The sequence below is a fragment of the Xenopus laevis genome, chromosome 4L (assembly GCF_017654675.1).
Source record: "Xenopus laevis strain J_2021 chromosome 4L, Xenopus_laevis_v10.1, whole genome shotgun sequence".
In the NCBI taxonomy this organism is placed as follows: domain Eukaryota; kingdom Metazoa; phylum Chordata; class Amphibia; order Anura; family Pipidae; genus Xenopus; species Xenopus laevis.
The window spans coordinates 60,933,396-61,005,484 of record NC_054377.1 but is presented as its reverse complement, the minus strand read 5'-3'; the positions used below and the strand labels follow the sequence as shown (position 1 = coordinate 61,005,484).

At 38.4% G+C, this 72,089-nt stretch overlaps 1 protein-coding gene across 1 annotated transcript; it reads right to left on the bottom strand.

Moving 5' to 3' along the window:
* Positions 1-23,435: 23,435 nt before the first annotated feature.
* ca7.L (carbonic anhydrase VII L homeolog) lies at positions 23,436-47,485 on the bottom strand. The gene is made up of 7 exons (XM_018258001.2): positions 47,308-47,485; positions 40,241-40,438; positions 37,928-38,046; positions 35,059-35,154; positions 34,641-34,703; positions 29,977-30,132; positions 23,436-25,038 (listed from the first exon to the last, which is right to left on the bottom strand). The coding sequence occupies exons 1-7, from the start codon at positions 47,345-47,347 to the stop codon at positions 24,910-24,912; spliced, it is 801 nt and encodes a 266-aa protein (XP_018113490.1). The 5' UTR covers positions 47,348-47,485; the 3' UTR covers positions 23,436-24,909.
* Positions 47,486-72,089: the final 24,604 nt, after the last annotated feature.

Genomic DNA, 72,089 nt, shown 5'->3' with positions numbered 1-72,089 from the left:
GTCCATTTTATCCAAATAATCCAAGTTTTTGATTTTTTTTCCTTTTTCAGTGTTATTAATAAAATAGTACCTTGAACTTTATCCCAACTAAGATATAATGAATCCTTATTAGAAACAAAACCAGCCTATTGGGTTTATTTAATGTGTAAACAGTTTTTTTAGTAGACTTAAGGTATGAAGATCCAATTTACAGAAAAATCAGTTCCATGGAAAGCCCCAGGTCCCAAGCATTCTGGGCAACAGGTCCCATATCTATATATACAGGGCCACCATCATAAATCACAGGGCCCCATACGAAATAATTTCCTGGGCCCCCTGGGCTGCACCCATCACAAGCCTAACCTACAGGTCCACCCCCCACTACACACACTAAAAAAAAAAAATGGTGGCTATGGTTCCCACATGTTAATAAAAAAATTGAAAAAATATTGGTGGTCGGTGCCCCCCCATTGAAAAAAACATTTGTGGTCAGGGTTTCCCATTAAAAAATATTGGTGGCTAGGACACCACATGGGGAAAAAAATTGGTGGCCAGGCCCCCCCCCCATGTTATTAGAAAATTGGTGGCCAGGGCCCCCCTTAAACGTCCATGAAAAAAACTTGCCCTTCCAGAAGTTTAAAAAAACATTTTTGCCCCACCACACAACAGGGACCACAAAGGGTTACCTTTAGGGGGGCCCTGCCATGTTGCACTTACTTCATTAGTGTGACCCACCTGCTGTCAGTGAGCTGCCAACTACAGAAGGGAGGAGGGGAGCACAGGTGGCTGCATCTTCTTCCAGTGACAGCATTTTCTTCCCTTATTGGTCACAGAATTTCAAGTCCTGGTAAAGCTGCATGGTGATTGGATGAGCTGGAGTAGAAGTTCAAACCTCAGCTATCCAATCCCAATCTCTGAAAAGATTTTATATCTCAGTTGTATTTCAGTGGCGTTGTATATGCAGTTGTCAATTTATTCAGTAAGTGGACACACAACCAAAGTTTCGCTCCTACATGATCATTTACGACCGCAAGCACAGTGGGCAACTTGCACTTCCCCCCCACAATTTATAGTATGTAAAAACCATTTTCATTAAAGGTACTTGCGCCAAATGCGTTCTTCAACCGTATAGTTGGGCTAAGTGCCCCCTGTCTATTCTGCTTCTAGTTCCAAATTATGCGCTGCGGTTAGAGTTGCCACCTAGTCGGTATTTTACCAACCTGGCTGGTAAAAATGATGGTTGATCCCAATGTTATTAATAGGGAAAAAAGATAAATATATAGGAAGGCCGGTATTTAGCTGTGGTGCCTGCGGGAACTGGAAACCATGGAGCTACAGACTGGTCAGGAAGTGACGGTAGCTCCATGGTTCCCCGTTTCCACAAGTACTTTGTGTCACTTTCTGTCACCAATGACATTGGGATTCTGGGGGAACACCCTGCATTGTGGGAAACTATGCATATTGGGGGTAAGATCTTTTGCATACCTCCCAACTGTCCCTTTTTCGGAGGGACAGTCCCTCTTTTGACAGCTCAACCCGCAGTCCCTCATTTGTACTGGAAAGTCCCTCTTTTCTCTGCACTGAACAGCCAGAAAAAGAAACAAAGTTTCTCACTTAATTGGCTTTTAGCAGAGAGCACAGAACAGCTAACAGGTGCAAATAAAATACTTTGTAACAATTTTGAGACACAAAAACACAGTTTAGATAAGGAGAAATATTTTCAAACTTTCATAACCTCCCAAATTTTGTAAAACGAACATGGTAATTAGGGGGTGTGGGCACAGAATGGGGTGTGGTCAAAAAAATTGCTGCACTACGTGCGGGAAAAAATTTTTGTCCCTCTTTTTACTTCCAAAATGTTGGGAGGTATGCTTTTGGAACGTCTGCGAGGGAGAGACAGGAGTAACATAGGGTTTTATCCCACTGATCTAATGTGTCAGTGTTTACAATGTGTATACAAACTTATCTCTGCAGTGTACACCACTGTGCTACTACATGTGTGCACGTGCATGAGTTCACAGTTTACCTTCATATGCATAGCGCTGTTTAAACATGGTACAGACTTTCTTTGCACAGAAAGCTCAGAATAAATGCTCCCTCTGCTGGCAGCAAAGCTAGAAGTGCTGCCTGAGAACAACAGCCCAGAGAGATGTCTCATTATGCTAGAAATGAAGGTTAATAGGCATAGACAAAGAGCCAGGATGTGGCTCGAAACGTTACTGTATCGTTGGTCGTAAGCCATGTAACAATAAAGGCTTTTTATTCACATAAAAAGGTGCTGTCCATTATCAAGATTTTTGTTAATAGGCATTTTATCAAGTTCAAGGCAGCATGCACAACACCAAATAAACTGATGCACAACACCATGTTTTTTGCCCAAGGCGCAACTGTTTGTATTCCAAGAGATAAGATGGCCATAGACGTAGAGATCTGCTCAGTTGACAATTTCACCAAATGAGCGGATCACTCACCGATATGCCCACATTGAGGTGGTCGATATCAAGCTGATCTGATGGTGGGCTCTAGTGCCCAACGATTGGATCATAATGTATGCAGATATCCTTATCGGCCAGATATTGATTGACTTAGTCTGTCGGCAGCTTTTATTGGCATGTGTATGGCCAGCTTAAGGCACCATGAGCTGAACTGTGTCCCACCTGGAAACACAACTTAAATGTTCCAATATGCATTTCCTGACTGGTCTAATAGTCTGACCTACTTTATATACTGGAGTCCACATGTACAAGTTACCAAATATATGACATGACTTGTACCACAATTTGCATAAAAATTGATCTTGTAGTGTCTAGAACTATTTCTGCCTAAAAATTCCTTCGATGCTTTTATGAAATGACATGCTCGGCAATGGGATACTCCACACCTATAGCAACCCTTGGTATCCAAATGTGGGTCTCATAGGTTTTGAATCTGTAAAAAGACTCAGGGACAGCATGGTACCCAAAGTCCGTCCCTTCTTATAGGCAAAATTCAGTTGTGGGGGGTGAGATATGTTTCAAGTTGGCATCCTGTGTTAGGACTTTCCAATATTTAATAATGGTTCTACGTATATAGGGGCTATCCCTCGAATAGGTAGTAATAATGCAAGGGAATTCTCTATTAGTGTCATTCCTATGTTGTCTAACTGGATTTCTCCCAACATGTTTTGTCCTGACATTCAGTAGGTCCTCACGACTGGCCCAAATCGCCCTATCATATGCAGTCTTAATGTCTCTAGATGAGTATCCTCATTCAATAATGTACAGGTATGGGATCTGTTTTCCGGAAACCCATTATCCAGAAAGCTCCAAATTACAGAATGCCATAGACTCCATTAAATTAAATAATCCAAATCTTAAAAAATGATTTCCTTTTTCTCTGTAATAATAAAACAGTACCTTGTACTTGATCCAAACTAAGATATAATTTATCCTTATTGGAAGTAAAACCATCTTTTTGGGTTAATTTAATGTTTACATGATTTTCTAATAGACTTAAGGTATGAAGATCCAAATTACGGAAAGATCCATTATCCTGAAAACCCCAGCATTCTGGATAACAGGTCCCATACCTGTTCTCATAAAGTGTGGGCAGTGGACACTCTGTAGCTGGTGCATCACTCACACAGGGTTAGCTGATTGTTTTCACACTTGTTTATTAATACACACGGGTCCTTGCACATGTTTGTCAAAACACTTCCTGATTTTGCTCTGCACTACAACGACAAACCCCAAATAAGAGCAAAACTTCTATGTACTTGGGATTTAATCATTATTCTAATAGCTTACCTGCCATAGGTGGCCACACGAGGGGGCATGGACAGACAATCCCCCCCTCTGAGTTTCCCTCTCAAATAGGATAAGAACAAGTGCTTTAGGTCCTCGTATTGGAGTTTAAAGGGGTTGTTCACCTTTGAGTAAATGTTTAGTATAATGTAGACAGTGATAATCTGAGACGATTTGCAATTGGTTTTCATTTTTTATTTGTCATGTTGGGACATTTCCAGCATAGAAAAGGTTTAGCTTTTCAAGTTTTCCCAATTCAAAAAGCCTTCTAGAATCCACATTCTGAGAAAACCTCACAGTAGGGGGCAATTCACAAATACCCACTAAATGACATAAGGACAGACTGTCTGGCTAGGGGACTGAAAACACAATTATCATACCTGTGCTATAGTGGAATGGCTTGTCTCAGGACAGATTTAAAGGTAATATTGTTTTATGTTCAGAACTTAAATGTCCTCTAATACAGATAGAAATAATTGCACCCATTACTTACCATATAGCTAGGACCTCTCAAGGAGTCCAATCACTCCCACATTATGATGATCCCTCCCAGTGTTACCTGATATTCTGATATGGCCAGAATACTATATGTTAGTCCTGGGGTGTTCGGTCTCTGGAAAGATAATTCAATTTCTTACCTGATATTCATGGTTTCATAATTTTGCTATATACCCAGGGTCGGACTGGGCCGTTGGGACACCGGGAAAAAACCCAGACCCCCTCCCCGATTTTTAATTAATACCCCCCCCCCCATTTGTGCAAGGGAATATTGCCCATTTTGCTTATGCAGTGATCACCAATGGACACCAGATGGCAGTATATGTTAAGCATCATTCAAGGCAGCAGTTCAATATTTTCCAATTATCAACACTTTCCTAACTGTCACAAACATTTTTGTAACAGTTTCAAAACGTAGAATGTGTTCTGCTTATAATCAGGGCCACCATTGGGGGGGGGTAGGGTTGACACCTTTTCTGGAAAAAAATACCGGCCTACCTATATATTTATAATTTTTTCCCTATTAATAACATTAGGATCAACCATCATTTTTACCGGCCAGCCTCCCCCTCTAGGTGGGAGAGGGGGGACTGTTTAGTAACGTAACTAGGGGGTGCGGGACCCTGGTGCATTCGCACCATCTACACCCCCAGTAGTCCCTTCACTGCGAGTGTCCTGAGAAATTTTGCAGCAAAGGAGGTCCCAGCTTTGGCGAGAAACTTACATAGTTTGCTTAAGTTATGTATGAAGTTACATCAAAACTTACACAATCTACACAACTTCTGCGAAGACCGACTTGCCTAGAAACTTATATAGAAGTTTACAGAAGTTACATATGAAGCAAAAGAGCACAGAAGTGTGACAGAAGCAGATTCTGACTTATACGCAGCAGATTCTCATTCAGTCATTTTTTTTCTGTTAACTACTTATTATAGTTAAATCATATATATTTATATTGTGATCAATTTATAGAATTATATGAACATCTCCTACATGAACTTTTCAACAGTGGAATGACTAGTTATTGGGTCGAACAACAAAATCCTTGGGCCCCTACGCATGCCCAATATACATAATTTATGCAAAAACTTACAGTACTCCCCTAGAATACCTGTCTTGGAGAGATTAAAGCTTATAAAGTGAGGTGGGGAGGAGAGGGGCCAGATTACTTTTATGTTTTTGTGTTTTTTCCCACCCTTCCAACAAGTTCAGTTCTTCAGAACTCGAAGCAGCAGAATGTGGCAAGACATAAAAAGTGCCAGGGCCCAGGCTATCAGGCTGTGATCATATGATCAGACTTGTGCAGAAACCTGTGGTATGGATCGAGTTGAGAAAAGACCAACCAGGGAGAGCAGGTCAATGGGCTTTGGGCTCCTCCTTGGTGGATGCTCATGTGGCACGACAGAGAAAGTGCCAGAGAATGGGGACTATATCCAGGCTAGCAGGCTGTGATCACGCTGTCAGGCTTGCGTGGAAACCTGTGATATGGACCACCAAGGGGCACACTGAGAAAAGAGCAATCAGGGAGAGTAGGGCAAAGGGTTCTGGGCTCATCCTCAGGGGATGCTCAGGACAGAAAAAGCGCCAGAGGGTAGGGGCTATACCCATGCTTGCACGCTGTGATCGTACGGTTATGCTTGTGCAGAAACCTGGGGTATGGACCACCATGGGGCGACTGAGAAGAAAGAAACCCGGGAGAGCAGGGCAAAGGGCTCTGGGCTCCTCCTTTGAGGATGCTCTTAAAAAATTACATGTGATGTCAACTGGGCCTGCATTTGGTGGAGGGGACTTAAAGGAACAGTATCACCAAAAAATTAACGCATTTTAAAGAAATTAACATATAATATACTGTTAGCATGCACTGGTGAAAGCTAAAAAAACTAGAAAAACTACTATAATTTATAAAACAAGCTGCTGTGTAGCCATGGGGGCAGCCATTCAAGCTAGAAAAAGGAGACAAGCCACAGGTTACATAGTATAACAGATAAGCCCTGTCCAATACAATGGAGTTTTATCTGTTATCTGCTATGTAACCTGTGCCTTTTCTCTTGCTTGAATGGCTGCACATGGCTACACAGCAGCTTATTTATATAAACTATAGTAGTCTGAACCAAACACACCAGTTTTACCAGAGCAAGCAGGTAAGTAGCAGATTGCAGAGCATTCGTTCATTATATTTTAATTACTTTGATACACTTTCAGTTTTTGGTGTTACTTTAATATGCTAAATGTTTAATAAAGCTGTGACCTCTCCTCTGGTTTTGTTGTTCAGTCTGGTTATTTAATTTTTAAGATTCATTGGTTAGATGGAAATATTTGTGTTGCATTAACAACAGAACATTTAGGGTTCATAGGAACCACAGCAACACCATTAGGTCCCTAAACTTTAGAAACAGGACATTTCCATGTATTGCAGCTGCTTATCAGAATGGGGCCCCTCTATAGTTCCTGGATCCCCAGCAGTTGCAGGGTCTGTCACTTCCACAGTTAATATTTTTCTAGGAATAATAGTATTAGATGTGTTTTAATGTGTGTAATTGCTTTATTAATAAGCAACAAAAAACTCTCTTTCTGTTCTCTGGTTTCAAATCTTTAAATAATGTAGCAGAAGTCAGTTGTCCTCCTCCTTCTGTGTCAGGGGTTAGAACCAGCAGAGCAGAGAATGTAAACAAATTTCAGTTGAATAGGAGTTACAGTTACAAATAATTTAATAAACACTGACATGTTTTAAATAATGTAAAGTTGCTTTGATATACATTATTTTCATTATGTAAACAACAGTTTTAGGGAGGAAATCTACAAGTGACCTTTTCCTACAGAGCTTGCAATATAGTTTAGTAATAAGATATATATATAAGGGGAGAGCTAATAATAAATCCTATCTGTTGATGTCAGGGGCCCATCAAAAAACCTTAGAACACAGGCCCACGCTTCATATTATTTTGACCTATTGTCCCCACTCAGCTTTCATATTCTCATAGTCCCTTCTTTTTACATACTATGATAACGTCTCTCCATTTATCTGCTTTGTTCTCCTACAAAGATTAGAAATGACCAAGATATAGGCATACAAACCAAATGGTGGAACAGGAGGGCCCACTGACACTTTGACCCACCAGTAGTTTTCCTGGTATTCTAGTGGACCAGACCAACACTGGTTGTTAAATTAAAACTACTAACTCCCCTGGAAGCCACTGTGAATGGATGCTGATGAATGGATGCTGATGTAAAGCTTATGAACCATTATGTCTAGGACTAGTGGCGTGTGTAGGCCCTAAAACAGGTTAAGTAATGCTGTGGGACCTTAAACTCCTAAATAAACTTGTTCTGCATCGTTACTGCATAAATAAACTTGGACCCCTCCCCCTAGCCTAGCCCCCCCCCCCAGGGGAAATGCCCCTAACTTTTTACTTACCCCTCAGTGCAGATTCATTGATCGCAGTTCACGACAGCCATCTTCCTGGTCTTCGTGTCTTCTTCCGGAGCTTCGGCAATTCCCGCCCATTTTGGTGCATGCACAGTGGTCACAAACTGGTAAATTGCTCCAACTGCACATGCTTCGCCAGTCTCAGTCTCAGATTACCGAAGACCTGGAAGATGGCTGCCGCGAACTGCGATCCCTGAATCTGCACCGAGGGGTAAGTAACAAGTTAGGGGCATTTCCCTGGGAGGGGCAGATAGGCTGGGGGGGGAGGGAGGGGGTCTACGTAGGGTAGGGTTTTTTTAATTAAGGGTTGAATTGTCCTTTAAATAAGCTGCATCTAAAGGGGATTTGTCGCCCAAAAAATTATTCAAAATTCTATTTTATCACATAAGTCAAGCAAAATGAACTATAATTACACAAAATAAATGATTTGAATCTTGTTTCCTTCAGTCTGGGAATTCAAAATAATAGCAAGCAGGCAGCAGCCATTTTGTGGACACTGTTATTAAGGCAAGCCTTGTATCATCTCAGAATCTTGTTTGTGCACCAGAAAGGGGGTCCGGGTGTCTTTCCCCATGCCCTGGCTTGAATAACGGGATATGAAGCACACCATCCTCAGGCTTTGCCTTTAAAACATTTTATTACAGCGGAAAAGTAACACTATAAATGCTCCCCATGCCCTGGCTACACAATTAAATGGTAAAGAGAACAGGGGATATATGGGGAGAGCAGTGACATCCAGGAAGTGCTGAATGGAAAGTGAAAGTAATTGTCTGCCCCACCTTTATGCTTCAGGCAGAGAGGAGGGGCAGACAATATTTGATTGACAGCTGAGATTTTTAAACGAGCTTACAACAGCTATGAATGCTTTAATAAAAAAAAATAGAAATTGGATTTCATGTTTAATTTGAAAGGGGCCTGGGTGACAGGTCCACTTTAATTCCTTTCAATTGCTTTCCTTTCTTTTAATCAATGTTCTTTCTTCTGAATGCCCATCTTTTATTAAAGGAGAAGAAATGTACCATCCCATACCTCAGACCTCCACATAGTTTTGGCCACAACTCAAACCGACACCCTTGTACACCCTCTTCCAATGTGATGGAAAAGGGCGAAAGCTGTTCCAGGATTGTCTCTCCATGTTGCCATTAATTTGTGCATACACATTTCATTAGCATAGTACTGGAACCTTCCGCTCACTTTATAGCCAGCGCCATACATTTTATACTCTTCAGCACTCCAAAGAGTAAATTAGCCACTGGCCATTGGAGCACTTATTAAGCAGTGTTGCTTTAAGATTCAAGCCCTGTTTGCTAAAATATAGCTCCACACTTACTTTAGACCATGTATTACAGTAAAACCCAGATTTTAAGTACCCTGATTATAAATTTTCCTGCATTTTAAATTTTTTATTTGTGGTCAGTGGCATAATTATATATTTCTGGGCCCCACAGAAAATGATTTTTCAGGCCACCAAAATATCTAGAGGTTAACCTGTTTTACCAATATTTATTCATATTGTATATGAATTAGGGCCTGATGGGGCCCCTATACCTCCTGGGCCCTCCTGCAGCCGCAGGATCTGCTTCCTCTATAATTACACCCCTGTTTGTGGTCCCACCAATTTATAATGTATTTCAATGGGTGCATTCCCTGATTTTACATCATGTTGTGCTGGATTTTACATTAAACTTTTATCCTGATGTTCCCAGAAAGTACTGTTTGTCCCATGTGATTGTTATTATTAGTCAAATAAAGAGGTTAAACATACTAACCAGACATATGTTTTGCCATGGTTCTGTCTGTAAATAGTCAACTCCCAATTAGTTTTCCCCTCATTCAGTCCTGCACCAATCAATTATTGCTTTAGGTTGTGCATGTGACTGACACAAAGGCACATGCTGCAATGCTTAACTGTTGTTATTAAAGCGGTACATACTATATTTCAAAGTAAAACTGACTTCTGTACTTACATCCTTTCAGTACTTGAAGAAAAAGTTGCTTTAATAAATTCCCCTGATTTTACATTTTCCTGGATTTTACATAATTTTTTCCTGGTCCCCTGAAAAACTTGAACCGGGGGTTATACTGTATGTAGAAATATGCTGGTGCTGTGGTTTAGTAACATCTAGTCTGAGTAACACTTCTATGTAAGGTTTACACTAGTACTGTAATGCATGGCAAATGCTTAATATAATCAAGCAGTGTAAATGTCTTAAAGTGTCAGTAATTAAGGAGGGGTGTGGGCAAGTGAACACAGTGTTACATTCAACAAGGACTTTAATGGTCAAAGATGCAAGACCATTAAATACAGTCAAAAGAATTATAGGCCCTTAGGTAGTTTTGAACTCCAGCTGTTTAAAATGCACAGGACCCCAAAGTGCCATAAGGAACTGTGAGAATCTAGGAAATGAAAGGAAAATGTTACCCCCAAAATGAATATTAAAGCAACAGATATTTATATATCTTATTAAGTGACATATTAAAGAATCTTACCAAACTGGTATATATATTTAAGTAAATATTGCCCTTTTACATCTCTTGCCTTGAACCACTGTTTCATGATGGTCTGTGTGCTGCCTCAGAGATCACCTGACCAGAAATACTGCAGCTCTTTCTATAACAGGAAGACGTATGGAAGCAAAAGACAGAACTCTGTCTGTTAATTGGCTCATGTGACCTAACATGTATGGTTTGTTCGGTTTGTTTTTATGCACCCTGAATCCTACGATCCCAGGGGACGGCCCTTATTTTTTAAAATGGCAATTTTCTATTTAGGATTATCCAATGGCACATCCTACTAAAAAAGTATATTATTATGAAAATTATTTACTTACATGAAGCAGGGTTTTACATATGAGCTGTTTTATGCAATATCTTGTTGGGGGGGGAATAGTTTTCCTTTAAAGGAGTGATGTTAATTTGCTTGAAATGTATTAATTAGTGGCATAGCTTAAGCTATGATAACAAATCCAGAACCACATAACTCTGCAAGCAAATATAGAAAAAAATGAGCTTTTGTGATAGCACTCAGGGCAATATCAGGAATAAGCCTATGTTATAAAATTGTCATTAGGGATAACAAACTGTACAACTTGCAAGAAGGTGACATCGTAAGGTACAAAGAGCACTTCTGTCAGTAGACAGGAGAATATATATTATCTCACACAGTAGTCCTTCCCATAGATACAGTAGTGCAAGGGTATGCTACAATAAACACAGCTATCATAAAAGCAGTTCCTCTTATAAACTAATATCTGGTGACAGATTCATTAAATCATACATAAAAACTCTGGGACAAACACAACTTGGGTTGCAATAGTCCAACAAAACATCTCACATACATAATACCCTATGAGAAGCTTCCAGTCTCCATAATGTGATGAACTCTCTGCCTATTCTCCACCTCTCTGTTAATTCCTAACCTGCCCCATAAGGTCCGAACATGTGCTGATCCTGTAAATCAGGGGTCCCTAACCTTTCTTACCCACGAGCCACATTCATATATAAAAAGTGTTGGGGGAGCAACACAAGCATGAAAAAAGACCCTGGGGATGACAAATAAAGGCTGTGATTGGCTATTTGGTAGCCCCCATATTGGCTGTTAGCCTTCATTAGGTTCTATTTGGCAGTACACTTGGTTTTTAGGGTAAGTCTACACTGGGCGTTTAGGGGAGACTTGGTCGCCTGGCGACTAATCGCCTCGTCTTTGCGGCGACCAATCTCCCCAAGCACCTACCCTCACTCTGCCCCGGCTGAAATGAAAAAACGCCGGCACTAATCACACATAGCGATTAATTTTCCGAAGACGCCCGAAGTTGCCTCAAAAGGAAATTTAGGGCAACTTCGGAAAACGAACCACCGCGTGTGATTAGCACCTGCGTTTTTTCATTTTAGCCGGCGCAGAGTGAGGGAAGGCGTTTGGGGAGATTGGTCGCCGAAAAGACGAGGCGATTAGTCGCCAGGCAATCAAATCTCCCCAAAACGCCCAGTGTGGACTTACCCTTATGCAACCAAAATTTGCCTGGAATTCAAAAATAAGCACCTGCTTTGAGGGAACTGAGAGCTAAATCCAAGGGGTTGGTGAGTAGCATGTTGCTCATGAGCCATCGGTTGGGGATCGCCGCTAAAAAGTATATGACTTATCAGACTACAGATGCCATTTAAGAGGCCATACATGGCATGGTCGCCTTTCTATCGTTTCTTTGTTCAGGCCAACAACCCAAACAATTGGGCCAGCAGAAAGTATAGAGGAACTCCTGCTCCTCTTCACTTTCTCATCTACCAAAATGAAATTCTCAAACCATTCCAACTGATGAACTGACCAACATCCATTATGCTATTAATTAAATTAAGCCACCTACTTTTTTATTCATGAGACATGCTCAACAAATACTGTGGGCTTTGTCGTCATTTTTTGCATGTAACAATAAATAAGTGCTAAATATAAATTAATAAAAGATTGAAAGCTTTTAGATGTTATAAAACACCTCTAACTTTCTGTTTTGATCTAAGAATATAATTCGAACTGCAAATGGTATGCTGCATTTTTTCATTCAACTGAAGAATGATACGGACGGTCCCTGTATAAGTTCTTACTATGATATCAGAAAGCTGAAAATAATAGGCTTGCCTGAAACAACACAGATCCTGCTTGCTGATACTGGCAAGAGCAAGGCAAATCAATGAAGGCAAGCTTGCTATCTTAGCAGGAGACAGAAGAACACATGGGTCAAGCAGCACAGCAATGTAATATTTATAGATCCCCACTTAGGAGAGAGAATTCATTTACAGAAACACCATGGAGATTTCCATCTTTTGAACTGCTTAGGAAACACATGCCATAAACGCTCACAGCTCTAAAGACTGGGTAACACTCCCCTAAACCCAGGGCTCAACTACCCCATAGGATTATGTCACTGAAAAACCTAATATGTCTTGGAATGTGCAACTACATTATTCAGTGTTGGTGATCTACAAAGTAGTTGTTTAATAAATAATAGATGTTTCTCACATAACTCTCCCACTGTTCTTTAGTATTTGTCTTTTTTTTTTTCTAAATAAAGCCACTCTATTGTAAATGACGATTGCAGAAGGTTTTGAAGGCATATTTATTTTTCTTAAATAATAAAAGCAATGGTCTTGGGAATATTTTCTTTATATTATTGTTTCCTAAATGAATGAAATCAAACGTTCAGTGTAAATTTATAATTGGTCACTTGAAAAATTAAATAAAATCCTTTACTTATGTCTATTCTATTGTAATCTGTGTATTTTAAAAATAATATAAGAGTAACTAGATGCAAGCAATTAGAATACACTTCGTAATAAAATCCAATTTATCTGGTAACTACATTTAATGCATCAATATTCCCAGGTCTGGACTGAAAGGTCCTGGTATTTCATGTATACAGAGACCCAAACAACCCACCACCAGCCCAATAAATAGTGACTAACCGTCAATGACATTTGCCAGAACTCACAGATTGTCAGTCCGAGCCTGAGCATACCATAAGGTTATGATGCCAAGTGACTATAAGTAATCGGGGGCAATTGTATTCTTTGTGCTTTTCTTAAAGGGATTGTTCACCTTCGAGTTAACTTTTTTTACGATGTAGAAAGTGATATTCTGAGACAATTTGCAATTGCTTTTCATATTATTTGTGATTTTTATTTAGCAGCTCTCCAAGTTGTCAATGTCTAAATGACCCTAGCAACCATGCATTGATTTGAATAAGAGACTGGAATATGAATTAGAGAGGGCCTGGATAGAAATATGAGTAATACAAAGTAGCAAAAACAATACAGTTGTAGCTTTATAGAGACTAGCCAGAAGAGAATGCAAATGATTAAAAAACTATTAAAGATAAACAATGAAGTCCAAAAAAAAAAAAAAAAGATAAACAATGAAGTCCAATTGAAAAATTGCTTAAAATTTGCCATTCTATAATGTACTTAAAGTTAACTCAAAGCGAACCAGCCCATTTAAAGAAACACTTTGAACTAACCTGTTAACTATTTTTGTAATATAAGGTTTTATCATAGACAGCAGAAGATGTTTAAGTCTGCATCAACTACGCATGCACCGATACTCCGATCAGTTCCCTAAGAACACCGAAGAGGAGAAGATGGCGTCCGTGAGCTCCACTGCGCTGATTCTGCAAGGTAAATAATTAGGGGCAATTACAGGAGGTAACACCTAGGCTGGGGGGAGCAGAGAGAGGGGGGACTATGCAGGGTGGGGGGGACGATTTTTAATAGTAAGGGGGTTTAGTTCTCCTTTAAGCTCAATAAACAGATGTCTGTTTGCAGTTTATGGGTTATTAGACCTGCAAAACACTGCACCAGTACATTCCTCACCTGTCAAATATAAACTGAGTGGTCATGCAACTTGTTTATTTACGTAGTTAAATTAACCTAAATGTTTTAGTTATTTTGTTTTTAGGATAATTAGGGCTTAGAATTTTGTGAATTTTTTTTTTTGCTCAAAAGAGGGGAGAATTAATATATTGATGTGTGTTTGGACATGTAGCTTGGATAGTATTTTCTACCAGGCAGACAGCTGGTGTATAGTGCCATGTGCCAGTGTTACCTCCAGCAAATTACACTGTGAGAAAAAGGGGGAGTTTAAACTCCATTGTGTTATCTGATGAAAACAGTGGGTCCTCCCAAGAGCACTACATAGTGACAAACAGTGGCACTGGTACATAAACCAGGGAGAGGTTGTGGGTAGTGATGGGCGAATCTGACCTGTTTTACTCCACCAAAAATTCCTGAAAGGTGAAAATTTGCCAAAATGCATTGAATTCTATGGGGCATATTTACTAAAGGGCAAAGTGGCAAGCGCTTGTGCCAATTCGGCAGTGTTACCGCCAGGCGTCATTTAAGCAGCAAAACTTGCCGACAATTTTTGTTCATTACTAGTTGTGGGGCTTGAAAAACATAATAAGGTAAAATGCAGTGAGAGCTCTAAGCAATTTAAGATACAGTGAGAGGCAATGGGCACAGACACCCCAAGCATCACGCCACAAGGAAGAAGCAAAAACCCTCGAGCTATTGTCAAGCTGCTATGTCACCAGCAGGTGAAGATGGGTAGCAAAGCCGGACGTTAAATCTCCCACAAGGCTCAACACAGCTTTTAGAGAAACACACAATCTCACTTATAGTGAAATGTTTACAGGGAAGGGTTAAAAGGAGGGGGAGGGTGTAATGGTAGCTGCATGGCCCACTACACTGCAGTAATATTTTTGAAAAGAGAATAGTATTTTTTTTCAGACAGATGCTGAGAGAGGGAGAGTGAAGAGTAACTTGACTATTTCAGAAACGGTACAGAATTTTTAATGAATTATGTTTTGAAGGTTTCTCATTTCCAAGAGGTGTAGTTTAAATTTGTATTTTTATCATTATTCCCCTTTAAGCATTTCCAGTTTTGTTCCCAATAAAATACAAAATGAAGAAGACAACAGTTCAGCCATCAGACTGCTTAAAAAGAAATTCTACAATTTGGAAATGATCACCATAATAACTGTGTGGCTTATTGACAATGTAATATGGTCTCCCTCTCAGCTCTCCCTCTCAGCTCAGCTGTGTGTGTGTGTCCCTATTGACCTTTCCATCAGAGAAAAGTAAAGCCACAACATTCTCAATAAAAGGACAATGAATTGGCGGAGAAATGGCAATTTGACATTGATAAATGATCGTTTGACTTTTATAACTATGATTTATGTTGCTTCCTGCATTTTTTAAAAACACATGATTCCTTCATTATATGTACATAAGGACAGTATAATCAAGATAGATCAAGATACCACAGAGAATTATGGAGAATATACCAGTGTTAACTAGTTCCAGAGCTTTTAACAGCATCTTTTTGCTGTTAAGAACCTGTTTGCTGTGCCATTTATTGCAGGCTTGGAATGCTGCTTGAGGGGTAAGGTTGATTTTATATGCACTGTGTGTCTAGCATGGCTGAGCCCATCAATCTATGTTAGCATCAAGCACTGCTGTTGCTGAGCTGAACTGGAAAAATGGATGATGCCTACTCCAGATAAATTCCTGCCAAGTGTATGGAATAGCTCATCACACTATCAGTGTTGCCTGTCACTGTGCTGCCAATGTTGACCTGGTCATTTATAATACCTGCAAATAGTATTAATAATGCTGACATTAATTATTGGCCCCAGTGCTGTCTCCCTTCTAATTTTATTTGACCTTGGCTAAATATATACATTTGACCTTGACTACCACATACAGGATAAAATGGGAACTATGCATCTAAATAATTGAACATTTATAAATTATATCCCCTATAACATACATCAGATACTGGAATGCTGGAAGTGACAGTTAGGAAAATGTTGCCAGGTCTTTTACCCTTCGCTAAATATATGTATTTGACCTTGACTACCACATACAGGATAAAATGGGAACTATGCAGCTAAATACACAGAGATTCAGGAGAGTTGAACATTTATAAAATATATCCCGTACCACATACATCAGATACTGGATTGCTGGACAGGACAGGAAAATGTTGCCAGGTCTTTTACTCTAATCCATTAAAAAGGCTGACTACCTGGTATCCTGATTATAATACAATTTCAGATCTAATAGAGAATAATATGGAAAATTGTGCTGAAGAAAAGTGGTTGTAAGTCACTGTCAGGAAATAGTTTGGTTCTCTATGGGTTAAGTGACATATGCAGGTAAAGATTGGCCAGACTGCCAAATGCAGGAGCTTTTTATCACCCATGTGATAGGCCATATTAGGCTGATAACTTGAAATTACACCCGAACAAAGTCAGCGTATGTGGCTGGGTGAGGGCTCTATCCAAAATCCAAACGTCCCACTCTGGTCACGTGAATAGGACAAACACTGTACTGAAGGCGCATGAGTCGGATTCTTCTTCGGATAGAGACACTATATGATAGAACTGTATAAAATCTTCCTTTATTAGTTAAACTTGGTTAAAATCACATGAATCCGGATGAGCAGAGCAGGGGAGTGCATGGCTCAACGCGTTTCGTATCTACAAGGTCACTTCATCAGAAGGCTGATGCATGCCTAGCTTTTGGGAAAACAATCAGATCATGCTGGAAGAATATGCCACTTATATGGTCCTATGTGGTCCTCAGACAACCAGATTTTTTAATAACAAGGCTAAAGCATGCTGGGCATTGTAGTCTGGCAGCATCAGTGTGATACCCTTATAGCAACATTGATGTAGCTGTAATAAAATACTAAATATCCTTCCATTGAGATGCTCCTGATGTGTGTATATCTAAGCATGTTCTTTGTGTATGCATTAATGAGATGGCAACATTAAACACAGCGTTATAGCGATGAGCAAATATGTCCCTATTGATTGTAGCATAAGATAAAGAAGCCAAAATTGCACAACAATCAGGGTAATAGCATGATGAGTGCTGACAGCATTCTCATTGGTGAATTCTCTTGCAGTAGGACAGCTTCATTGAGGGTCTAATGCACTTTACAATTATACCAAGGCCAGGAGATTATTCACAAATCAAATGCACTGTATTAGGTGTGACTGTGTGCATTTCACACATTGACGCTATTATGTGTGAATGAGAGAGGGACCTTGGATTTGAAGTTTCACGGGGCAGGGGCTGATGTGAAACACTGCAGAAGATGTCAGCACTATATAAATAAAGAACAATAGTAGTAATTGATCTACAGCATTCTAACAAAATGCCATATCTTTCTTCTTTTCTTGGTATGCTCATACAGTGAGATAACAGCAGGAAATGGAATATGTTCTTCTTCATGTTGCACAATGTTGGGGAGTTAATATATTAATCACGCAGCTTTGACCTTTGTAAACCATTTGCCAGGACCTTGATCTCTAAGATTTAACCCCATGTACAGGATATATGACTGGACAACTTGTTATATAAAAACATATAAAAAAGTTTGGGAATCCCTCTTAATACTTTGGAGTTTTGTTTATCATTGGCTGAGCTTTCAAAGTAGCAACATCCTTTTAATATATAACATGCCTTATGGAAACAGTAGTATTTCAGCAGTGACATAAAGTTAATTGGATTAACAAAAAGTATGCAATATGCATCATAACAAAATTAGACAGGTGCATAAATTTGGGCATCAACAATGTAACAGCCTCTAGACACCTACTATAGCCTTTGATGAGTGTCTGGATTCTGGATGGTGGTATTTTTGACCATTCGTCCATACAAAATCTCTCCAGTTCATTTAAATTTAATGGCTGCTGAGCATGGACAGCCTGCTTCAAATCATCCCATAGATTTTCCATGATATTCAAGTTGGGGGGCTCTGACAGCCATTCCAGAATATTTTAATATTGTGTTTAGGGTCATTGTCTTGTTGGAATATCCAACCCCTGCGTAACTTCAACATTGTGACTGATGCTTAAAACATTTTTCTGAAGAATTTGTTGATATTGGGTTGAATTCATCCGACCCTCGACTTTCACAAGGGCCCCAGTCCCTGAACTAGCCACACAGCCCCACAGCATGATGGAACCTCCACCAAATTTGACAGTAAGTAGCAGGTGTTCTTGGAATGCGGTGTTCTTCTTCCACCATGCGAAGTGATTTTTGTTATGACCAAATAACTAAATTTTTGTCTCATCAGTCCAAAATACTTTGTTCCAAAATGACTGTGGATTGCCTAAATGAGCTATTGCATACAACAAGTGACTCTGTAAGTGGCGTAAGTGCAGAAAGGACTTCTTTCTCATCACTCTGCCATACAGATGTTCTTTGTGCAAATTACTCTGAATTGTAGAACGATGTACAGATACACCATCTGCAGCAAGATGTTCTTACAGGTCTTTGGAGGTGATCTTTGGGTTGTCTGTAACAATTCTCATAATCCTCTGCATATGCCGCTTCTGTATTTTTCTGGGTTTTACAGCTCTGTTTTCAGATCTTTTGAGAGTTGCTTTGAGGATCCCATGCTGTCACTCTTCAGAGGAGAGTCAAACAGAAGCACAACTTGCAATTGGCCACGTTAAATACCTTTTCTCATGATTGGACACACCTGCCTATGAAATTCAAGGCTTAACAAGCTACTCCAACCAATTTGGCGTTGCCAGTAATCAGTATTGAGCAGTTATATGCATTCAAATTAGTAAAATTACAAGGGTACCCACATTTTTGCACAGCCAGTTTTTCACATTTGATTTAATTTGATTTGATTTAATTTCACTGCTTCACTAAAAATCTTTGTTCAGAAAACACCCCAGTATTCAGATGTTTCTGGGAAATGAAAGACATATAGTACCACTGTTATCTTTTTTGTTGAAAGTGGAGTAAATTATTATGATATATATATATATATATATATATATATATATATATATATATATATATATATATATATATATATATTTACCTGCATTATGTCCTTGGCAATAGATAGAGCCAGAATGAATCTGAAAATAAGCAACTGATAGCAGAAATGTAACTTTCTAGCATCTTATTTGTCAGAGGTGTCAGCAACTATACATTTTACATTAAAAACGTACATCATCAAGGATGTAGCTGCCACCAGCTGTCAGAAAAGGACATGAAAAAGTGGTGTAAATAGATCTCTGCATTCATGGGCCCTACTGAAGTCAGATCTGCTTCTTCTTTAGTTCCGTCGCTGACACAATGTACTCCATGAAACAAACTTTAGCTGACAGGCACCACCTTTACTACTGTATCATGTCGTGTACTAAGAATTTGTTAAGGGTATATCTATCCCAGTGTTGGACTGGCCCACCTGGATACCAGGAAAACTCCCAGTGGGCCCAGGTGTCAGTGGGCCTCTTGCTTCTAACCATTTGGCCTATTTCATGGTCATTTCCTATTTCTTTATGGGAACGAAGAGGTTTAATAATGGAAGAACAGAGTATAGTATGAAGAATAAATAGACTAGGAGAATAAAGAGGTTGAGTGAGGAGAAGAAATATAATAGTTTAGAAAGTGGGCCCTCAGCCTAAGGTTTTCTGGTGGGCCCAGTCCAGAACTGATCCTTTGGCTTTTAGAAGCACAGTTCAGATCGCTTCTGTAGATGGGATGGTTTTGCTCATTTTAGAGACCCTCAGTATAGAAAAGGGGTTCTGTGGGTTCAAACATTAATCAGTGCAGCGATAAAACCAGGTTGGGCTGGCCTATCAGAGTACTATCAGGGGATCCCCCAGTGGACCTAGGCTCCAACCTAGGACAATTGCCATAAGTCTGTCAGTATTTCTATTATGGGCCCATTTGGCAATCTAATTGCTAATATCTAATTGCTGTTAACAGGCCCAGGGTGTCAGGTTATCTTTTGGGCCCTAGGAGACCCAGATTGACACTCTTTTTGTATTTCTGAAAAGAAACACAGAGCAGCGACCTAATTGTTTGCATTTTCATCAAAACATTTAAATGAATATTCTCCTGTCCTTAGTGAGTATTGAATAACACCAATTCCGTTTGATCACAAATTCCACTATTTCCAATTAGCAAAGGATTCACAAAGACAGTACTTTCATCTTAAGGAAAGCAAAGAAATACATTAACTAAACTTCTCTGCAAATATACAAAGTAGAATCACTATGGAGGAGATCACGTTGCACTTCACGTTTGACATGAGAACTAACTTATAGAGATTCTGTTATACATGCTCTTAATTCTGCAACCATCTGCTTATCTATTGTTTTGTATCCCTCATTTCCTTTATTTTGGCATTAACTTGTAAATTACGTTAGATAAGGTTTTGTAATGATTTTGTTTTATGATGACACTTGAAATGAAAGTGATTTATTGCAGTGCTCCTGGTAGACAAACTGGGAGACGCCTCTCTTGCACAAAGCATGCTCTCTGATGTTCATCATAGCTGAGATTTCCAGTGATCTATAGATGCATCGTCATCTTTCCTGGTGGTGAAAGGTTTGAATTGGTATTTAAAACTCTTGCATAGTGTGAAACGTGTACCCTCTGGCTTTAATAAGCAGCTCCCTTTTCACAGCCCACGCTGACAGGACTGGCAGCAGAGATAATGAAATCTAGCAGCTTGGCTTAAGTTACTCATTAGGTAAGTGGAACAGTTAGTGAGAATTGCTAAATTTCTCAGCCAATAAATTGTATCTGCTAAAAAGCAGCAGAGCTAACAAGAAAAGGAGACTGTAAGACATAGAAGTAGCCCATTTGTATATGCCAGCCAGGCCCAGACTGGCAATCTGTGGGTTCTGGCAAATGCCAGAGGGGCTGCTATAAGGTCCCATAGAAAGTCACTATTTAGTGGGCTGGTGGGGGCTGTTTGGGCCTCTGTGTGGGCTGATTGGGCCTCTGTGTACCTGAAATGCCAGGGCCTATTTTAATTCTCAGTCCGGACCTAATGCCAGCAACATGGAAAGGGGTAATAAAATGATGTCTGTTTACAGTTAACTCTGAGTCCCATTTACCATATCATCTTTATTCTGCCACAGGCTGGAAATATATGAATGGAAAATTTGCATTACATTTCTCAGTCACATTTGCACTGCAAAGTGCCCAGGTATGTTGTTTATTTAAAGGGCCCCTTTAAAGCTTCCCTTTAGCCCAGTCACAGAACAAATTGGCCTACAAAATGCACAATGCCTTGCCTACTTATACTGATCGACACTGATCCTAGCTGCCATGTGAGGCTGCTCAAACTAAGTTCAGCATGTTCTGCTTGAAGCTGAACCATTTCTCATGGGAGAAATATTTGACAGTTCCACTCTTATAGTGCATGCTTCTACCTACACTGGCAGGCTGGGGTGCAAAAATGTGAATAGCTGGAAAAGACTGGGTATAGGGAATAAAATAGACTGTACTAGAACATGATGTCATATGGTCAGAATGGTTTGAACTTTGTTAAACTGAGCATACATAGATACATACATAAGCAGATCTTTGACAAGCTCTACAACCTGATGCAGTCTTTTACTGATGGGATTTTTGCGACTAGTACCCAAATAATATTTAAAAGAATTAGACTGCTGTCTTGGTGGAGAAATAACCTCTAGATTCTGTCAATATAAGGGCAGCATTACATATGCATTAGTGATGTGTGGGTCGAGAAAAGCTCAACCCACACATGACCCCGCACCCGCCCAACCTCGCACCCGCCTATAAAACCAAAAGCTGGCAGTCTAAGGTCACCGGGAGGGGAGAGCAGGCAAAAGAGCTCAACCCAAACCTATTGATATGAATGAAGAATGCTCTATAAACACAATAAGCCAAGCCATCATCATTGGAGTCAGAAAGAAACATGGAACACATCTAGCAGTTTCTTCATGTGACTGCTTTTGTGTTCAGCTGAGGAACCTCTCCCAGTGGTCAATGATTAACTATACATAAAATATACTCATTTTGTTCTTTATTTGCTGTTCCATAAGTCTTTCTACAACTTCAGTAAATAACAGTTCTCATACCAAGGCTATTGCTGTCCCTAAGATAAATGCTCTCGGCATGGAGCCACTCAATGGACTTCACAGCTTCTGGCCAGAAACTGGAAAGAACCAGTCCATAGATGATTAGCACAGATTCTTGCTGTGCTTCTAAAACTTGGCAGGTGAGCATTAGCTGAAAGGATTTCCATGAAAATCGAGGCAAAATGTGACTTTCCTTCTAACGGTAGATAAAAGCCTTTATTATGAATGATTAATATCAAAATGTCTAGTACTGTAAAATATAACCGAATATCCCATTGTAATAAGGTTGAATTAAAATACTGCAGTACATTTCACATAAATAGCAGAACTGACACTGTGGGGGTGATATATAAAAGGGATAATTTACATAGCAGAACACAGTGTGCAAAGTGCATGAAAGGCAGAAATGTACCATTTTTTGCACATATATTGCATTGCCACAGGTCTCTGCACTCTATTTCAGAACACTGAGAACTGTGGGTATCCTACTTGCGTAACTATAGAGTAAGCAGACCCCGCAATCGCAGGGGGGCCCCGGACTATGAGGTCTGCTTCCTCTATAGCTAATAGAAAACCCCTCCTTCCCAGCTGCTCTCTTACCTGCGGTCGAGGAAGGGGGACTCAAGTCTGGGCGGAAGTGGGTGGAGTTGGGGTGGGAAATGGGAGGGGCGGGGGCATGACAGGAAGTTGGGGATCGGAGGGCACTGGGCCCCTCTGAAGATTTTTTTTCCCGGCGCACTCTAGTTACACCACTAGGCTATCCCCTTGAATAGAGCTTTGTCTGCATTAGTCAGTGCTCTATCCAAGAGAGGTGGGCCATATATGTCCCCCACCACACACAGGCGCAGGCCGCAACTGGGACCTGTCTGTACACCTTGCCTTATGCCCAAATCTTGGACTGAAAAATCCTAAAGGATTCCAAGTAATTCAATATTTTTCCAATGTAATAAATGTTTCTTGATGGGATCAATGCATTCATCCACTTCAGTACCTGTGTGAATTCATTAGAATAGGTCTAGCTAAGCGGTTAAACATCATTCTGTTCTTTCTGGAGATAACAGCATTATCACCTGCCTCAATTCTAACTCCCTGATGCATACTGCATGCATATCGCATGTGGGATTTGTACAATTAATCAGCACTGGGCAGGATTTCAGACAGATTGTAGACACATCTAATCATCATAAACAAACTCCTTCCCTTTGAAAAAAATATGGCATTGGCAAAGTGTCTTTGACTTATAAATTGTACAAATGCTTGTGGGTGGACCTTCAGCTAACACAGCAGTATGACACTTTGTATTTCAACTGCTAGTAAAGCAATACTTAATTATTTCACTAGTTTATTAAAATGCATATTGTTTTCAGAAAAATAGACAAATGCTTTCTCCAATGTAACCTTGCATTTCTGAGAAAAGTTCAGGTTGATTTGTTAGCTTAAATTAATATATATATATATATATATGTGTGTGACAAACAAATAATTCAAAATCAACATGTATTTACAAATATACCTTCACCCATTAATTTAGTGATGACATCCAGAAATAATTATTTTCAATCATTATAAGGCAGTAAAAAGTTGCTGGAATGTTTAAAGTCAAAGGCGCAAAGTGTTAATTCCCTAAGAAGATATAAATGATTGTCCTACAAAATGAATTAGGTTAACTAAAGCCCGGACCAACACTTGTATATTGCAAGAATGTGCTTATTAAATTAAATCAGCAGTAACTGATGTGAATGATGTATAATCTCTGTAAAGTTTGCTGAATTTGTCAGCGCAATTTAAACAGGGCTATTTAAAATAAAGAATAATAAAATGACAATATATTTTTTCTTTTGTTTGCTATTTGCAGTGTATCAGCTGTTATCACCACTCTCTGTAGCTATTCTAAAGTACAGTGGAACCTCAGTTTTACATTCCCTGATTTTAAGTTTTCCCTCATTTTACACTGTTGTTTTGTGGCCCCACCTATATATTACGCATAATACATTTCCCTGATTTTACATTTTCCTGGAATTTACATCATTTATTTCTGGTCCCCTGAAAAACGTAAAATGGGGTTTCCACTGTAGTTTCTTTCAATACTCTAATAACAACTGTTTGTTTGTGTTGCTCTATATTGCCTCTATACTTGGCAGTACATTGGTTAAACAGGTTGCTGCACAGTGCCTACAGGCAGGTATAATATTTTGGGTTCCTAGTATGCCTTCATATGGGCTGACACTGATTTGAAATGAGAACTTATTCTACCTATGGTAGTTGTAATCAAAATACAAGTACTTGTGTTAAATACTGATGTGTTTGTAGGCACAGACTTGGATATGCAGACACAGCAGTGTTTACGTATGGTAATTCCAGTAGAAATTTGCAGAAATTTTTTATGAAAATGGCACATTCTTGCAGTTAACTTAAGTTTTCTTTCCTGGGTTTAATACCCCCTTAATTTCAGTTAATTGATAATTAGTTGAACAGTAATTTGAATTCATATTTAATCCCAAATCTTTTAAGCAAAGGTTTAGTGAACCCATCCATTTCTAAAAGACTAGTGGGCAGGTTTCAATGATACAATAGGATGCATGAGTACACAGTCTTGGGCTGAGCTAGCCCTCATGTCCTTATTCAGCAGGTGCTGTACTTTGTAGTCTTTGAAAAATGAACATCTCCCCCCTTCCTCATATTTTAAAGGTGCCAGCTGCCCTATAAAACAGGGCACCCCTGATCCATGCAGGCAGTGAATTTGGTCTTTGCTGGTGTGGAAGCTCTGTGATTGTGAATATTGTTGGTTGTATATTCTTTATTGTTAGCATTTGAAAGATGCTTGGACCTTCCTTCCGTTAAGTGGCTGGGGTGGGCGGAAATTGTTCACCATATGAACACGTTGGTCTTCTTCTTCCCCAGAAAACAGCACTGTTTTCCTAAATTTCTCCATCTGCAAATAATGAGATCAGAAGAAGAAGTCAGAAATATGTATGCCAGAACACAAAGTATTTGCAACAGTTCATCTAATGTCTAATCAAACTTTCACAAAAAATATTATGTTTTCACAGGATGCTCAAATAGTGTTGTGCTGATTGAGATAGCCTTTTTAAAAAGAGTCAAATCCTACCAACTGCACCTAAGTCCAGTATGAACGATTCCCATTGTATTCTTCATAATAAACAATCTCTTACCTGGTGGTGTATTAAACAGAGCTATCACAAATAATATAGCTTATGACAAATAACATAGTCAAGAGTGTATAGCAGTAATTATTAAACTTTTTAAGGTCCAAACTTAGGTCAGAGCCCACCTTAGCATGTGAAATGGGTTCACATATAGGAAAATATTGGTGTATCAGTTATTCAGCCTTAGTTCCAAGGATATTTTAAATAGCAAATACACATTAACCCCTAATCTCACCCTAACCTGGCTTTCATGTATATCATGGGGACCAAATGGCCATTTTCCTGAATGGCCTTCAGACTGAGGCTACCCTGTCACTGCTCCAACTGTAACAAACTTCACAGTTTGGGAACCACTGGTGTATAGTAATTGCAGGTATACTACAGGAAAAGGTCAACTATATTTAGTGCAGTTTTCATGCCCCATGATCATTATGCTGTAGGAGATTTTGGACATCACTAATTTCCTGTATAGATCTCAGTTCTAAGTCAAATTTGCATTCCCAAATCAATTAGTTAAATATGCAAACACAACTTTCCATTTGTCCATTTCTTTCAATTCTTTCTGCCTTTGTTGTAAGTTCGACTGATGCAAAAATAGATTACACATTACATTATACAATGTGCTGACCTGTCACTTTACTTTATACTTAGGCAATGTGATGACCTGTTTGGAATTTGAAAACAGAATACATTTTAAAAGGCTTTCTTGCAGCTTAAAGGTGCTCATATATGTATAGGCACGTCAGTAGAATGTTTGACCCATGTACAAAATGTTATTAGGGCCCCTATAGTTATCAATAATAAAGGTGCTAAGTGTTATGGAGATGTGTAGATTAGCGCAAATTCACTTAGGAGGCCCCGTCAGGCAAAAGTTTACTTATTTGCCAACCTGGCCAAATGAGTATATACATATATATATATATATATATATATATATATATATATATATATATATATATATATATATATGTATAAAGCCATTGGTTGCCGGCACTCACCTCTGCCATTCGATCATTTCGCCGGGTTCAATATAAAGTCCAAAAATAAAAGAAAGCACTCACGGCATAAAGGTTGTTAGAAGTCCTTTACTGAATCATATAAACATCTACGCGTTTCGGTACCTCAAGGGAGGTACAACAGGGATGTTAAATGGTTGAGTTTGTTGAAGTGCAATAAACTAAGCTGGTTTACTGGAGTTTCACTGCTGTTGGAGGATATACTATATATGTCTTCAGAAAGCCTGTTTTTCTTCAATAAAACCTCTGTCTAAAGAATAATGGGCACAGATCTTTAACCATAGCTAGTGGTAGTGATGGTAAAGGAATAAGAGCTAATAATCTGTTGTTGTGTAACACTTTTCCTTGCTTAAATTGCTAATGTATAATCCTTATAAACTGGGAAGTTCTGAAAAATCATATATTATCTCCACTTATATTATCAGAAAGTTCATAAAGATAATGAGAGAAGGAAGTACCATGGGTAAAAAATCAGCAAAAATAGATAAAAACACACCCTAGTGAAACTGTCCACATGCAGAGATTTCTTAACCGGTTCAGTTTAGTTCCCTCTCCATTCTCCATGGGTATCCTCAATAAAGCTCATCAACTTCAGGTGTTATCCCTAAAGCTGACCAATGACCCAGTTTGCTGTGTGTATCATCTCACTGGCCACCCGGTACTTGTACGGCCAATGCTTCTGCTGAGAGGTTATTCCATCACACAACATGAGCTACCCATCATTTTGATCCTACAGTAGTCTGCACCTTGAGTCATGTAAATCAGTCCTGATCTAAGAATTATTCTGTTTCACTTTGTATTCATCTGGGGTTCATCAGCATAATAAAAAACTCATTCTTCACTTCATGTATTTTTTACAGCTATGGTGCCCCCTTACGTTTAGAAGGCTTGAGCGCGTGGTATATCACATCTTAAACCTCACTATATGGAAAAAGTTGAACAACCTTTATAAAGTAAACAGATGCAAGAATCCAGCAAATCTCATTATTATGATTAACTAGCTCAGAGCTGTTCAACTCATTCCATGTAAAAGAGGAAAGGAAAATAATATCAGATAGAAAACTGATTGGCCTTAAAGGTAAAGAAACATTTATGGGTAACATTTCCCAAGTCCATAGGCCTTAAAATTACCTTGTAGGGCCACACCTAGCCGGCTAACCTCCAACTGGACAACATTGTTCTATAGAATCTGTTATTACTTATGGCTAACATGACAGTATGCCAGCCAAACAGAAACAGGAGGATTCTATTTGTACTCCTGAAAGCCATGGAAAGTATTGCATATAATAGGACCATGTAAGCAATCATTGTTTCTTGCTTTTTTCGGTTACAAGGTTTATATTTCAATCTCATGTTAAATACAGTAAGGTTTAGCTATGTAAATCTATAGCATTTACGCATAAAAGAATCTAAAATCCCACATTATTGAATAGGAATTGTAGAACAATGAAGGGATATGTGTTATTTTTCTAACATCTGAAAAGAAAGCCATGCTTGGACATGCCTTACAGTTTGAGTCTAGCAATCAGAAAAACTATAGCTAAAAATAGATGTTTCTTTATAAAAGAGTATAGTGTAACATACACAGATATATTATGTTCCTGAACCTTATATAACCTCAGGGTACTTGAAACTCATTGTATTTCTTTATTCTATTTAACAAGGATGTTTTTGTTCTGTATTGCTAATTTTAGGAGCTCATAAGGAAAACTGTTTGGCCTTAAATGTAAGGGGAAAAGGTTAGGTACTGTACATTTATACATAACATATCCCAAGTCAATGAGACGTATGCTCTATTGAGGTCCTATATTTATCAGGTACATTATGTACAAGGTTTTTTCCATCCACTAAGCACAAAGCTATGAGGGAGGAACACACACCCTAAGGAACCAGTATTCTATCTAGGTAATGGCAGAGTTGTCAAGAAAATAAAAACTGTTAGTGAAATCCAATTATTTTAATTACATTTCAATAAGATTATTACCAGTGGTCAATGTTTTTTTTTTCCCATTTTGCTAATTAGTTGTTCATCCTTTTAGGATTTCAGGAACTTATTCAGGATTTAATTGATTGACTGTGGCCTATACAGTAAATTACTTCAGGTTCAAAGTTCAGAGTTCTGGTTCTTTATCATCTAGGTCAGTTGAGCAAAATATCTTCTAGCCTGAACCATCGCCAAATGTATGCAACACACAAATCATTTGTTTCACCACACTCACTACTATTATGAACAGAAAACAGACTAATGATACATTTTATTGAATTATTCCTGCATTAGAAAGATGTCAATTCTCATTTATTTACAGGTCATGTTCTAGTGAAGCTGACAGGACTTTGAAGATGAAAAGTAAAAAGACACTAATATTTTTCAATAGTTTAGGTATCTCCCTGCTACCCACTTCAAGAAAAGGAAACTGTACAAAGACTGTACTGAGAGTTTGAAGCCCTCTTGGTTTTTTTCTTTCCGGAGAAGTCAGTGAGTCTTCTGACATTAGCTCAGTGTAAAGAAGTATCAGGATAATGGCACATAGGATGTGTCGCTAGTGCTAAATCAATGCCAGCACACACAACTAAATATTGAAATCGATTGGAATCATCGCCAGTAAAACAGTTTGATCATGTAATTGCCTGAGGAGGCTTTTGCACAAGGACACTGTTTCCAGTTGACTTCAAAACAAAGGTATTTTCAAGTACAGCTATGGGACATATTCTCCAGAATGCTTGGGACCTGGCATTTTACAGATAATGGATCTTTCTGAAATTTTAATCTTCATAACTTAAATGTAATAGAAAATCATGTAAACATTACATAAACCCAAATAGGCTGGTGTTGCTTCCCATAAGGATTATTTATATCTTTGTTTGGATCAAGTATAAGGTACTGTTTTATTATTACAGAAAAAAAGGAAATCATTTTTAAAAATTTGGATTATTTGGATAAAATGGAGTCTATGGGAGACAGCCTTTCTGTAATTGAGAGCTTTCTGGATAACGAGTATTTGAATAACACATCCCATACCTGTACTTTCTCCCCTGTGTTGGAGATAAGTTAAAATGGGTGAAAGATCATGTATGCCTTTACACTAAAAAAAAGTTCTAGACAACCTGGTTGGACATCACACACGTGTGATGAGGGGGGCCGGGTTGGAAAATGCCATACATGGGGGGACAAGGACCCAGACTAAGGGTAGATGACAGAAGAGGTACGTGCCTAGTGCCCCTCCAATGTTGTGCATAACCCTAGTTCCGGTCCTGTTCTTACATTCACTGCACTACTGTTAGGACTATTCTAAGTTATGAGAAAGTTTAGAGGGTGTATAAGGTATAATAACTTGGCACACAGGGTGAATGTTGGCTTGAAAACAGTGGTGTGTAATTCCTCCTCTGTTTTTTTCTCAGCTTGCATAGAAAAGCTAATGTGAGCTATTAGCCGTAGAAATGGTAGAGATTTACCCACAGAGTAGGTTGTAAAAGCATGAGTAGACACCACCTCCAGAGCACACTGGGCTCCAATACACCAGAAACACAGTTGGGCATTCAGAAGACGAGCTGATGCTTGTTATATATACAAATGTTACTGTCCCCTAAGGTACTGAGAAAATAAGCTTTGTTCTTCCACCCCAAAGTGTTTATGCACAAAATATGATTATGCAAACCTTGGTAGATTTCTTAAATTGTCTTGATTACCTGTTTTTCAGACACCTTTATTGGTTCTTTCAGGACAACCCATGTCACACTTTCATTCAGTGGGGGAGTTGTAAGAGATCCAGGGTAGGTCCAGTATTCAAAGCTTGAAGGCAGCAGACACTTTGGATTAAAGTCATCAAACTGTGTTTTGGTTCCCTGTAACATAATTGCAAAGACAAAAATTAACAAAAAAGATACATATACTCCACGCTATAATTACACATTACAATATGTAATTAGTAGTAGGTCATAATTTGCTAACCAAGTGAAATAAAACAAAACATTGTTTGTAAATAGCCCATGTAATGCTTATTTGTTTATTGTTATTTTGTGGCAATGTTCTTGGTTTTATTTTTTAGGGGTGTCCCAAAAAATATTTTTGAAATTCATTTAAATGAATAGATCTTATGTCTCAAGATTTTCTGTAACTTAAGTAAGTTAGAGGAGATGATATGTTATACTGAGTCAATGCATTTCCTAAAATGCCAAGAAACTATATATATAACTATATAGCTGGGTGGCATATATAGTGCCACCCAGCTGCACCTCCTTTGCTTTTTGTGGATTCTAAGTCTAGGCCAGACGAGTCAGATCTCAGCCTGTGTTTCTCCACAAATGCTGGGGTTAGCAGCCAACTGCATGTTATGCTTGTTATAGCAAGTAAGATTTTCTCAAGGCTAGGGTCAGACAAGTTGGATCTATGGATTTTGGTGATGATACTGAAGATTTTGCATCTCGCACTGAGATCCCCCACGTCCTCCTGGAGGTAATGTTTCTGGGTGCAGGCACAATGGACAAAAAGACAATAGCGGAGGAATGGAGGAGCGGAGGCTGAGATCCAACAAGTAAACCTTACTTCATATGGTGCATGCAAAGCACTAACAGTACAACATTGAATACTATGTGGTTGGCTTGTAACCCCAGCTTTTGCCATGCAAACCCCAAGTACTTGTAGATTAGATTGAATTATGCCCCAGGAAGAATCTTGTTTCGATCACAGCAATACAGCAAGTTCCAGGTTGGCCTTCCAGGGACACACCTTAGACTGATTTATGCTAGCCTAGTTTATACGTTAGTTTAGGGCAGAATTATGAGTTGTTTAGTAGGTGTGTGGGGAATATTACTGAGCCAGGTGCTCTTACACTGGCTTGTTGGTATATGGAAGAGACAGAGAACAGCACGTTACTGAGAAATGCTTTAGGGCAATTTACGAAGCTTTCATGCTGTATCTAGCTTGACCCCCAAAGGTTGACCCCCAAAGGAGAAGTGACATCCGAATTACACTCAACTACCTGACGTTTGTCTAATCCTGCATGGCAGAAGAAAATTAAAATTATATAAATGGCTGTAGGTAATTTGTCAAAGTTTCTACCAGTGACCAAAGTCTCAAAAAGGAGTCTATACTATATGACTCCCCAGTTCACTATCCTTCCATTTGCAAATGTAATTGCTATAAAAAGCAGTATTTGTCTGTCCATTTTTTTAATACTCTGCACTGCTGTCTCTCACTCTTGAGATAATGTAGCAGAGAGCAACTGGAGTCTTGGTTGGCTTGGTTAGCTTTTATTATATTATGCAATGAAAGGGTGATCTTTCCCTTTTAATTGTGGTGAGCACATGAGAATATTTGTTTCAATGGGTGGTTAATAGGTACACACAAAACACAATGCTGAATACTACATGAACTTCGAAAGCTGGGATCATATATAAAGACTGCAACCCAATAGGTGAAATCGGAGACTATGCAACAAAACCAACTGAGGATCTCATGTACTACTTTTGACAATTCAGTCACGCTTCTGAATACTGAATTCCCAAAGGGCAACGTCTACATTCTCTACTGCTTACATTATGCACCCTACTTGGCAATGTTGGACAATGGTTTTGTGACTAAATGAAATTTATCAAAAACAAACATCCTTTGTATTCTTATTGCAACCCCCTTCCCACCCAGAGTAAATACTGTACATACGGTTTACTTTGGGTACAATTGTTCCACTTTCCTATTTTAGACTTCTGTATCTTAATCATGATCAACTTCTCACACCATGGAGTGAATTCAATAAGGACCCAGCCAAAGCAAATTTATGCAATTCATTCTAAAACGGTCTAACTCTAACACCAACAGGAATTTTGAAAATGAAAATCATATCCACTTGTACACCCAGAGTGGAAATTAACTAATCAACAAATGCAAGTAATGATCTTCTGTTCTGATCATGTAGATTTTTTTTAGATCAATAACTGAGCAACATGGAGGTTCAAAAAAGCACCAGCAAAGGTAATTGTCCTATTGGAAAATCAGAAGTCCAGCCATTGAAAGAAAACATAAATATTTTGTATTTAAATTCACAACACCCAATTCCCAAGCAATATTTTTATATCTGAATTATGGTAATTACCCAGAACAGGCAGCTGATGGAATTTTGTGTACAGTTTAGGGCTGCCATCTACTGAACACAATCTACTTTTCAGGAACAACCAACTTATCAACATATATCATGTTTATGAAGGTTTTCATTCATCCAAGTCATGATATATCTAGTAGCAGGGTCAGACTGAGGGGCCCCGGGGCCCATCAGGGCTGCTGTCCTAGGGCCTCCCTCCAGCCCTCCCTGCTGACACCATGCCGGCACGCAGCGCAGCATCTGTCTGCAACGCGGTTCTGTGGATCTGGGCCGGAGGGGCCCACAAGAGCCAGAAGCCCACCAGGTTTCTACAAGGTATCCTGCCGGCCAGTCTGACCCTGTCTAGTAGAAGTAAATCTAGATCAACTGGACTTACTGATTAATCATTGAAGACGTTTTCACTACTCATCTGAGCAGCTTCACTGAAGAAGCTGCTCAGACGTGTAGTGAAACATCTTCAATGATTAATCAGCAAGTTCAGTTGTTCTAGATTTACTTCAACTAGATATATATCTACATGTTTAGTTCTGCTTCTATTCTTTGAGGGTCAAACAGCATACATGATAGAAGCAAAGGCCACAAATGCAGTATACTGAGATGATATGCATACATATATGAAATCATTTCCATCTCCACGTTTAAAGTGAGTACATTGTAAATTCTGTGTTGTATGGATAGAACAAGTGCAATCCATGATCCAGTATTTGCTTAGATCCTACAAAAAGCACACTTTACCAAAAGTAGACCTTCACTGGTAGTATAATTTGTTTTAGACAAGGTACTGCTGCATTGCTGTTAACAGTCAAATACAAGGCAGTCATTAAAACCTGTTACATTACAGCTGTGAAAAATGACAGTTTGGTCAGGTGTGTATGTCATATACCTGCTATATTTGTCTCATGCCTTGTTAAATCATTATTAACATTATTATGCACAGCAATACTTGGGTTTCGGGCAGGTATTATACAGACCAACTGTGGCAATAGAAGTAAAAAAGTAAAAATTGGTTCCTGAATAACCTTTGCCTATATGTTTTATAAAACTTTTACAGAACAAAAAGTGCACCATGCTTTTTTACTTTTGGTGTATCAATAATAATGCTGTATAGACCATTGAGTTTTTAAAGGTTTCTGTGCATAAATACTTGTTTTAAATGATTAGCAGATCACACAATGTCAGTATGAACAGAACAAACAATGGAAGCAAGTATAATGCTAATATGTCCTATATACTAAGGTTTATTTAGGAGTGGTTTATGGGAGTACCTCCTTAGAGTTGCAAATAATATGGGGTAATGTGATAACAGGGGCAAATATTTGGTGGTAAATAATTTTAGCTTTTAAACATCAAATCAGTCAATGTCACATTGTTTTTGTTTGATATGTTTGTAACAATTACAGGTCAGTTGTTTTGAAAGCAAGCATCTTATTAGGTGATATGATTACAAGTTTTTGTGTTACATTTGCACCTTTTATTACACTTTAAATGGCCAGGGGCTCACACATAGTTATGCATCTACACCTGTTATTTTTGCCACTTTATAACCATGTGGCTATTTCTTTATTCTTAAACATGGTTGTTAATCTTTATGGAGAACTAAACCCCCCATTGTGATAAGTCCCCATTGGCCCCCCTCCACTGCCCCCCTCCCTGCCTCCCCCCTGCACAGTCTCACCCCTGAATTCTTTCCCTTCTAGAAATAGTGACTGCACATGCAGAGTGAGTGCAGCAGAGCTCCCGGGCGCATCTTCTTCTCTTCGGTAATCTTCGTGAAGTGAGCAGCATATGCAGCAACTGCATGAGCAGTTGGAGTAACAATCTGGTTGCTACAACTGCGCATGTGCCAAAAGAGACGGAAATTGCCAAAGGGGAGAAAGAAGACACTAAGAGTATTGAAGAGAAGAAGATGGCGTCCGTGAGCTCTGCTGCGGTCACTCTGCATGTGCAGTCGCTATTTCTAATAATAAAACAGAACCTTGTACTTGAGCCAAATTAAGATTTAATTAATCCTTATGGGAATAAAAACCAGCCTATTGGGTTTATTTAATATTTACTTGATTCTCTAGTAGACTTAAGGTATGAAGATCCAAACTACGGAAAGATCCGTTATACGGGAAACCCCAGTTCCCAAGCATCCTGAATAACACGTCCCATACCTGTATTCACTCCTCTTACATGTATAATGTAATTGTATTCACTGCCCATCTATCTGTAGATGTAGATCTGTGAGACATACCTTATAAATATGAGACATACCTTAAATCTCACCATGTACAAGGCGTCTGTAAGTCTGTTGAGGCCTGGGTGTTGTCCACCAGTCTGAAAACAAATAATGTGTGGTTTTAAATTGATTATAAAAATGGGGTAGGAGCTAATAATCATATCCTCATTGTCCAGTTGATAAAATGATGGATATATTATTATCATAAAGAAATATTTTACCGCGGCTGCTTCCATTTATGGGTATGACATCCAATTTGAAGTTGGTCCAAATAAGTTTTCAATTCAACAAAAAAGCTAGGAAAAATTACCTCATTGATTTTCTGTCCTAAAATATCACAGTAAAGAACTGATTCCATTTTAAAGGCTTTTATAGCAGCAATCACTATGTATTATATCCGACACGTTGCAGTAAGACTTGGTTCTGTTTTCACCAACAGCATCTAATACTCACTTCCAGAAAAACACCAATTACCACCAAACCATCTGGAGCTGCAGCTGCTTCTCCAAAAGAGGAATATGCTCTAGCGTTCCAGTGCACCAAGTGAAGCTGCAAAGAAGAATTTTATGAAAAAAGACATTATTGGATAGTTTTGTAATCACAGAGCTGAATATAATCTCTAAAATACTTATTGTATGCATTTAATTGCTGTATTGTACATGAGTTTAAAAATGTCAACCCAACATAAAAATAAAATTGTTATTCTTTTTCCCAATCCTAGACTATGAATGTGTCAAACAATTAATATACATTTGAGTCCATTCCTGAATATACCTGAAATTATACCGACAGTATTAGGGATCTCCCATCACAGCACATATCTCCTTGGCTGAGAAACATATTTATATTAATCAAATCAAACATATTTATATGTCTAGTGACCGAGAAAGAAGGTGGTCTGTACTCCCTACTGCTTTCAACAAAAAAGTATGTTCTCTTCCAACTGCCTCCATAGGCTCGGGTCACATGTAGCAGCTCTTGGCCTGTGGAGAAACACAGGCGTAAAACGTGCTCCTCCGCTGCTGCTTTGCTGCCACTTAAATAAATTGCCTCTGCACAGGTGCAGGCAAATGTGACACACAATGCTACATGTGGCCCTAGCCATATGCTTATGGCACAGTGAAATTTCTCACCAAAAAAACTTTTAGTCCAAAGGGGTGGGGTAGGCAAAAAGGGGGCCCAGATGCAAATCCTGCAACCCTTGTTAAACCACTGCCAATAAATTACCTTAAAATGCAAGAGCCTTAAATAAATTGCATTTTGCATTGCATTAGACCAGGGGTCAGCAACCTTTACTATCAAAAGAGCCATTTTGCCCGCTCTTCCACTAAAGAAAAATAGTCTGGAGCCGCAAAACATAACACACCGCTTATAAACTTTTAAAGGTTTTAATCTTTTTTTTAACTCTTACAACAACAGAATACAACAAACAAAAATGCAGTGTGCATGTGTAGGCCTACATTGAAATAAATTAAACACTGAATAGCCCTATTTAATGCAAGTGTTCTCATCTGTTTAATGTGACTTCTGTTTCTGAAGCTCCATGCTGATTTTCCCTATGTTGGGGCTGTAAGATGTGACTTTGATCTTCACACATGAGTGTAGGCTCTCATTTCTTAAGTGGGAGTGATATTTGGATTTTCTGAAGTTCATGTTCGAGAAAACTTGCTTGCATATGTTAAGCCAAAGATGGACAGGACTCCAAATGCATATTTTTTCATGTTCATATACATGTCGGGAATGGCACTCCATATTTTAAAAACAAGTTTTTCAGGTTTGGGGAGGTTTTCAATATTATTCCACTTGTGCTCTTTAGCGAGAGTTCCCCTTCTGTTGAGTGATTTCTTCGAGATCTGCTGTCAGGCTTTTGAACTTGGACAACTGTAACCATAAGTCTTTATCCGCTATGTCGGCCAGTTCAATTTCAAGATTGGGCTTACTCATCCTTGTGAATGAGATATGTTCAGCAGGGATGGGTCGATGTTATGTCTTGAGTGTGTGCGACCCCCTGTCACTCCTGGGATGACTATACAACCCTCGCACTTGCTGGCGGCTTCCTGAGTGTGCTACTGTGGTAAGCTAACCGTTATCTTACAGCAGTCACACACTCAAGAAGCCGCTAGCAGGTGTCAGGGCTTTATAGATGACAAAGCCATAAGACAGCAAAGCCGCAAGACCGAGCCGCAGGAAGGAGGATAAAGAGCCGCATGAGGCTCCAGAGCCGCGGGTTGCAGACCCCTGCATTAGACTTATTCATTTATCTTTTATCTTAATGCCACTCATTACTGCACCAGATGTCACAAACTATTTCCATGCAGCTAAACACATGGTCATCTGACATAGCTTTCAGTTGTTAAAATAGAGAAAAAGATAGAGGCATTCTTAAATTTTAATAAGAGTAACATGGTGGCACCCCTAGCCACCCTACTACATATAATGGGATCATGCTGAAAGGGGTTGTCCTTCCAAACACTTTTTCAGTTCAGTTGTTTTCAGATTGTTCTCCAGAAATTAAGACTTTTTTCCATATTTATTTTTTACTGTTCTTCCAAAATCAGAGTTTAAGGTTCCTATCACTGGTGTTTCAGTCTGGCAGTTTAGATATTCAGATGCAAAATCTGAACTGTTACAATTTTGCAGCATTTTCCAGCAGAATTTCTGGAGTATTAGCAACTATTGTATAAATTCTAACAGCTGCCTTTAATGAAACTCAGGGATTCAGCAGGGACAAAGATAACTACATGTATCAATTTAGAACAGTTTAGAGAGTCAATGACCTCCCCCGGGCAGCTTTGGAAAGGTGAAAATTAGACTTAAGGAGGCCATATACGTAACAATTACAATCTTTCTTGGAAAAGATCTTTCCAAGAAAGATAGTTTGTTTCAATACACACGTGTAGAGCTGAATCGTCAGATATACAGGTAGAAACAATAGAATTACCTGTATCTGACGATTAAGCACTAACAATGGCCGATGTTTGGGTTCCTTCAAAGGCACCCGATCAAAATTTTCTGTCCAATCCAATCGACGAGTCGACCGTTATCCAAGTCTTCTGCCGATATCGGTCGGCTCATTTCCCACCATAAACGCATATATCATACATAAATTTGTTTCGTACAATATTATCTGTGCGTCTATGGCCACCTTTACACTTCACTATTACAAAAACGGTCACACACAGAAAATAGAAAGTAATTAGAAAAAGTCTTTATTTCTGGTGAACTGAAACCAACAAGAACTGAAAAAAAGTGTTGGAAGGTGAACAACCCCTTAATGGAAAATCTGATATTATAAAAGGGAAAAACCTGAATAAAATCTTACCTCAGAGGGATAAGATATCCCATCCACAGTATGTTCTGACCCAGTGTTGCGCTGGGTTCCCCAGTGAAAGTGAAATTGCTTCAGTCTGTATGACCCCTCTAGTGGGCCACCGCTTATCACTGCAAAAGTGGAGCATGAAAGGTATTTTGTGTCAGCCAGTCTGGTGAGTCACTGAAAAGAATGATGAATGCCTCCAGATGGAAGTACATGGTGTGATTTGTAAGGATATAGCAGATTCTATCTCATTTGGTTTTTTTTCTTTTGGTATTTCTGAAGCGTAAAAACTATGACAATGACACAAGTACAAGGCATTGAGGATAGACAAAATGTTATGCTGTACAAAGGCATCTATCTGTTCTAAAAAATATTATGTTTAAATTAAGGAGCAGATAAAGATCTATTCTCTCTAATTGCCACTGGGAAATGCTTTGCAAAATATTTATGGCTTATTAAAATGCCAAGCAGATGGAATCCTGGGAAGGAAGCCCAGTCTTGTTCCTAATATTTCCATCTTCAGGAAAATATACTTCAGGTTAAATATATAGGTTAAAACTCACCAAGTTCTTTTTAAAGCAGAGCCAGGGCAGTGCTGATTTCACTCATTTTTGGTCTCACTGGTGTAGTGCAGGGCTTTCCAAATAGGATGTATCATAAACAGCCAAGGAAGGAAGAGGAAGTGGCAAGTCCACCACCCAATATATTTTTACAAATTGGTTTAATGCTTTTCACTAAATACACAGTATTGCCACAATTCTATCTTAACAACAAACATGAAGAACACATGGCAAACAGAGCTACTGCACTGCACAAAAGGACACATTACATAGCATATATAGTAGATAAACTGGACATCCATTTCATGCACCATTAGACATATAATGCAGGGTATAGTCCTTATAGTCTTACACAGATAACCCCAGCAGGGAAACTCTAAATGTACTTTTTATCCATTCAAAAATGTACTTATAATTTCTAAGCCATTAATTTGCGTATACAGCTGTACAAAAGGCCAGTCGGTTTTGTTGGATAATTATATTTAATCAACTGGCTTATTTCTATGCAAATCCCTATTTGAGACAAGGGCAGCATAGAATGTAGCTTCATTATCCCTGTAAATCACAGCAGCCCCTTTTATGTACTGAAACAAAGCAAATTATAGTGTCTCATTCAATTTGTTCTCTACACTTGTCACCTTTTCAATCATTCTATTCAGCACAACAATCCACCTACTCAGCAAATATTTGGTCTCGGCTACAGTCTGATTCTAATCTGAACTGGTGAATCATCTTCTGAGCATTAATAAATTATTTAGTACTTTGTAGTTACTAGAGGTTGGATATGCAAGCACACAGATATCAGAGATAAAAACTTTTAAGAAATTTCAGAGTCTACAAAATAAGTTACAAATATGTGTTTCAGAAAAATGAACATTTTGAAAAAATTTTTTTAATGAAATCCACAATTAGATGTTTTGCACCCAAACAGTCAGAGGGTAACTGATGTCAGCTCCATAAGGACAAATGGGGATATGAGCATTGGAATAAATGTGCAGAATTATGTAACTCCTTGTAACAAGGAAAATTATCGCCCCAAAACAAACATAACTTTTTGGGTTCTGGCCCACCTCTGTGGTCACATATTTGGTAGGCTGCCCTAAGCTCCTAACTAGGGTACAAATATATGAGGTTGTATGTATAGATGTGGTTGTAATAGTTGCTTTCCTAGGGTTCCATTCATATCATAGACATTCATACAGTATCTATATATAAGCATTAACTTCAAATTTAGGAATCAAAGATTTAAAGCCTGTTTTGTGAGTCTTGTAAAAAAAATTTACTTATTCTACAAATATATTATTTAATCCTTTCTGTCTTCCAGCTTTTAATGTTTCAATATTATTGTGGACATCAAAAATGTGCTGGGGAGAATGATGGCGCAAAAATAAGCAATTTCGATTAATACAGTTATGGGATACAATATCCAGAAAACTCCAAATTATGGGAAGACCATTTCCAATAGAAGACCATTTCCATTTTAATCAAATAATTCACTTTTTTTTTTTTTTTTAAGATTAATTAAGATATAATTAATCCTTACTGGAGGCAAAATAATCATATTGGGTTTATTTAATTTTTAAATGATTTTTTTTGTTAACAGACTTAAGGTATGGCGATCCAAATTATAGAACGATCCCTAATCCTGAAAACCCCAGGTCTTGAGCATTCTGGATAACAGGTCCCATACCTGTGCGATATTAGTGTGGAAGCACATGGGGCTTGCCAAAAATGATATTTTGCAGTTTGTGGATATTACCTGTCTTGTCATCATTGTCATCAAACTCCACCATAATAGAATGCCCGTTGTTTGATAGGTTAATGGATGTGCACTGATCGTAGGCAAAAACTAAAGGTTTTAGACCAGGGTTAAACACAGCTTGATTGGAGACTATGTCAATGGGAGATTGTCGGTTCCCCTCAGCAATGGGGAAGTAACGGTGCCATTCGGATGGACCTGCGGACGAGAAACATAGAACCAATTGCTTCATTTAGTTTTTAAAACTGGTATGAGTAAGGGGAAGTTTTATACTCAGATTCATATTAACCATAGTCCTTTAAAATTGCAGCATTTTATTTTGATATAATTCATTGGCACATAATATTAGAAACTTTTAAAGAAAATAAGAAAGGTGCAAAGTTTGCCCAGATTTAGAAACTCATTGCAACCAGTCAAGTATTGCTTTCAAATAGTGGAACAGAAAATGATACCTGCTGATTTGAATTGTTGCTACAGGTGACTAGACCAGTAGTAAATTTTTAACCTTTTTAAAGTATTCTGTTGTTTTTTGTCCCAGATATGAAACTCCTTATACAGCCCTCTACCCTGCATGTTAGGAAATGCAAGTACAGCACTATGAATCAATGATAACTGGCTTGCACAGGCAGCAAATAACTCCAGGCTCAGATTTATTTCCATTCAAGAACACAAAAGGTGACCTGTCATACTCTGCACAAATGCTCTAAGAGAAACACATTAACAATAAAGCTCTGCATACAGTAAACAGAGAGTAATTAGTCAGATAACATGATTTTACTAGCAAAGATGCAAAAACAAATATTGTGCCCTTTAGTATTTTGGTCTTAGATTTTCACCTGGGAACAGGGGTTGCTCAACTATGATTCTCAGCCTTAAGTTGGCCATACATTATAAGGTCCGTTTTTTTGCCAAGGTCGCCAAATAAGCAAATCTTATACCAATATAGTCACCTTGAGGAGGAAAATATTCGACTGATCCAATCGCTTAGCCCTTGGGCCAACGACATTATAGACAAATAGCAGGGGACCTTTTTACCCATAAAGAGGATCACCGTACCAGAGGCCACCCCTTTAGACTAGAAGAAAAGAACTTTCATTTGAAGCAACGTAGGGGGTTCTTCACAGTCAGGACAGTGAGGTTGTGGAATGCACTGCCGGGTGATGTTGTGATGGCTGATTCAGTTAATGCCTTTAAGAGTGGCTTGGATGATTTCTTGGATATACATAATATCAAAGGCTATTGTGATACTAAATTCTATAGTTAGTATAGATATGGGTATATATAATTTATGTGAAAATAGAGAGGGGTGTGTGTGTGGATGCTGGGTTTTCATTTGGAGGGATTGAACTTCATGGACTTTGTCTTTTTTCAACCCAATTTAACTATGTAACCACATTAATGAGTTAATGCAGACCTCAGTCTGACGGGAAAATCAAGCCTGCACAATTAACTTCTGCCCAGTTTTTGATTAAGGTTCATGTGGATGGGCCTGTTGAATGGCCCTGTGCATGAGCAGATAAGCTGCTGAATCAGTCTGAAGGGCCCAAATCAGCAGCTTAAATCTGCCTACATATGGCCACCTTAGGCCAATGTCAGATGGTTATTTACTCTGCTAGTCTGCTAGTCTATCTGATAGCTGCCGCCACTGATTACAAGTGCAAACTGTCTCTCTCTGCCTTGAAGAAAGCCCTTATTTAACATTTGCTTTTTGCAGGCAGTAAGAACAGTGCTCTACTCTCAAAATGGGAAAGGCAAAGACATGCCAAGGGTGTCATCCACGTGACAACCATATATTATGCATGGAGCAGGCACTGTCTGAGTGACATACATTAACAGGATTAACTCTTTGCGCTCCTATCTGAAGCATGCACAGAAGTGTGTGTGTGTTGGGGGGTGCTTCTTTTTATCACATAGTTAAGGCTTTCGGGTCTGTATTCATGTAGATTATCTTCCTGTGTAAGAACTAAAAGCATTGTATTCTACAGAGTTTATCTGTTATTTGTAACCTGTACCTTTTCTCTTTTTTCAGTTGGAGTGGCTGCCCCGTGGCTACATAGCAGCTCATTTATAGCAACTGTAGTAGCGTTTCTGAAGCAACTTTTTACCAGTTTAGGGCAACAGTACATTATATTTTAATAACTTTAAAACAGGTGTTGCTTAAGTGCTAAGTACAGCACGAAACATGTAATGCCAAGCTGTGTTTCAATATAAATACTTTTTGATTTCACAAGCCTGGTTTATAGTGTTCCCTGTGGAGTGCCTTCTATACCTATACATGGCATTAAGGCATGGGTGTGTTGGGGCAACAAGCATGTAGACATTCTGACATTCCACAGTAGAATCAAATGAACTTTGGTAAAAAAAAATGCCTCCATTACCTTTAAAATGATTACCAATCCCCACATATTTTTGAAATAAAAGCATATGTGCAGTGAAATCTATATGTACATTGTTTCTAAATGTCAATTGTTGCCTTTTTACAGCTGCTTAGGAGACTGTTACAGTGAAGCCTGCTGGAAGTCAGATTGTAAGTAATTTATTCCACATTGTAGTTAATGAATTTTAAAGCCACATGCTGGCATTTGCTTTGATGGGATTAAAAAGCACACAGTCGATAATATTTCCATTTCAAATTGCAGAAAGTTCACTGCCGTTAAAACATATTCCGCTGGGGCATTATTTTCAGAATCTTTGTACCCATTTGTTTCATATAAGAAAAAAAAATTAAGTCCTACAGGGATATCTTTTAATCCCTTTGATGTGACTCAGAGAGAAGAGGCATGTAAATGGCACTTTCTGACCCACATAGCAAGTCTTTAGCATACAGTATCTTCCATTTAGAATATTTAACGGTGATAAGTCACAATTCCCTCACAGTATTGTTTTCTGTGCAGCCCACATCTGCTGCAGAACCAGCGGGGATGCAGTTTTAGAATAAAGCTAGCAAAGTAACTAGGCAAGTAGTTCTGCAGCAGCTCTGTGATACCTGTGGATGCATTCCTTAATCTTATGTTATGTATATGAATAATAACAATGTGTCCACTTATGGTCCCCCATTAAAGGTGTTTCTCCTTGGCTGGGTGTACTTCTTAAGCATCTATTCGTTTTTTAATAAACTAGCCTATTCTAGTGTTCTTTATCAGGTGTATGCTTTCCATTATATTCCTGAAAATGTGTGAAACAGTTCCCTTATTTACTTTGCAAATTGCCTTCATTAATTTTTAATACACATTAATTGTGTACATGCAACTTTAGACAGAAGAGCATAATGAAGTTATCCAGCACGTTGCACACCATTACACCACTAGAAACTAAGAAGAGTCAAATTGGGTGACATTCCAGTAGCAATTTACCTTTACAAAGGTAAATTGCCAAAGCTGTGCAAAATTGCTTTGTATAGAGGCCCAAGCAAGTATAAGCCCAAAGATCTCTTATTCTCAGTGAAAATAGTAAAAAGTTTCCATCTCATCATGGCTTGTTATCCATACCACGACTATAAAAATGTCACCTACTTGTTTTCATAAATTGCAAGATCACATATGACACCCTGAATGTAATATACAACAGCCGGTCATACACATAACTACACAGCTTGTGTGGTGAGGTTGCTAACCCAGTAGACCTTTGCCCAATTTGACCACCTACACGAATCCAATCGGGTTAATCCAATCATCTGGACACTGGATCAATGGCTAGTCATAACTGGAATTTATGCTGGCCTTTGAGAAAGTACTGTATCAAGGAGTCAATGTGATCCTCACCCAAAGGGATTTGTAACCCTGACAGATATCTGTACACTGCATCAGCTTACAAACAATTTCAACACAGGGTTATTTCTCTATGATCAGATAATCTAGCAAAGAAGCAAAGTGGGCATCCTGGTTATACACAGTGATGTCTAAAATGCACTGACCTGATCATATAAAAAGTGAGAGCACTGATGCCCCTGGGTGGAGAGTGGCATCAGTATTGGGGAAATACATTTTGACAGAGCGACTGATCTGGTTTTTGTAGTTAGTTTAATCCCATCATGCAAAAACAACCCAAAGTGGCAAATGAGCTAGAGCTATTTGCCCAACTTTTGTCCCAATTTAGTTATATACTACAATGAGGAAAGCAGCATTTCTTCATATCACATCATGACAAATGGTATTTAATAATCTGCTAAAGCTTTTCCTCCATATGTAAAAATAATATCAGAGATCATGCCTTTCCCAGAGTCATTTATTTGCATTGTCAGTCGCCAATTCTGGGCACAGACACAATTGCACTTTTGTGCCACGTGTCTCAGTCACAGGTGGAATTGGTATCAGTTTCAAATAAAAATCAAGAACAATTGAAAGTTCTAAAAGTGAATCAATTGTCTTATTTTATTGGAAATAAGCCGTGCTTATATCTCCATGCATCACATGCCCGTTTAATGCCCGTTTCCATAACTACAGCACTATACGTGCCCATGCTTGGGACCCTCTGTCATATTACTTAGAAGCTAGAACTGCTGCTTTGGATACAGTAGTGCAGATTATTGACTTTGGTCATGCAGAGTTGTATGAAACATTTGCCATGCACTCCCAGCACCTCACAGTTAATCCTAGTTATTGTAATCTGTTGTGGAACGTTAGGGAATAATGATATTCCATAGCATATTGCCTCAATATATGCTTAAAGGAACAGTAACACCAACAAAATAAAAATGTTTTAAAGTAATGAAAATATCATGTACTGTTGCCCTGCACTGGTAAAACTGACCTGTTTGCTTCAGAAACACTACTATAGTTCATATAAACAAGCTGCTGTGTAGCAATGGTGAAAATTGAAAAAAGGCTATATGGCACAGGTTAAATAGTGGATAACAGATAACATCATTATGTTTTACTGAGCTTATCTGCTGTGTAACCTGAGCCTGTTCTCCTTTGAATGGCTGCCCCCCTGGCTACACAGCAGCTTATTTATATAAACAATAGTAGTGTTTCTGAAGCAAACACAACAGTTTTACCAGTACAGGGCAACAATGCATTATATTTGTATTACTTTAAAACACTTTCATTTTTTGATGTTAATGTTCCTTTAAAATGCCACCGAAGTTGATCATATGGTGTTGCCATATACAAGTATGGGACTTGTTATCCAGAATGCTAGGGACCTGGGGTTTTCCTGATAAGGGCTCTTTCAGTCCTTTGGATCTCCATACCTCATGTCTACTTGAAAATCTTTTTAACATAAATTAAACCCAATCGGATTGTTTCCTACCAATAAGGATTAATTCTATTTCAGTTGGGATCAAGTACACGGTACTGTTTTATTATTACAGGAAATCACTTTTAAAAATGTTAATTATTTGATTAAAATGGAGTCTATGGAAGACGGCCTTCCTGTAATTCAGAGGGTTTCTGGATAACAGCTTTCCGGATAACGGATCCCATATGTGTATATACATAATGTATAAATAGTACATTGAAATGTATAGAGGGGCAAAAAGTCACTATTGCACAGTATTTCATAGACACATTATTTTCTTAACTTCTACAAAGCACAATGGGGCACATTTACTAAAGGGTGAAGTGACTAAAGCTGGCGATGATTCGCCAGCGTGACGTCATTTAGGTACTTCGCCAATTAACTAATGGGCGCAGGCATCACTTCGCTAGCGCAGGAGATAGTCGCTAGCGTTGCATTTGCACTCTAATGCCAGGCAAGTATTTGCTCTGTCCAAATGACAGAACTCCGCAAATTCACTAAGATGCGGATTTTACTGAACGTTACCTCTTTCGCTGGACTTGCCTTTGCCAGCTCAGACCGCGGGCGAAGTGCAATGGAGTGGATAGGACTTCCTCAATTTTTAATGGAAACATTTTCTAAGTCCCAAAAAACGCTGGCGTCTTCTCCTTTTTTAAGAGTGATAGCCTGTAAAAGTGCTTAAAAATGTTTTTTGGGTAACCGGGTTCCCCCATACATTTTCTAACATATGGAACATAAATTATACAGTGGGCTCATGTGTAGGGCATTATAACAACTCTATTTTATTTATTAAGGTTCCCTGGACTTGTGTAATGTAATGTATTTTCTGCAACATATACGTCCATTAAACATTATAATTTCCCACCGTATGCAAATTAGCCAGAGCGAAGACATTTAATGAAGTTGCGCTAGGCATAATTGAACGCTAGCCCATCTTGATTGCCGACGTAACGCGACAATTCGCCAGTGTTCAGCTCCCTGGACGCCACTTCACATTTTAGTAAATCAGTGTTGTCTGAGCGAATTTTCACCTGGCGAAGTGTAGTGATGGGTGCGAAGCCATCGCAGGCGAATTTTCGCAGGTTAGTAGATTTCCCCCATTGTACCACAGCAGGTGTAATAGCAAATACAACTTCACCCCTACCTGTATCTCCCACACAACAACTTGCTCTGGGTATAATTACTTATACGTCTCCCAGTACATAAAAGGCTCAGAATAATAGAAGTATACAAATCCCCTTCATTACGGCACTCGTCAGTTTAGTGACTCATCCTGAATCAGTGGTCACAAGGAATTTTCCAGAAAGAATGTACAGTCAGAATATATATATATATGGGTTAGTGTATGCACCATTCTGCTTGTGTAGATGTACAGCTCCTGCCTAGCATATGCCAATATATTCTATATTTAAAACAACACTTAACAATTTCACATCAGTTAAAACCTGAGGCACAAAGTAATTCAACAGATACATACAGCGAATGAATGCATGCCTTGTGTGTGTTTGCAGGTAGATACATATGCTTTTATGCATAGCTTATATATATATATATATAATGATACCAGTGTCATCATTTACACCACGACATATTTATAACACTTTCTCCCTATTACATGTATTTCTATGGTATGCTCCCCTGTCAGCATTCTCCCACACTTATGTGACAGGGCAAACTATTTTGTTGCAGGAGGGGTAACGGTGCAATATAAGCCCCCAGCCCAGAAGGAGTTAAGAGAGAGAGAGAAGCAAGTTAAGCGCTGCAGTGCAGGCTGGCTAGTTAGCTGCTAATGCACAGAGGAATGTGTCAGGAAATAATATGAGAATTACCGTCTTCCTCCCCGTATCCCCAGCAGTGTTGGCCAGTCATTGTCACAGTCCCTCACACAGGCTGCTGCCCTCCCGCCTCTCTGGAGTCAGTGCTGGCAGCCAGCAGGCTCACACACAATATGCCAGGGATGTGGAGTACCTGCCGCTGCTCTACAGAAAGCCTTGCTACAGTACCTGAGATCAGCCTCTTAAAGTGACAGCAGGGCGAGGGAGGGGGCAGCTCAGCTGATCACAGGATGGACACAAGCTCTGCCCACAGAAAGGAATTCGGGTTTCACTCATTTCTCCTCCCACGGTGGGGTTTAAGCAAACAGTAAAGCACACAGCTCCTATCAGGGATCTACTAATCTACACACAATTGACTCACTATTGTATTTTTATGAGGTTCCCAAAGAGTTGTGTGTGGAAAAGGCAAATACCTCAGGTTGTTCTTTATCAGGACTTCGAATGCAACCCTGAAACCCACTGTGTGTGTGTGACTTGTCACTCAGCTTACATGCGGATGCTGAGAATTTCATTAACCTTGACAGGCAAAAAGATATACAGGGGAATGTAATAAAAGTCGCAAAGAGCAAAACAACTTGCACAAATAAAAATAAAAATCAGCATTTTGCAATGTAATATTCTTCCTTAGGGTCGGGGCATACAGGCAACTGTTATCGCATTGCGAATTTTAATTGCACATTGCCCACTTTTAAGAAGCGTCAGTAACGTAACTATCAGACGCAAGGCCCCCACCTCCAGAAACTATTATCACTGCGGATTTGCGCAAGCGCTAACCTCCGTCGGGCCCCAAGGTGGTGCGGGCCAAAGTGCAATTGCACCCCCGGTAGTTCCGCGCCTGGAAGTGCTTGAAGCTGTCGTAATCTTTTGGAGCAAACAACCTTTTTCAATAAAAAGTTTTATTACATACAGGGGCCCATTTACTTAGCTTGAGTGAAGGAATAGAATAAAAAAAACTTCGAATTTCGAATGTTTTTTTCGGCTACTTCGACCATCGAATGGGCTACTTCGACTACGACTTCGACTTCGAATCGAACGATTAGAACTAAAAATCGTTCGACTATTCGACCATTCTATAGTCGAAGAACTTCGACCCCCTAGTTCGTCACCTAAAACCTACCGAAGTCAATGTTAGCCTATGGGGAAGGTCCCCATAGGCTTTGCAATGTTTTTTTGGTCAAAGAAAAATCGTTCGATCGATGGATTCATCGTTCGATTCGAAGGATTTAATCGTAAATCGAAGAATTGCGGTAAATCCTTCGACTTCGATATTCGAAGTTGAAGGATTTCCATTCGGCAGTCGAATTTCGAGGGTTAATTAACCCTCGATATTCGACCATAAGTAAATTTGCCCCTAATTGTGCACTGTGCTTCTGTCTTCAAATTTCCCAGGGCAGACGCACACGCAGTAGAATGAAAAAGATCAATTTTTAGTTAAAGTTCGGCTTTTCACTCTAATGCGCATGCGCAGCCGCGAGAAGACAGAAGAAGCCGGAAGAGAAATGCTCCGTGATGCTCACAGGAATAACCCCGAGCCGGTGCAGTTTTCTGCTGATAGGGGTTTCAGGTAAGTAAATACATTCCCTTGGCGGTGTCTACAAATTGGCACACCCAAGTGGTTAACGACTTTCCTTCTCCTTTAAGAAATGCTTGAAGGTTTTGTAGTCTTTTGGAGCAAACATAACAAACTTTTTCAATAGGAAGTTTTATTACATACACTGTGCACTGGCGCAAACTATAACATTCACAAAACTTCTTCCACTGACGCTTAGCAGTTTTCGGGTTCACAAAAGCTATATTAAATTCGCACAAAGGAAAATTTGCTCGCACAAAGCATAACTTTTCACATTACAATTATTTTTTCCGTTACCGAGTTTTATTACATTCCCCCAATAATGTTTTTGGTTTTTTTAAACTCATTTTGGGGTGCAGTGTACAAAGCCAGAGCAAGCAAGCTGTTACAGTTGTGTCAGGGGGAACAGTTGCAGTTGCAAATGTTACAGCTGGTAAGAAGCAGCTCCGTGTCCTCAACTAGTCATTACACATCTATTTGAAACCCCCTGTATGTCAATGGTTCTTAGAAATAATAGTCTGACCCACAATTGCACCGTAAGCTCAGGGAGATTACCGTGAAAGTCTATTAAAGTGCAAGCATTTTGCCACTCACGCACCAAGCTGGAAATAATGAGGGGAGTAAAATACTTGCAATCTCGCAGTGTGCCATTGCTGTAAACATTAAGACAGTCAGACTCCAGAGTGACTTTACCTTACACAAGGTAAAGGTACCTTTTGTAGCTGAACTACAACTCACAGTATGCCTAGCTCGTCTCTGATTCTTAATGAATTGGTGGGAATATATAGTTCAGCACTGCCAATGAACTGTAACAAACCAGAGGAATAGTCTTAAATGCAATTACTGAAAGGACTAACTGATTTTTTTAAAAAGGGAAAAAGACTTTGATATATGTACCAATATTTTATAAAAAAAATCTTCCTGATTAATGAACATATAAGGCTGTCACTGTGCTTTAAAGTGATTGTCCACCTTTATATTAATGTTTATCATGATGTACAGAGTAATATTCTGAGACAATTCGCAATTGCTTTCGTTTTTTATTTGTTGTTTTTGAGCTAATTTAGCTTTTTATTCAGCAGCACTTCAGTTTGCAATTTTAGCAATCTGGTTTCTAGGGGTGAAAGTACCCTAGCAACTATGCATTGATTTGAATAAGAACTGGAAAATGAATAGAAATAAATTAGCAATAACAATACATTATTACATACAGCCTTAGCCTTAGAGAACATTTGTTTTTTAGATTTGAAAGCTGGAGTCAGAAAAAAAAGGCAAATACTTAAAAAACATAAAAATGTAGGCCAATATAACTAAAAAAATAAAACATGAAGGCCAATTGTAAAGATGCTTAAATTAGTAATTTGATAACAAACTAAAAGTTAACTTAAAGGAGAACAACCCCTTTAATAAGTAGCAACATACTGAATAAAAGCCAATGGGTTTGGCAGGTTCATTCTAGACCTTGTTGACATGAAACTGCCATAATGGAAGTGTGATCTTGTGTCGACAACAAAAACAGCAACCAAATATGGCATTGGTACTCTCTCATATTTGCAAAGGCAAAACAAGAATAGTAACACATCCAATTTCCTTTTTTCTGTATGTTCTTTGTTAAAGGATGTTCTATTTTAAAGGACAATGGCAGGCAAATAAGCCTTGTTCAATATCCAGGGTGAAGTAATTTCCTTTACACTGATGTTATCCTCAGACCTGCTGCCTGTACAGGTTTCAGCTCATCTAGACTCAATGATCTATCCCTGGAACTGAAAGCTCCATGACAACAAATGAGTAGGGTCAAACCAAATTTCAGCCTAAGCTGCTTAATGTGGCCTTTACTGGTGTACAGGAGCTATAATATCTCTGCACCAAATGCAAACTTATGGGGAGTAGTGTGGACAGAATACACGTCACTAGTGATGGGCGAATCTGTCCCATTCCACTTCGCTGAAAAATGTACGAAACTCAGAAAAAATTAGCAAATGGGAAAAATTGAAACACATTTCAGTCAATGGGTTTCAAAATTATTTTGACGCGCAGTAATTTTTACACTAGCGGCAATTTTTACGAGCAACTTTTTTTGTCCAAATGCATTAAAGTCAATGGGTGTCAAAATGATTTGACGAGTGACAATTTTTACGCGTGCGTAATTTTTACATGTCGAATTTTTTGTCCAAAAGCATTAAAGCCAATGGGCGTCAAAATTATTTTGACATGCAACAATTTTTACATGAGCAACTTTTTTGTTGCATCGATTTTTTTTCACCTGTGAATTTTTGCTGCAGTTTAGCAAAACAAAGAGCAGGTGACGAAATACAGAAATTCGCCGCAAATTTATGCCTGCCGAACAAATTCGCCCATCACTACACATCATCTGTTCTCTACAATGTCTAGTGAGGGTAAAACATCACTTGTGTCACCCATCACTCCTCTAGACAAGCTCTAGAGTTACCCAAAGAATGGCATCTCAGAAAATTGCTTATTAGCTTAATACAGCTATATGGGACCCCGACAACATGTTATTCATTTTACACAGTGTGGGAAATGAGACTGCCCCATCCAAAATTGACAGCAAAGACTGACAATGTTTATCAAAATAATGATTGCTTGCAATGGTATCTTACATATAGCACCCTTAGCTTTATATGAGTACCCATCAGCAAGTATGTTGGAGAGACTGCAATTCGATCTTATAGGATTGTAGTTTGCCCATTTTATTTTTAATGACTGCAGCTGACATAGTCAATACAGTATTGTTGTACAGGCAGCTGGAGCATAAACTGTTAACTAGAACATTTATTTTTTTTTACCTCCACCATTCATCTTCTTTGCTCCCAGGTACACAACCATAGGAAACTATGATCCTGTTTGGCCGAATGCCATAGAAAAATGCCACTCTTTGCTTGGAGTATAACAATGACATTTAGAACTAGCCAATCTGATTAGTAAGTGTGTACTCTTGCCCTTGATCTGAAAATTAATATTTAGTAGATCTTGCACTAGTGTAAGTATGGCAGTTCTTCCTATTGCAACAGGCATAGTTTGGTCACTGGCTGCCTCAGCATACATTGCTGCATCATACTCCTATATGTGTACAGAAAACATGATTCAAAAATCATATTTTGTTGTTTTAAATGTAGTGTTGCTATGTAAAACAATATTTATGATTTGCTACTTTTATTCTTGCCTAATGCTAATGGTGATGCACGGGTTGGCCCAAACCCATGGGACCTGCAACTTTTCCTTTATCCATAAGTTGGGTAGGTTCGATCCAGTCTACTCAGTGTTAGATAAGGCAAGCAGCAGCAAATGCATAAAGGAAATAGAAACTCACCTGAGTACCAGGAAATGGATTCCCCTGTACAAGCATAAAAAGTGCTTTACTAGCAGTAAAGTAAAACTTGTTTTACCTAAAATTACATTACTTGTATATTACATATTGTATACGGTGCAATTTGGCACCTTGGACTTGTAAGAATACTTGTAAGAAATATTTGTCTAAAATCCTAGTTAGAAATAGGATCTGTCACTTTAAATAATCAGCGTCATAGAAAATGAATACATAAACACAAAGCTAGGATTAAAATACACCCGTCATTTTATATTTAGGAACTAGAGGTCTGCATTTCCAGAATAGGTGTTGTCATCAGTTATCAGTATTGGATACTAAGCAAAATGGGAGAGGTTAAATGAACTCACGAACTGCTGGCAAATCCATTTTGTTCATCAATTTCCCAGGAAGCATACTAAGGATAATATGAGATATTTTATAACCATCATCCGGAATGTATGCATCATTTATAACTTTATACTAATGGACGTTTACATACAGACTTTCCTGTAGATTGCTAGGGCTAAAGAAGATGCCATTAATTGACTTTTTTTAAATAAAAATAGACATTCTTTTTAAATGCATTTCAATAGATTAGTCTGCAAAAAGTAAATTTTTTATGCCATTGCTGTATATAGTTTATTATTAAACAGTACTCATTCATTTAGCTGCTATTTGTATTTATGAATGATATATATATATATATATCCCTTGTTTGTTATAGTTCTACAGGAGCAGTGACCAGCTCCATGTTGTAGCTCCCACCCTCTCCAACTATAGTCAGGTGATCCCACTGGTGTCTAATAAAAGGGCAGCCAAGTTTGGGAGTTTTACTTTGAAAGCAGCTAGTAAGTTGCAGGTAAAACGTATTCGTCCCTTTTATAAAATGTATAATTAAACCATAGAATTCTTAATGAATCAGATGAAAATTGAGCATAGGACTGGCCAGATATGGGATGACTTTGACGTAGTTGGCCAGCTTAAATATATTGCAATATATGGACAAACAATCCCTGTTTTGTTTAAAGGCTAAGGCATTTTTCAGTAGCAGTATGCACAAAATGTCTCTGTCTTAAATATATTGATAATTGGTTGAGTGCAGAGGAATCTTGTATTTGTCTATATGTATTTTGTGGTCACACCCTCATTGCACCCCCGCCTAATGTTTTTAAAAACTAGTGGTGAGCACAACTTTCCCTTGTTTGTTATAGTTCTACAAGAGCAGTGACCAGCTCCATGTTGTAGCTCCCACCCCCTCCAACTATAGTCAGGTGATCCCACTGGTGTCTAATAAAAGGGCAGCCAAGTTTGGGAGTTTTACTTTGAAAGCAGCTAGTAAGTTGCAGGTAAAACGTATTCGTCCCTTTTATAAAATGTATAATGAAACCATAGAATTCTTAATGAATCAAATGAAAATTGAGCATAGGACTGGCCAGATATGGGATGACTTTGACGTAGTTGGCCATCTTAAATATATTGCAATATATGGACAAACAATCCCTGTTTTGTTTAAAGGGTAAGGCATTTTTCAGTAGCAGTATGCACAAAATGTCTCTGTCTTAAATATATTGATAATGGGTTGAGTGCAGAGGAATCTTGTATTTGTCTATATATATATGTAAAGATCAATGCACACAAATTGGATCTGATATTTTAACATCATCTGTATTGGCCCAATATTAAGTTAAGCTGTTGCAGGGAGTTACTAAAGTTCAAGATACTATAGGAAGCCTGTAACTCATAGGGGCCTCCAGTGTTGTTTGGTCTCCAGTGGGACAAGCAGGGTGGGGGACACATCACACTCAGAACATCATACTTGAAAACATAAAACTGTTCCACCAACCGTACATAAGAATCCAATCCTTTAACTAAAGTTGGGTTTTACCATTTAAAATTTGCTGTTAAGTTAATGAACATATTCTTTGTACAGATATTGGGGAAGCATATAGCCCCTCATGCTTTATGCACTAAAAAAGCCCAGGGAAAGTATATTACTTTTGCATCCGCTCCATGCTAATATCCCTCATAAGTCATTTCTTTAAGGTGTTAATTCTCTATAAAATTTTCCTCACTACAAATATATCAGAGAATTTACACTAAGAACCATTTTACCCTCACAACAGCATACTTATAATATGAGATTCAAATGTTTGTTAGCTGTTAAAAGTTTCCTGCTTTCCCACTAAAACTCCTGAGCTAAGTGTAAGTGCACAATGGTCTTACTACACATTGGTTGCTGGGGGACTTGATTTTAAATGCACTACAAACATAGAATGTTCATAAATAGTGTAGAGCCTTGACGTGGCACATGAGCTTACATATTTTGGCCAAAGTGTGATACTAATACCTCATTTTTTGTTATAATTATATTTAAAGGCAAACCGTGCACTGGAAATTTCTCTTTTTCTTTGTGTACAAATATTGGCTTTTTATTGTTTATACCAGCTGGTCAACTCCAGAATGTGGGTTAGACGATCGCTGGTAAAATGGTGTTTATAGCAGCTGGTCAATGTCACAGTGTGAGTTAGACCAATCGCTGACAATTTCTTTCTATGAGATTCAAGTATGTCTGAAGTATTGAGGCAAACTTTGGCAAAGGAGAATATTCACACTTTTGTAAAAATGACCCCTGATCAACATAACCTCCTTGCAATAGAAATGAGGTAATCAAAAGGGAAATCCAGATCAAAATGATATGAAAAGTTTTTTCTTCTTAAATTTACCCCTGATGGTATTTTAGGTCTATTGCTGAAGCGCTCTCTTCCTCCTTGATGCATATGATATACTGGATCAATGACATATGGCTCCTACAAGGCCCGCCAGGTGGCGTGGTGATGCATGGTGGGTCTGATCAAAGACTGGTTGCCTTAGGCACCTTTTTAACTTGGCCCTGCTGTGCTGACCCCTGCTCCCATATGCCCATCTAAGGAGGATTCTTAAATGTTACATCTGACCCCAAAGCTTGAACTTGATCTATGATTACTTTAGGGTGTTATTTACCAACTGGAACTCATTCAGCAAATTTTATGCACTGTTTACACCTTCCTACCAGTACGAATAGCTATAGGTCTCTGCGCTCCATTTCAGCGGCTGTCCCCATAAATACATCTGGCTACACTTTGTTCATAAGAGACAGGAGGCATTCAGGTATCCCCCCTCCTATGCCTACCCTTCCCCTAACTTGCAAGACATTCAGACACATAAACGCACAGGCAGGGGTGCTCCTGGTAACTTTAAGAGCTGATTTGTCAGCTTCCGGTTCGGCTCATCTAGTGCGAGAGAGTGCAATGACGCTCTCCACATTAGTGCTGCAGCTCCCTGGACCCCCTCCAGCACTAGGGGGCGACTTAAATGGCTCCTCACCCAGAAACGTCCCTTAAGCCAGTTGCTTTCAGTCACTGTATGGGTAAAATATGTCCTATGAACAGTTACTCTCTTTGTTTACAATGTATATGTCACACTGCTATATTTTATGTTATACATGATTACCAATAAACAACTGTTTTAAAAAAACAAACAAACAAAACACAACTGTTCAAAAGAAAAGAAAAAGATAGTAAGAGCCCCCGTACTCTCAAATGAATTAACTAACTTATCTAAATTATATAGTGAACCAATGAGTTGATAATTATAAAGTGCTTGTGCTAATAAAAAAGATTTGCTTAATTGATTAAAGCCTGTTGTCGTATATCCTGATCCCCTAGCTCAGGGGTGTCCAAAAGGTAGATCAGGATCTACCAGTAGACCTTTAGCTGGTGATCTCAAGACTTGGTCAACAAACAGCTTAAAGTCTAAATCACCCTCCTGTTTAATTATTTTCATTCAGATATTTATAATGTTAAGGTTACATAAGAAATAGTTGTTTGTTAAATATTCATTTTCTAATTAATCATTTATATAGGTATAAATCAATATTTAAAGGGGTTGTTCACCTTCAAACAACTAGTTGTTTTCAGATAGATCACCAGAAATAATGCTTTTTCCAATTACTTTCTATTTTCTGTTTGTGACTGTTTTTCTAATATTGAAGTGTAAAGTGTCATTTTTCATCTGTCTAAAGCAGCTCGGGGGGGGGGGGGTCGCTGACCATGTAAACTGTTCTAAACTGATACATTTAGTTGATACATTTCTTATCTTTGTCCCTGCTGAGCAGAATCTCTGGGTTTTATTACAGGCAGCTGTTAGAATTGATACAATAGTCGCTAATACTCTAGAGATGCTGCTGAGAAATGTATCAACTCAATGTTGCAAAATTGTAACAGTTTAGAGGCCGCTCCTGAATTACTGAAAAACAGTAAAAAATAAATAATGGAAAGTAATTGAAAAAAGTCTTTATTTCTGGGGAAAATCTAAAAACAACTGAACTGAAAAAAAGTGTTTGGAAGATGAACAACCCCTTTAAGTAATATTTTCCATGGAGCAGAATGCTAACAAAGCTTTTATGGATGTAGATCATAATAGGAAATCTTGACTACAAGTAGACCTTGCATTAGTAACGAATGGGCAGTCCACTATGTGTGTGTAAACTTGTTTAAAAAGTTAAACTTACTTAGGCCAGTTTAAAACCAAAAAACTGCAACCTAGTAAACATGGGAGCTGTGTTTATTTTGGCACAAAATATTTTTTGCAATGTTAAGTTGCAGCCAGTTTTAACAAACTTTAGAACAGATGCTAATATATGGCTACTCCAGTAAAGCAGAATGAAGCCTTCAGTTCTCCTTGCCATCACAATAATATTTTTTTTAGAACTGAGAGCTTCATTCAACTAGATATAAAGAGAAAACTCACAGAACCATCTACCCACAGCTATAAAATGTAAGAGAATAATGAGCATGCAGGCTGTTCAAGCTTTTTTATAATAGCCAATTTCAACCCTGTAAAGAAACAAGGTTATAAAAGAACATGTGCCACACCACTCACATAATTAAGTAGGACATTGTATGGAGAATGAATTAAATGAAACTTTGTCAAAGCCTGAATGTGCAGATGAAATGTGTATCAGGTGTGGTAATGACTAATTGCTTGAAGTGACATAGGTGCACTAGTTACTATCTAATAGTAGATAGATTGATTTGTCATGTGTCTCCTCTGTGTGCCTTTATACCTTTGCTCAATGGGAACCTTCAAGGTGAGGTCTACCCTTGGTTGTTACAAGCTAAAGGAAAATGTGCTCCATTTTTTTTAAACTACAGGGTGAGGCTGAGCTGAGGGCTTTATGCTGAAAAAAAAAAAAAAAAGCAGGACAATATAGGGGAACAGAAATGTTTTGACCTGTGCAAATGGAGCAAGTCAGTTTTAGGTGTTTTAGTCAATTGTTCAGTAAAAGTAAAGCTTTAAAAAATACACCTTTACCCCTTGAATTTTCCCCATTCCTTTCCTCCTTTCTGCTCCAAAGTTATTGTCTAATTTATTATACTCCCTTTACATACCCCTACATGATTTACAGCCCTGTTTCCTTAGGGCCAGATGGGGCCAAAATCAGCCTGCTGAAATCCGCAGACTGATTTCAGCCCCTCACTATGAGCAGCAATCCTCTTCTTTTGCGTCCAGAAACCTTGTGTGCGGATTTTGGCGCAAAATGCAAAGTTGTGCGTTTCTTCACTGAAATCCGCAGAGTGTGTTCGCACTGGAGCCGATACAAGGGTTTTCCGGACACAAGAGAAGAAAATACTGCTCGAGGTGAGGGGCTGAAATTGGCCTGCGGGTTTCAGCAGGCTGATTCCTAGCCTAAAAGGGTTGAATTTTTGATGCTTCATTCAACTATAATGGAGTAGGCAAAAATGGACCATACACAAACATAATGGGCCTCTTTCTTGATTGAATCAGCCTCAGGGTTAATTAAGATAAACAGCTTGTTTAGGAAAGGACAAAATGATACAGTTCGGGATGTGTACCTTGTTTTGGTTGACATGAACATTGTAGCTGCTGACAGTCTTTGTTTATTTCATAGTCCCTCAAGACAATCCCCTGGCTTTTTTGAAGTCAGCATTTGACAATTTCACTTAATCGGAATCATTTAAAAACATATTTTTAGACTAAAAACTTTTGCTATTTAGACCTCATAACAAATTAATTCTTTCACGTTGTAACTATCATTTTGGTTACTGTAGTAATTCAATAAAGTGAGGCAGCCAGTGCTCTCCAGTTACTCTTGATGGACAACCACAATCATATTAATTAGCCTTGTTGCTAAAGCCTTTGTAGCTGCTTAATTAGATTCCATTTTAGTAGTCTCTTAGCTTAGCTTGCTCAGGAATCTGAGCTGGGCCCATGAACCCAAAATATTATTTTTATATAGACAATCACAAAAGCATCATTGTGTTTCAGGGAGCTGGGGCATCAGGACTTCAGTATATCAATGTGTAATAGGAAAGAGTTAAACTGAATTGAAGTGTTTGAGGGTAAAAAGGAAGGGATCATATGTTGCATTAGTTTTAGTGTTACTATGTAAGAGTTACAAATATTTGAGAGATTATGCCACAGCAACTTACATGCAGATGGCTATCTTAGAACTTCTGTAATGGTTGCTAGGCAATATGAGTTATATGCGAGTTATTATTTTTTTGTTTTGTATGATGCTTACATGTTCAGTGTGTAGTTTGCAACCTCGTTTTTCTGTTATTTTTTTCTGTGAGCTTTGAACACAAGTTGAGCTGAGCCCCCCTTTGTGCTGCACAAACAGCAATTACAGGTCTGTTCTCCAACAGGTTATAGGCCCACTCAACAGCTCTGCTGCATTCAAATTCCACAAATCTTCAGAGGCTTACAAAAGCTGACTACCTGATTAAATAGCTGGCACCCTAAAGCTCAGATCACATACAGAAACAAAGCTGAAAAGGCTTTATTTATTTTATGGAAGTGCAGAATGCAAATATTACTGCAGGAAGTACAGAACACAGAATAATGCCAAGGACTGGCATAAAAGAAAATGCAAATAAGGCAGCCATCACTTTACATTTGGGTGATAATGAACTTATTTATGTACAAAAACAAGCCATTGCAAGTGGTGTGCCAGCAGCTTTAGGGTCAGATTTGGGGAGATTAGTCGCCCGCGACAAATCTCCTCTTCTTCAGGGTGACTAATCTCCCCAAACTGCCTCCTGCTAGCTAGAATGTAAATCGCTGGCGGGATGGCATTCGGATCGCTTCGTTTTCCGAAGTCGCCCAAAGTTTCCTCGTGAGGTGGGAGGCAGTTCGAGGAGATTATTTGCCCTGAATAAGAAGAGATTTGTCACCGGGTGACTAATATCCCCGAATCTGAGTGTGTGATGAGTTTGATACTCAGTTTAATTAGATGAGAGAAACTTATCTCCTTATTCAGTTCCAGAATGTGCCAAAATTCCAGATTGTCCCACAGAGCCAGATGCAATTCAATTAGAAAAACAACTCACAGTTTATCACATGAAAACTCTATTGAAGTCTATGGGAAAAACTGGAACTGAATCTTGCTTTTAAGCATTCAAGTGATAAAACCATAAAATAATGTTTTCTTGTTGATTTGAATGTGGCCCTATGTGTAAGTTAAAATTTAGATACTAACGCAAAGGGTTCTTGCCATGCAAATAGAAATAGATCAATCTGTGTTATAAAACATGATCAACATTTGCACATCAGATGAAGAATATGTTAATCAAATATGACCTTTCTCTTTAATAATTTCACTTTCTGATCCAATTTCACCATCTTGCGTTGTGTTCCATTTCTGTTTTTTCCTAATCACTTTATCTTGCTTACAATTACTAAGATGGAGAAGGTGCAAGGCAGTATGAGAAGAAAACTTACCTTTGTCATTTGACAGACAGACAATTTATGTAACAGATGTTCTATATCTTCCTTCTAGCAATATTATGATGTAGGGTGACACAGTGGTCTGGATGCTAACTGCTGGAGACTGTATATTCTTCTCTGTCTCCACGGGTTTCCTATTGGTCTGCTAGGTTCAACCTAGGGTCCAGCCTTTCAATTGATGCCACAACCTCCATGAGGAAAGTGTATGTAACCTGCACACTTGTATATACTTATCTAGTATTACAAGAGTATGCAGTGCTTTTCAGACACAAACAAGAGTACAGGAAAAATTAATATATAATTGTTAGGAAGTTTACTACACAAGTGAAATAAGGACCCACCTCCTGTACATTAACATCACAAACATATGCAACCATGTTCACCTTACCCTAAATCATTTTGCCTTCTAGGTTCATAATTATGTTGCAATTTGTCCAACATGTGGGTCAGTAGTGAAGAAAACAGCTAAGTGCTGGAATTGGTGGAGGAGGTACAGCACATGGATTAGTGATGTACAGGTTGACCTGTGTTTTGATTAGGGTTCTATGAGTCTCTCGGAAATAAATTTGCTGTATTATATAAGATATTGGGGTAACTGCATATTTCTAGGGTTCAGCAGTTCTTCTCTACAAAGCTGTGTTATACACAGCTATGATATATGTATCATGTATGTCTGAAGTTCAACAGCTCCTTCCTACAAGGCTGTTTTGTACAAAATCCTTATCAAAGTATTACTCAAAGCTACAGATAAAAGAAAACCCCTCTCATTACAACCTGAAACCCGTGGGCGGAAATTAGGATGACCATTGCAGGTTTGGGGTAGCCTGGGGAAGTACAGATCTGCTTTACTTCCAAAGATCCCCTTGGAACCAGAGATGTGTGTAGACGTATAATAGGGAGCAGGAGGATACAGTTATAGGTTGGGTGTGGGTTTTACAAAGGCAACATTTATGGGTTGTGTGCGGGTTAAGGTTTTGCGTGTAAGGGCCTGCTGTGGGTGGATGCAGATACAGGTTCACCAGGCTGGTCTTTTAAGTTTAAGCCTAGTGTTAAGGCACAGTTCGCTCCCTACATAAAGAATCTCAGGTTTGGTTACAATATGTTTAGTAGCTTCCATGACTTAAAGTGATACTGACACTAAAACATTATTATTCAGAATATTAATGTACATCAAAAATTACCTATAGCTCATGTTGATCATTTTGCACTGACAGAGCTGCTTTTGTAAGTGTTACTTGAAGTTCCTAAACCTGACTGTTTTGCCAACCTGACTGTCCCTTCTCAACATGTCAATTAGAGTTTCTAATGCTAACGGACTGCTGTAGCTCAAATATGGCAGCCCAGATGGGTAATGTAAAAGCATCTCTAAATACTTTTATGGCAAATTATAGATAGCATGCAAAGACAATATTATGATAGATGTAAAAAAAAGGTTTAATTTCTGGTGTCAGTATTTCTTTAATCAGTAGAACCCATTGGATACAAAGTAAAATTGCAGCTAGATTTACATGTGCACACAAGTGGAACACATAAAGGACATAAAGACAGGAGCATGTGGCAGGCTGTAAGGACATGGTTGCTTGGTGCCCTCTGACACTGAGCTACTGGCACATTTTCAAGCCCCACCTAAATTCAAATGTAGTCATTTGGTGCTCTAACTTGTGTCTGGGGTTATAGTAAATGACCCCTAAAATGTTTTAAGTCTTAAACGACGCTTGCCAAATGAGCGGATCTTTCCCCGATATGCCCACCAATGGCAGAGCTATATTGCGGTAATACGAACATTCAGCCCCAAGGCCGAACATTTGGATTACAACGAGGAGCAATGGGCTCCGATGGGTCAGTCGCCAGAAAAATTAAATCTTAGGGATCATATTGTGGGCAGATATCGTTCGGGAAGAACCTTTGGAAGACCCCATACATGGACATATAGATTGATGAATTGGTCTAAAGGACCGATATCTGCAGCTATATCTGCCCATCTATGGCCACCTTTACTCTATGAGACATAATGGCTCAGCAGTGCTGACAACCAACAACATTTGGCCGTAATCGGACTCGTTTAAGATAAATCACTCCTCCATCCCTTATCTTCGATCTTTCATTTGATAACTGCATGGGAATATTTAGTGGTAAACCTTATGTGAAAAGTTTAAAACCAGAGAAAAGCTGGTTCTGTACAGGATCCCACATGATTTATTACTCATCTAAGATATCATTTGTATAATTGCTCTTGCCTTTGTATCTATGAGCAAATAACTCATTATTGCTGTTCTAAAAGGAGAAGAAGAAAACCAAAAGAAAATCCATATATTATGTGAGATGAATCTTGATATTTTATTTGATTGTATTCCAGTTAATGTGGTATAACAGCACAGTAATAGCATTAGGCAAGATTTCAAAAGCATTATTTTATATGAAGTGTGAAAACATAATAACGGATTTATGGGATCTGTTATCTGGAAACCAGTTTTCCAGATAGCCCTGAATATTCAGCATTGCAATTTCCGATAGTGTCCTATATAGTATCAACCATTTCTTAATTTATATCTTATTGGCTTTTTCTCTATAATAATAAGTAAGCACCTAGTACAAAATTATAACTAAGCTAGCAGCAAACATTTTAGGTTTTTATTGGTTAAATGGTTTTTTTCTTATTCAGAAAATCCCAAATCCCTGACATTCCTGATAATATAGATATATAGATGCCTTCTAATTTATCTGTATGTATTTATGTAAGCATTTTAAAAATGTCCAATCTAGGACTAGGATAACCCACTCAAACCCGAAATAAACAAATTGTAGTTTTCTGTTATTTTCAACAAATTACCCTCCTATATTAGTATCTGACATTTGGGCATGTACATTAAATTTCAATAATGGCAAAGCGTCTTTAATCACTTTAATCACTGCTAAAAAAAAAAGTCATGATTCATGAATACTTTTTTTTTGCCAGTGAAATGTTGATTCTTCTACAATGAATGTGTTTTAAAAACCTGTGTGAAAAAAGCATGGGAGAAAGCAAATGAGGAAGACACTAAAGACTTGTCATTGAGTTTAGTAAATGATTGCAGTGTCTTCCTTTTTAATGGCTGTTACAGGTATTTATTTGTCTATAAAAGTGCTAGCTTTTACTACCTTGCATATACAATACCTGTATTTCAAATCTGATGTTTTATTACCACCAAAAGAACGACAGAAATTACGACCTGTAATATGTTATACTGACAAAGTTAAAAATGGCAGTAAAAGAAATAATATAGAATCCAAAGAGATTTTTAACTATTCCAGGATAACTTAATTATCAGGTTACAGAGCTTTCCTTCTTGCTGAAGACAATGGTGGTCCCTGGTGTACTTGGAAGAGTGCCATACTCCCCACTGACAAAAAATCCTGGGATCTTTACATGGTTCACTGCGATTATGCAATGTAGAACAGAATCTACAAAACCAGAGATCAAACACTTTGAGAAACACTTCTAAGCAGTGTTTCTCAGCATTTTCCTAACATAATAGTTCTTTTTAAAGATTGCACCACAATCTGACTGACTAACAGTTAATTATTATTATTATCTGTTATTTTATATAGCGCCAACACTTTACAGAGATTATATATCATAATCATACTGTTCAGTCAAAAATTCCCGAACAGTTTGAAATGATTGGCTCATGCGTGGGCAACTTATATCCAAGCTCCCAAAATATAGTCGATGCAACAAAATGTGATTCAGGTTATGTCTGAAGTTTCAAAACGACTTTAACCAGAAAACACATCACAAAAGATTTAACAGAATTCTGGCGCCATTTCTAAAAAAAAATGTAAAAATCTACAGAAAGGAAAGCCCATGTCAGATACATAACGCAAAGCTTTTTTGTAAATTCATATGTTTCAATACACAGTTGTGGATTGTAATAAATATTTATTTCATTCCAACTGTATAAACCTATTTCTTAAATCTATAGTCCTGATCTTAAAGAATGTATGTATGTGATCAAAATGTCCTAATAAAAAACATACAAGGTTAATAGTCAAGTCGACTGGTAAAACAAGGTTCTATAACAACACCATCACGGTAAGGATGGTATTTTTCCATCAACACTGATTTTACTGTGTGTAAATAAATACCAACACATTTTGTTTTATAAACTGTTTTAGAGGACATTTTTATTACAGTCTTATCTTTCTTTATATTGAGATTGGTGTTTTCAAAACTCAGTTTAAATAAAGCCCCCGACCTTCAAGCCTGACCTCTCCAAAATGCCCAACACGTTAATTGATGCAAAGCCCTTAAGCTGGCTATACACGTTTTTTTTATCATAGGGTGTATGGATGTATAGCAATCATACATTTTAATGCCATGATCTAAAACTGACATTCATATTTTAACTGTAGGATTTGGGGCAGATTTATCAAGGGTCGAAGTGAATTCGAGGGAATTTTCGAAGTAAAAAATTTCGAAGTAATTTTTGGATACTTTGACCATCGAATAGGCTACTACGACTTTGACTTCGAACTTCGATTCGAAGTAAAATCGTTCGAGCATTCGATGATCGAAAGTACTGTCTCTTTAAAAAAACTTCGACTTCAATACTTCACCAACTTAAACCTGCCAAAGTGCTATGTTAGCCTATGGGGACCTGCCAGAGCATATTTCTAAGTTTTTTGGATCCAAAGGAAAATCGTATGAATCATATGATTCGAAGTACGATCATATGATCGTACAACGATCGGAATACGATCGTACAATGTATAAAATCCTTCAAATGTCAAATTGTCGGAGGATTCTATTCGATGGTCGAATTTCGAAGTATTTTCCTCTTCGAAATTCGACCCTTGATAAATCTGCCCCTTAAAGTATGAAAAGTAACAAATCAGACGATGTTCTGGCCATTTAATTGTCAGGCAACAATCGTACGAAAGTTATGTCCCAGTGGCAGTCACCCATTGATATCGTTAGGTAGGCAATTCATGCAAAGATATTATCGTTATCCGACAAGAATGTTCTAACCTATCTGATCCATTAAATGACTGATCACCATGGTACAAAAATGTCGGAACAATTTGTATTTGTAGCCCACACATGGTCCAAAAATCATACGAAATGAGATTCAAATTATTTTGAATGATTTCTTCTTCTTAGCGTAACTTATGTATTCAGTGGTGTGCAGCATGGTGGCGGGTGCTTGTAAAATGTCTTATATTCACTGCCAATGTTGTTGGGGTTAGATTATATGTGTTGGCTTATTTGTGTGATTATTTAGTTCTTTATGCTAAAGCTGGCCATAGACATGCAGATTAATAGGATATATCAGACGAATGAAAGTTCGTTTCAATCTTCCGACCTGCAGCTAACCATTCAGATTAATATAAAGTAGTAAAGAGAACAAATCAGATGATGTTCTGGCCATTAATTGACAGACAGCAATCATACAAAAGTTATATCCGACAAATAGTAGTACCCATCTCCCATTGGCAATACAGGCAGAGATCTTATCATTAGCCGATATAAATTTTTTAACCTGTCCGATCACCATGGTACGAAAAATGACAAAAAAATCCACACACAGTCCGAAAATTGAACAAACCTTTGTTTTCGTACAATGAAAACGTCTATGGCCAGCTTAAGGATAGTAAAATCAGCAGTGGGTAGGGCCGGATTTACATAGCTGGCACCCCAAGGCCCACTGCCGTTTGTCATCCCTGTCCCCTCCCCTTTTCGTGCAAATTTTCATCATTGGGACTGGAGCAATGGCGCATGGGAAATCTAAAAACTGTTTGTATCCCCTGTGCATCCCCAGAGTTTTTGAACCAATGTGGGTGTGGTTGGGCAGCATGACGCCCCCTAAAATCCTGCTGCCCTAGGCCTTTCCACAAATCCGGCCCTAGCAGTGGGTGGGGGCCCTGCCCAAATATTTAACTTGAAAGAGGGGCTTCAACTGAAAATGTATGAAAACCATTGCTCTTAAATGATCATATTTTTCATCTAGAGTTGTTTGATGGTTGAATAAATATCTGCCAAATTGGGTGGAAAATATGGTTGCTACTTCAACTGAAAATGTCTGAAAACCAATGCTCTTAAAGGATCATATTTTTCATCTAGAGTTGTTTGATGGTTGAATAAATATCAGCCAAGTTGGGTGGAAAATATTTTTGCTAAGAACAAGTTTGAGGAAACGTCATTCTTTTGAAATATTGGGCCTCAATAACTCCTAATTCAGTTCCAGATTTCCCCATAGACTTCTACTGAGTTTTCACATGATAAACCATGGGAGACATTTATCTTATCTAATTGAACCTGGCCCATTATTGTGTACATCAAATATAAAAGCCTAGATATAGAGTGCTTTGAAGCCTGATGATTAACTGGTTATCTGTATATACTCTATTTAAAAAAAAAAAAAATATATATATATATATATATATATATATATATATATATATATATATATATATATATTGCGCATATAACTAATAGCACTTTTATATCATGATAGCTAAGGCCAGGGCCAGACGCAGGCAGAGAATCCATTGCCCCACTGTGCTTCCGCTCCTGAAATGTATGCACCCAGAAGCATTGTTTCCGATCAAGTGCAGGCAGATGCGGCGGATTTCGGTAATGAAAAGCAGCATTTTGCATTTTTCGCCAAAATCCGACTGCAGAGAATCTGCAATCTATACATCATCTGGCCTAGCCTAATGCTATGAGACTGATCAATCAGAACTTACTGATGAATTAGGATGGACACGCCTTTCATTTTTCATTTATTTAAAAATCTTTATGAACATTACAAAAAATTCTCAGCTATTCCTGTAGTACAAGTAGGCACAGGGCAAAGTCAAAAAAGTATTTTAATGGATTTGCAGAATTGGCTTGTAACAGGTGGTGCTAGCATTCACTTGCCCTGCTAAGTAAGCTGTGTTTGTTTGGGATAATTACAGAGGTAATATAAACATATTACAAAGTTATAGGATTGATTTGTACTGTTGAGAATTGCTGCATGGCCTTGCAGCCAAGTGAGCATAAAAATTTATAGTCATCCAGGATCAGTGACAGCGATTTAGCTGCTTAATATCTCATACTGTATCTCTGAACAGCCCTCTTTGAAGTGTTTGTGTTGAATAGCTGCCACTTCTGCTAGAGCTCAAACAGTTTGATAAAGGGGGTTATTTATCAAAGGTCGAATTTTAGAGCTTTGTGAGATTTTTTATTCCTCGATTGAACTCACAACTCAAATTTTTTCTGATTTAAAGGAAAAAAATTGAATCAGTGAATTCGAGGTAAACAAGATGAGAACTAGAATTGATTGAGTTTTCTGCTGGTGAAAGAACTAGAATTGATCGAGTTTTCACGCAAAACCCTCTGAAAAAATCAAGAGCATGATGAAGACTATTAAAATCTTCAAATGGTTCAAGCGACCTCTGCCATTGATTCCTACACAGATTTTAGCTGGAGTATTTTCAGATTCAAGCTATTTCCAGCTTTGGGGTATGATTAATCTCAAAAAAATTCAAGTTTTTATTTTTAACCTGAAAATTAGATTTTTGACTGAAAAATAACCTCAAAAACTCAAATTTTTTGGGTTAAATACAACTCGATCTTTAATAAATCTGCCCCTAATGATCCCATTTATGAAGCCTCAATTTTTTCTGGTCCAGTTTTTTAGGGGGAAAATTAAAATTTTAGAGGAAAAAAACTCTAAAACTCAAATTTTTTACTCCAGCTAAAACCTTTTGAGGTTTTGTAGAAGTCAATGGCAGTTGCCCCTTTTACAATTTAAAGATGTTTCTTATGATTGGTGCTGGTTTTCGAACGATAATCTGAAAAAGTCTTGGTTTTTCGGTCACAACTTGAAAAAGTCATAAGCGTCAAGTTCAAAAAAGTTGCACGATTCAAATTATAGCTAGATTTTGTCAAGACCTTTCCAGCAGCTGATTTTTTGATAAATTTGTTAAATTTGTGTATGGGAGTTAGGTCGATTTGTTAATAAAAATGGGATAAATTCGGGTTTTAATAAATACCCCCCTAAATGTGAGTGTTAAGGCTATTGTTGCTGCCAAAAAATATGTGTAACTTTCTTTATGTCCAGTAAATTGTTACCCTCAGGTACTGTGTTCGGCACAGGACAATATTACCTCTGATGTTTGTCCCTGATTACTACTTAAAGAAAAATTGTCAGGTTGACCCAGAGTTCAATAGTTTTGCTACTTAGTGATGAAAATGTCTAGAACAGTGATCCCCAACCAGTAGCTCGTCTCGTGAGCAACATGTTGCTCTCCAACCCCTTGGATGTTGCTCTCCATGTCCTCAAAGCAGGTGCTAATTTTTGAATGCCAGGCTTGGAAGCAAGTTTTGGTTGCTTAAAAACAAAGTATAGTGCCAATTAGAGCCTATTGTAGGCTGCCAGTTCATTTAGGGGCAAACAAGTAGCCAATCACAGCCCTTATTTGGCACCCAATGGGACTTTTTCATGCTTGCATTGCTCCCCAACTCTTTTTACATTTGAATGTGGCTCACGGCAGGTAAAAAGGAACATCTATGGGTCCCTTGCCAGTGAGTGCCCAAGCATCCCACAGTACATACTTAAAGCACATATTATATTTGTAGTCTGTGTCAAAGTGACCTCAGGAGAGAGCTCCTGGTGTGTTGGTGGCCAAGTTGAAGCACGGACATGCACATAATGAGCAAGTGCTGCAACTCACTCATTATGTGCATGTCAGCTTGTAAGACTCGCTGTTATTTTGTGCATGCACACTATGCAAGCTCCCTCTCGGAGCATGTGACCTAGCACTGGCAGGAGCTGTATTTTGGAAAAAAAAAGACTATTGAATCCCCGAACCGGAGTGCTGGCTCTACTAGACTGACTGTTAACAGATGAGGTTGTTTCATGCGTAAAGGTGTAGCACATAGTGCAGGATTGGAGGGGTATAGAGATTGATGTCTCCGCAGATCAGCTCACGGAGTCCCACTTTTGGGTGAAGAATATACCATAGTTTGTAGACCTTGTCTCATTCTGGTACATAAGCAGCTATTCCACTGAAGGCACACTGTGGAAGTTTATTTGGGTGTTTTCCCTATTAGAATTAGAATCTTAGAGCTTGATTTCACTGGTGTTTAGGTCTTTAGATTTAAAAAAAACATACTTTCTTCAGACTGATTTTTTTTTAAGTCCAACGTGCATGAGAGTTCTTTTGTTTTTTGTACACCACAGAGTCACGTAACAGCATCTTTTAATCAGTTCTTTTTATAGCTAATAGTTGTTTAAGTGTGCCCCAGGCAAACAGGTTCTCTGGTGGGTCCTAGGAGGTCTAGTACAACAAGGCATGCATATAAGCTTCATAGGGCACATTTACTACTGCCAGAGCACAGGCATAGAAGAACCATGCTGTAAATACAAACACATTTACTTATCTGCCATTGGAACGACAAAGGATACATGATCAGCTATAGCCATCTGGAGGTTATTGCTTGTTACTGCAACAACTCCTGTTATTGTTTGCACCACTGTAAATAAAGCAGACTACAGATGATAAGGAGCTGGGAATGATGGGTCAGGAACAGAAGGAGGGAATAATTATTTTATGGTTGGGGCAGTTAATTTGTGTGATGGTTTCTAATTATTCTAGAAATAACTTTATAGTGATTCTTTGTCATTATATGGAATATAGTAGAGTGTATTGTCTATCTGTCTGGATCAAAGAAATAAGACTGGTAAAGACTGTGATAAATTGGAATGGAACATTAAAATACCTTTTAAAGCTAAAACATAAAATACTAAGACATCATTGTTATTTGTTTTTATGTTGCTCCAATACAACACAATATATAACATGTCACAACAGAGAATGTTCAATCATTCACATCAGTACATGCCTGACCCCGTGATGCTTACAAGCAAATTATCTACTGCAATTGCATAAACATACACTACTGTATTTTGGGTTAGATTTAACAATGCAATATAGAATTAAAGTGCAAGAGGTAATGTTTTTACTAATCCTATGGCATTAAATAAGGAGTCATTTCAATGCTTTTGCTTGCTATCTGAGTAGCCAATTTATGAATAACATACAAACTAAAGGTGCTATGGACACAAGGTGCTTTGCAGCCATATACATTGTTTGCACCTGCTCAGGGGTTCCTTGTGACTAATAGAGCTGTGCTCTGCCCAAGATGCACCATTCAAGGCTCAAGGGTGCTGAACCCAGCTGATCTGAACCCAGCTGATCTGAACCCAGCTATAAGAACTAAATCTATAGCACTCTGGTGTGTGTACTGCAGTCAAGGAACCACACTGCCATATGTCCAGAAGACAATGTAATAAAAGGCATTAAGTTTGCCCAGGAGCAGTAACCCATAACAACCAATAAGATGTTAAACAGGTGACCAGTAAATGTTACCTGCTGATTGGTTGCTGTGGGTTACTGCTCCTGGGCAAATGTAGTGCCTTTTATTTCATATGGCAGTATGAGATTAAAGGCTGTGTAGAAAGTAAGTCAATTAAGATAGCTCTTACTTAAGTAACACAGGGCTGATGTTTGTCGCCCTGCGAATATTAAAGGGGACCCGTCACCCAACCATTAACATCTGTATAATCAAAGTTCTTTTCAAATTAAAGGGCATGCCAACCCCAAAAATATTTTTTTCCTAATTAAAGAACTAGGATTTTTATATTGTTTAAAAAGTAACAACCAGGAATAAGGCAAATGTTGCATTCAATAGCAATTGTTTTTACAAATAACTTTAAAAGCACTACATTTTTACATAAATATTGGAAAGTCGCTTAGAATTATGCTTTCTTTTATTTTGGGGTTCACTTGCCCTTTAAACATGAGACCCAAAGTGTTTTTTCTTTTAATAAAGCGATATGAGCTGTCAATCATATAATCATATATTGTCTACCCACCTCTGTGCCTTAGGCATACAGCTGGGGCAGGCAAAAACGTTTAGCTTTCCGTTCTGCACTACCAAGATGTCACTGCCCTCCTCACATTACCCATTTGTCCCCCTGTGATGACAGAGAAACAAGATTTAAATAATTTATGTAGGTTAAGTAAAGTTGGAATTATTTCTTAAGGTGACAGGTCCCTAAAAAAATTAGGCTTGCAGAATACAGCAATATAATTGGATTCTAAAAGGCTGTGCATGCACAAATCGAGACACAGATCTGAGTGCCCCTAAACATGTCAGCTAATTGATTGCATTATATAATGCCTGTTTGTGAACTTAGAATTATGCTTTATTGCAGTCATCATTTTTTAGATGCAACAGGCTGCATTTTTTGCACTTGGTGTGCATTTAAAAGACAAAAAAATTAAGTGTTTGGAACTCAGGGTCAGACTAAGCCAGCAAGACACCAAAAAATGCCTGGTGGGCCCCTGCTGACCCAGATCAGCTTCACTTGGATATTGCAGATGTTCCCCCACCCATATAAGGTATGAGGTGCTGCGTGGGCGGGGGAGGCAGACTCAGTGGGGGAGCCTTAATGTCACTAGGGGGACCCTTTAGGCTGCAGCCCTGGAGGGCCCCAGACATGCCATTCCTACGCTGATCTAACTGACAAAAATGCCCTTAGTTGTGTTTAAAAATCACGAGTTTAGACATGCTTAAAAAGTTGCATAAAAGGCACCCATGTGTAAGAACAGAACAGAAGAACAGAAGAATCTTTGCAGCTTTCAAATGGGCGTCACTGATTCCCTTCTAAACAAATGCTCCGTAAGGCTACAAATTTATTGTTATTGTTACTTTTTATTACTGATCCTTCTATTCAGGCCCTCTCCTATTCCAGTCTCTTTTTCAAATCAATGCATGGTTGCTAGGGTAATTTGGATCCTAGTTACCAGAGTGGTTAAGATGCAAATTGAAGACCTGCTGGATAAAAAGCTAAATAACTCAAAAAAACACAAATAATAAAAAAAAACAATTGCAAATTGTCTCAGAATATCACTCTCTACATCATACTAAAAGTTATCTCAAAGGTCAACAACCCTTATAAAGGATAAGTAAACCTTTAAAACAAATGAATGTAAAATTGACGAGGGTGCAATTGTAAGCACTTTTGTAATTTGCATTCATTATTTATTTTCTTTTTA

Coding starts and splice junctions, on each gene's coding strand:
- ca7.L (XM_018258001.2), bottom strand. CDS start 47,347: ATGACTGGCCAACACTGCTGGGGATACGGGGAGGAAGACG. Junction 30,133..34,640: donor TGTACATGGTGAGATTTAAG/GTATGTCTCATA, acceptor ATTATGTTACAG/GGAACCAAAACACAGTTTGA. Junction 25,039..29,976: donor TAAAGGTGTCTGAAAAACAG/GTAATCAAGACA, acceptor CATTATTTGCAG/ATGGAGAAATTTAGGAAAAC.